The 72,089-nt window shown below is 46.7% G+C and overlaps 1 protein-coding gene and 3 pseudogenes across 6 annotated transcripts; 2 read left to right on the top strand and 2 right to left on the bottom strand.

The window, feature by feature from the left end:
- The first annotated feature begins 28,415 nt into the window (after window positions 1-28,415).
- LOC123115092 (uncharacterized) lies at window positions 28,416-34,970 on the top strand (annotated as a pseudogene).
- Window positions 34,971-37,827: 2,857 nt separating this feature from the next.
- Window positions 37,828-57,483, top strand: LOC123113635 (uncharacterized). 6 transcript variants are annotated; one of them, XR_006456098.1, is made up of 9 exons: window positions 37,828-39,333; window positions 39,875-39,942; window positions 40,023-40,072; window positions 40,232-40,328; window positions 40,400-40,477; window positions 40,549-40,716; window positions 40,992-41,169; window positions 41,742-43,185; window positions 43,335-43,630. XR_006456098.1 is itself a non-coding variant. In XM_044534936.1 (8 exons), exons 1-7 carry the CDS (start codon window positions 37,968-37,970, stop codon window positions 41,145-41,147), a joined length of 1,983 nt encoding a protein of 660 aa, XP_044390871.1. In that variant the 5' UTR covers window positions 37,828-37,967; the 3' UTR covers window positions 41,148-41,169; window positions 57,186-57,483. The 6 variants fall into 6 exon arrangements, 5 of the variants coding, with proteins under 5 accessions (XP_044390871.1, XP_044390874.1, XP_044390872.1 ...); XM_044534936.1 differs by lacking the exons at window positions 41,742-43,185; window positions 43,335-43,630 and adding an exon at window positions 57,186-57,483; XM_044534939.1 differs by lacking the exons at window positions 41,742-43,185; window positions 43,335-43,630 and adding an exon at window positions 50,937-52,144.
- LOC123113636 (alcohol dehydrogenase 3-like) lies at window positions 46,894-50,666 on the bottom strand (annotated as a pseudogene).
- On the bottom strand, window positions 52,294-56,176 carry LOC123115091 (uncharacterized; annotated as a pseudogene).
- Window positions 57,484-72,089: the final 14,606 nt, after the last annotated feature.

Here is a 72,089-nt window from a genome sequence, read left to right as displayed (position 1 = left end):
GACACGGCTAACCATGATTAGATTGTACACTCTGCAGAGGTTTGCACACTTTTCCCCACAAGACTCGATCGCCTCCGTTGATTCTCGCACTGCATGGTGTTTGAGAGACGGATGACCGAGACATAGTCTTTCAGAAGCATTAACTCTCTACTCCGGGCAGACCATACCAAACCTACAAACCCACTACCTGCTGATCCACCTCTTCAAGAGCTTCACGCTACTTACTCAAACTATGCTAGAGCCCATAATAGCTTGCGGCTGCACACGGAAGTTTCTAGCATGAATAGACTCAGTTCCCTTTGAGCCTGGGTGGCGGTCCATAGGAGAATCACACGGTAACCCCGGGATTTCCAAAAAATAAAACAGGCAATCACTGGTAACCCCAGGTGCCTCAATCCACCCAGATGTGTATTAAAGTTGCCACCTTAAGTAAACCATTAATTTACAATCTCACATCTGTCATGGATATCACTCAAACCCAATCCACGTCTACGAGCATAGCATGGCAATATAAGCATAACGTAGAAGTAACTCCCAAGGGTTTGATAATAAACAGGGCAATAGGTTCTACCTCAGCAACTACTTCCCAACCCACAAGTTAAAGACATCCTAGTCATGCAATGTTTGAGGGTTGAAACTAATGCATAAAAACTGGGTATGAAAAGAGTATGATCAATGTGTTACTTGCCTTGCTGACGATCCGGGTATCCTAGAGACTCGTAGTAACACGCTTCGCACTCCGGGAATTCTAGCGCAAGCAAACAATAACATACATAAGCAACAATCAAAGATGCACAAGTAGAACTCCAGATAAAAGAGTCTAACCGGAGAGTTCAACTTAAGAACTCCGGTTTTGCAAGAAGAACCAATCAAACGAAGCAACAAAACTCAAACGGCAAAAGAAACAACGTCGTTTTACTAATCTGGATCTAAGCCAAATTTTACAGAAGAAAAATCTTGTTTGAGTTGATTATTCGGAAAAGGGTTTCGAGACGAAACTCCAGGCGCTTGAATCGCCTGATTCCGATAAACGAGCGAAAAGATAAACAGGTCTGAAAATCAGATCAGAAATCGCGATCAGAATAATCGCGGAATAAATCCGATAAAAAGAAAAGCGACGAACTGCTAAATGGACGAACATTCGTTAGCAAAAACTAAACAGAGAACGCGTTCGATAAAACGAACGGACGAACGGACGTTCGCTAAGTAAATAAACCGATGAAATAAACCGATCTATATAAAAAACGATCTAGGGTTTTTTTTTAAAAAAACCGAAGGGTTGATTTAAGAAAAACCGGCGGCGGGGTCGGGTACCTCCGGCGAGGCTCGTCTGGCGGGGCGGCGGCTCCGGCGGGGCTCGGCGACGGGCGGCGGGCTGCGGGGCTGCGGCGGGAGGCGGCGGCGACGCGGGGCGACGGCGGGGCTCCGGCGGTGGCGGATCGGGGCTTGGGGCGGCTCGGGCTCCGGCGGCGGCGGCGGGTGGCGGGTGGGTTGTGGGTGGTGGTGTGGCGGCGGGGCGGCGGCTTAAATAGGAGGGCGGGGCGGGGCTGGCTTGGGGAAGGGGGCGCCCGGGGGTGGAGTCCGGCTCGGACCCGCCCTCGGCGTCCGTGCCAAGCACGGCGGCGGCGCGGGGCTGGGCCGGCCTGCTCGGCTGGGCCTTCGGCCCAGTCGGGCGTGAGGGGTTTCCTTTTTTTTAAAACATTCCGCCAAAAGAAAAATTCCTAGAAAAATAAATAAAAATCTAAAATTTCCAAAACAAGTTTTCTCGGTCTAAATAAAATATTTAGAACAAGATGAACTTTTCTTGGCCCCTAAAATGCAATTTTAAATCATGCAACATTTTTTTCTAGGAGCAAATAAAATCCCGAAATAAACTCAAATAAAAAAAATCCAAAAAAATGATTTTAACATTTTTCCTCCGATATTCCAATTATTTTGGAGAAGTCATATTATCTCCCCTCATTTATTATTTTAAAATGAAATATTTTTCCGGAGAGAAAATAATTAAAATCAAATCCTCGTCTTCACTATTTGATAAAATTTCAAATATGAAACTTAGAAAAATCCCCAACTCTCTCCGAAGGTCCTTGAGTTGCTTAGGATTTCGAGGATTGCAAAAGAAAAAGCAATAAAATATGATATGCATGTATGACCTATGTATAACATGCCAAATTGGAAATTTGGGATGTTACAAATTCACCGCACAATACATATAAATCTTCTCTAGATCAATATCAAGGAATTTCTTAAGGGCAAATTCTGGAATATTCTTCGTTAAATGTTTCATTTCTTCATAACCCAAAAGAAAACTAAGTTCATTATGATGTGCAAGGGAAATCAAATCATCACAAATTTTGGAGACGATTCGATCATGAAACAATTTGCATCGGAGATGTAAATGACCACATTCATTGCAAACTTCACAAGTACGGCAAAGGAAATTTAAATTTTCAGCACTCTTATCTAGCCTTTCTTGCAACAATTTAGTTTCTAAATGCTTATGCCTCTTGCAATATCTATCTTCTCCATTTGGTGTATACTTGCAAACCCAATGCACTCCACAAAAATTGGCATGCTTATAGGAGACATTTTCATCATAACTAGTGCAATCATCATTAGTACTATGGATATTCAAAGAGTTCATACTAACAACATTGCAATCATGCTCATCATTCAAAGATTTAGTGCCAAACATTTTATAGACTTGTTCTTCTAGCACTTGAGCACAATTTTACTTTTCATCATACTTACGAAAGATATTAAAAAGATGAAGCATATGAGACAAACTTAATTCCAATTTTTTGTAGTTTTCTTTTATAAACTAAACTAGTGATAAAACAAGAAACTAAAAGATTCGATTGCAAGATCTAAAGATATACCTTCAAGCACTAACCTCCCCAGCAACCGCGTCGGAAAAGAGCTTTATGTCTACTACACAACCTTCTTCTTGTAGACGTTGTTGGCCTCCAAGTGCAGAGGTTTGTAGGAAAGTAGCAAATTTCCCTCAAGTGGATGACCTAAGGTTTATCAATCCGTGGGAGGCGTAGGATGAAGATGGTCTCTCTCAAACAACCCTGCAACCAAATAACAAAGAGTCTCTTGTGTCCCCAACACACCCAATACAATGGTAAATTGTATAGGTGCACTAGTTCGGCGAAGAGATGGTGATAGAAGTGCAATATCGATGGTAGATATAGGTTTTTGTAATCTGGAAATATAAAAACAGCAAGGTAACTAATGATAAAAGTGAGCACAAACGGCATTGCAATGCTAGGAAACAAGGCCTAAGGTTCATAATTTCACTAGTGCAAGTTCTCTCAACAATAATAACATAACTGGATCATATAACTATCCCTCAACATGCAACAAAGAGTCACTCCAAAGTCACTAATAGCAGAGAACAAACGAAGAGATTATTGTAGGGCACGAAACCACCTCAAAGTTATCCTTTCTGATTGATCTATTCAAGAGTCCGCAGTAAAATAACACGAAGCTATTCTTTCCGTTTCATCTATCATAGAGTTCGTACTAGAATAACACCTTAAGACACAAATCAACCAAAACCCTAATGTCACCTAGATGCTCCAATGTCACCTCAAGTATCCGTGGGTATGATTATATGATATGCATCACACAATCTCAAATTCATCTATTCAACCAACACAAAGTACTTCAAAGAGTGCCCCAAAGTTTCTACCGGAGAGTCAAGACGAAAACGTGTGCCAACCCCTATGCATAGGTTCATTGACCCCGCAAGTTGATCACCAAAACATACATCGAGTAGATCACGTGAATATCCCATTGTCACCACAGATAAGCACGGCAAGCCATACATCAAGTGTTCTCAAATCCTTAAAGACTCAATCCGACAAGACAACTTCAAGGGGAAAACTCAATTCATCACAAGAGAGTAGAGGGGGAGAAACATCATAAGATCCAACTACAATAGCAAAGCTTGCGATACATCAAGATTGTATTACCTCAAGAACACGAGAGAGAGAGAGAGAGAGAGAGATCAAACACATAGCTACTGGTACATACCCTCAGCCCCGAGGGTGAACTACTCCCTCCTCGTCATGGAGAGCGCCGAGATGATGAAGATGGCCACCAGTGAGGGATCCCCCCCTCTAGTAGGGTGCCGGAACAGGGTCCTACTTAGTTTTTCATGGCTACAGAGGCTTGCGGCGGCAGAGCTCCCGATCTACTGTGCTCTCTGATGTTTTTAGGGTATGGAGATATATAGGCGAAAGAAGTCGGTCGGGGGAGCCACGAGGGGCCAACGAGGGTGGGGACGTGCCCAGGGGGAGGGCGCGCCTCCCTGCCTCGTGGCCACCTTGTTGAAGCTTCCCTTACGTGCACTCCAAGTCCCTTGGATTGCTTCTGTTCCAAAAATAACTCTCCGAAGGTTTCATTCCGTTTGGACTCCATTTGATATTCCTTTTCTTCGAAACACTGAAGTAGGCAAGAAAACAGCAATATGGGCTGGGCCTCCGGTTAATAGGTTAGTCCCAAAAATAATCTAAAAGTGTATAATAAAGCCCATAAACATCCAAAACAGATAATATAATAGCACGAATGCTTCATAAATTATAGATATGTTGGAGACGTATCTCTGTACGAGGTCTTGTGCGTCTGCTCGGGCCATGGGCCAAAAGAAACCCGTACAGAAGGCCTTACTTACAAGGGCCCGAGCTGCGGCGTGATGCCCACCAAGACCGTCGTGTATTTCGGCCAAGAGTTGTCGTCCTTCTTCTTCAGAGATACACCTTTGGAGTACTCCGGTGGTACTTTTCTTGTACAGTTCCCCCTCATGGACTTTGTAGGCCTTTGAGCGCCGAACAATGAGATGGGCCTCTGTCTGGTCATCAGGGAGCTCGTTCCTAGTAAGGTAGGTGAGAAAAGGTTCGTCCATGGGGCGATTATAGCATGATTTCATGATCCGATGGTGTTACTTCGGTGCCCGAACCCCCGACAATATCGGGACTGTGTTTGGAATCTGAGGGTATGGTCGGTTCTGGGACGATGTTGCCGCTATCGTCTTGCCACACAACGGATGGCTTGAAGAGCCTCTCCACAAAGGTGTTAGGCGGTATGGGGTCGTGCTTGGCGCCCATGCATGCAAGTATGTCCGCAGCTTGATTACTCTCTCGAGCCACATGATGAAACTCGAGCCCTTCAAACCGAGCTGCTATTTTGAGTACAGCGTTGCGGTAAGCCGCCATCTTCGAATCTTTTGCGTTGAAGTCTCCGTTTATCTAAGATATTGCGAGGTTTGAGTCCCTGCGTACTTCGAGGCATTGTATGCCCATGGAAACAGCCATCCTGAGACCATGTAATAGGGCCTCGATATTCGGCTGCATTGTTAGAGTCTATATACCGTATTTGGAGCACATAACGGATTGTGTCTCCTGTAAGGGTTGTCAAGACGACACCAGCCCCCGATCCAGCTAACATTTTAGAGCTGTCGAAGTGCATCCCAGTTGGAATATGTGATGTATTCTTTAGGGAGTTCGGCCTCTGTCCATTTGGCGACGAAGTCAGCCAACACCCAAGATTTAATAGCTCGGTGTTGCTTGTAAGTTATTTCAAATGGAAAGAGCTTAATGGCCCATTTGGCAATCCAGCTGGTGGCGTCCCAATTGTTTATTATATTGTTAAGTGGTACTTCGGAAGCCACCGTGATCGAGCACTCCTAAAAGTAGTGCCGCAGTTTGCGGGATGCCATAAAGACCGCATATGCTATCTTTTGATAATGCGGGTATCGGGATTTGCATGGTGTAAGGACCGTCGATACATAATACACTAGTTTTTTAAGCAGCAATTTATGTCCCTCTCATCTCGTTCGACGATGAGCACCGCACTTACCACCTGGTGAGTTGTAGATATGTAGAGAAGCATCGGTTCACTGACGCTTGGTGCAGCCAGGATTGGGTTACTTGCTACAGAGCCTTTATTTCTTCCAGTCTGGTGGTGGCAGCGTCCGTCCAGACGAAGTGGTCAGTACGACATAGCAAGCGATATAATGGCAACGTCTTTTCCCCTAGTCTGGAGATAAAATGGCTTAACGCTGCCATGCACCCGGCTAATTTTTGGACCTGCTTGAGGTCTGTTGGGGTTGCCAACTGTGACAGGGCTCGGATTTTAGTGGGGTTTGCCTCGATTCCTCTATTGGAGACAATGAACCCAAGCAGCATTCCGGCTGGAATGCCAAAAATGCATTTTTTCGGATAGAGCCGTATGTCGTATGTTCGGAGGTTGTCGAATGTAAGGCGTAAGTCATCCACCAGTGAGTCGACATGTTTGGTTTTGATGACTACGTCATCTACATATGCCTCCACAGTTTTGGCAATCTGCTTTTCCAGGCATGTTTGAATCATGCGTTGGCAGGTTGCATCGGCGTTCTTGAGCCCGAAAGGCATAGTGTTGAAGCAGAAGGGCCCATACGAAGTGATGAATGCCGTGGCGGCTTGGTCAGATTCTTTCAACTTAATTTGATGATATCCGGAATATGCATCGAGGAAGCACAAGGAATCATGCCCTGCGGTTGCGTCAATAATCTTGTCGATTCAAGGTAGTGGGAAGGGGTCCTTAGGGCAAGCCTTGTTAAGGTCTTTGAAATCGACACACAGGCGCCAGGATTTATCCTTCTTAGGTACCATGACCAGGTTTGCTAGCCAGTCCGGATGTTTGATCTCTCTGATAAACACGGCTTCGAGTAGCTTGGCTAGCTCCTCCCCCATAGCCTGCCGTTTGGGTTTGGAGAATCGGCGCAGAGTTTGTTTGACTGGTTTGTATCCTTTCAGTATATTGAGACTATGCTCGGCCAGTCTTTGTGGGATACCTGGCATATCCAAAGGGTGCCAGGCAAAAATGTCCCAGTTCTCACGCAGGAATGCGCATAATGCGGCGTCCACCGTCGGATCCAGCTGTGCCCCAATGGAAGCTGTTTTCTTGGGGTCCATCGGGTGGACCTGAAATTTGACTATTTCGTCTGCTCACTTGAAGGAAGTAGATTTGGGTCTCTTGTCGAGGATTACATCATCCCTATCTAATGTAGAATGTAGAGTGGTCAATTCCTCGGCTGCGAGGGCCTCGGATAATGCCTCAAGGGCCAGAGAGGCGGTTTTGTTTTCGGTGCGGAGTGCTATGTCTGGATCACTGGTGACAGTGATAATTCCATTGGGCTCGGGCATTTTGAGCTTCATATACCCGTAATGGGGTACGACCTGGAAGCGCGTGAATGCGTCTCGCCCTAGCAAAGCATGATACCCACTGTTGAATGGTGCCACATGGAAGAGTAACTCTTCGGACATATAGTTCTCTGGCATGCCGAATACCACATTGAGTTTGATTTTTCCCGAGCATCTGGCTTCTCGACTGGCGATAATACCGCGAAAGGTTGTATTACTTTGCTCAATGCGACTCCTGTCCATTTGCATTTTATTGAGCGTGTCCTCATAAATGAGGTTCAGTCCGCTACTGCCGTCCATGAGCACTTTAGTGAGCCGAAAGTCGTCTATGATTGGATTTAGGACCAAAGCAGCTGGTGCCCGGACTGAGTGAGCTCTTGGTTCGTCATCGGCGTTGAAAGTGATCGCCGTGTCGTTCCAAGGATTTACTGCTGCCACGTGGCAGACTTCGGCAAGGTCGCGGAGCGCCCTCTTGCATCGATTATTCAAAGAAAAGGTCTCGAAGACCATGAATACTTTGGGATCATTGTCCTCCGAAGAATAGTTCTCTAGAGTGTTGTTAGTGAGGAGACCCTCACCACTCTTGGCCACCTGCCGGAGTATCCAACATGCTTGAAGGCTATGCGTTGGTTCGTTGTCTGGCGTCATGTGAATTTTGCAGGGTTTGTCGAGCCATTCCTCGAGGACAGTTCTATGCCCCGTAACGAGTTTAATTTTCTTGTCCACGGGATGATGATTGGGTGCTCCACAGGGGTGCATCCTCTTTGCCCGTCCGAGGGATGGCCTAAAGACCTGCGATTCCGAGCGGGCTATCTGAGTTTTCAAGGCGCTTTCCATTGCGCAGTACTTTTGTACTATATGTGCCAAATCGCTAAAGTGTAGTACGCGACGGTGGTTGAGGGCATTAAGGATTCCCTCATCAATGCAATTGTTGCAAAATACAGAGATTGCGTCGTCATCCTAGCAATCCTTGATCTTGTTTTTAACAAGTAGGAATCTAGCCCAAAAGTGGTGGACTGTTTCCTGAGGCTGCTGTCGCACATACATTAAGTCGCATATGTCCGGAGGACCAGAGTTGCTTGGGGAATATTGCTTGTGGTGGGTGGGTGGGTTCAAATCCGAACCCTGACCCACTGAGAAGTCCGGATCCTGAGGAATTTCCGAGGTTAAGGGCCTGGGCTCCGGAGCATCTGGTGCGTTTTTAGGATCATCGCCTGATTCCAAGTTCGGAGGACGAGAAGTGTCTTCCAGAAGACGGGTGTCGGTGTCAACACTGGCAGATCTCGGGTAGGGGGTCCCGAACTGTGTGTCTAAGGATCAAAGGTAACAAGGAGGCAGGGGACACGATGTTTACCCAGGTTCTGACCCTCTTAATGGAGGTAATACCCTACTTCCTGCTTGATTGACTATGATGAATATAGGGGTTACAAGAGTTAATCTACCTCGAGATCATAATGGCTAAACCCTAGATGTCTAGCCTGTATGATTGTTATTCCTTTCTACGGACTAAACTCTCCGGATTATATAGACACCGGAGGGATCTAGGGTTGTACAGACTCGGTTACAGAGGAAGGAAAATACATTATCCAAATGCCAAGCTTGCCATCCACGCAAAGGAGAGTCCCATCCAGACACGGTGAAGTTCTTCTATCTTGTATCTTCATGGTCCATCAGTCCGGCCCACATCACATAGCCCAGACGCCCAAGGACCCCTTAGTCCAGGACTCCGTCATTAGCCCCTGAACCAGGCTTCAATGACGATATATCCGGCACACGAACTGTCTTCGGCATTGCAAGGCGGGTTCCCCTTTTCCGAATACTTCAACCGTAGTTTTCCGCACACAAGAACTGTGTCCGACCTTGCTTAACACGTACAACCCCAAGCTGTAAAAAGTAACAATACTTCAAAAATAAGTCACATCCATGGGCCACTTTTTCAGCGAGATGTTATGTTCTTGGCTTTATAATTATTCTGAACCGTATTACAGCCTCGTCTCGTATTTCGAGGTATGGCCAGTGATGCATCTTGTCAAAGCAGAGATCGTGTCCCCTTATTACGGGATTCTCATCAATAGGGGTTTTGGGTAATCCAACCGTGCCGTTCACACGTCCCCTTGGGAATAGGTGAGATTTAAGGCTTGAGAGGGGGTGCTTGATATTCGCTGCCCCTATAAGAGGACAGAAGGACCCATCGGTTCACCCCACGCTTTCTCCTTCCTCTGCCTTCCAATCCCCCGAGCTCCAGCACCCAAGTTCCAAACTTTTCCTTCCGCCCCAGCTTCTCTAGCAATGGCCGGATCTGGCTTTCAAGGCAAGTGGATGGCCTCCTTCGTAACGGAGAAGAACATCCAAGATCTACGGGAGGCGAGGTACCTGACGGCGAAGATAAAACATAGGTTTCCGACCCCAGGGCAGATCATCCCCACCCCGGAGCCCAGCGAAAGGGTGGTTTTTATCCCCCACTTCCTCCGAGGGCTCGGATTCGCCCTTCACCCCTTTGTCCGAGGTCTTATGTACTACTACGGGCTGGATTTCCATGATCTGGCCCCGAACTCCTTCCTCCACATCTCAGCGTTTATCGTCGTGTGTGAAGCATTCCTCTGCGTGCCTCCACACTTCGGCTTATGGCTCAAGGTTTTCAATGTGAAGCCGAAGGTGGTCGAAGGCCAACACATCGAGTGCGGTGACGCCATGGTGAGTAAGCTCAACATGGTTACCTGGCCCAAAGGAAGATTCGTAGGCACCGTCAAGGCGTGGCAATAGGAGTGGTTTTATATCACCGAACCACGCGGCACCAAGTGGGCCGCTGCTCCTGCCTTCAGATCCGATCCTCCACTACGGCTCGCATCCTGGACCAACAAGGTCCTAGATTGGGGGTCCCCCAACAATGTGTTGATGCTACAACAACGTGTCAAGAGCATGATATACAAGGACATCACCCTTGCTGATGTGATTCAGGTGATGCTCATCCGCCATGCTCTCCCTTGCCAACGACGGCCTCTCAAGATGTGGGAGTTCAATCCAGAGGGGGCAAGGACTCTGCGTCACTTCTACGGCACGACGCACAAGAAGATCTAGAACTGCTTTTTAAGAAGCAGAAGATGCGTCCTTCGACGTCCGATGACACCGGCCTCGACTGTAACAATCCGGCATCCCCGGTAAGTATCATGTTGCCGAACACTACTTAACTTGTTAGTCTTTAGGGAGGGGCCCTTGAAAATTCCATTTCTTGAACAGGACTAGATAAAGAAGGCCGAGCGGATTAAGTGTCCGGCCCCACTCCCCGAAAACCCATCCGATCCTCTATTAATGAAGATGCTGGTCCTGGTGCCTTATCAGGCGCCGGTGAAGAAGGATAAGAAGAAGAAGAAGAAGTCCAAGGAGGCCCAAGGAGACCTCCATCCCAAAGAGACTTCGAGCATCATGTCTGGAGGAACTGAAGCTCCTTCCTCTGAGACGAAGACGAGGATGACGAGGAGGAAGATGAGGAGGAGGAGGAGGAAGTAGAGAACCCTCCTCCCAAGGGGAAAAAGAGAGCAGCCTCCGTAGATTCGGAGGATGGGGCGCCCAAGAGGGGAAGGGTATCCCTTTCCGATAACTCGAATTCGGGCGCCGAAGCCATTCCCAAGGACCGCTCCCGCACCAAGCCCCTTGCCGAATCATGAGTACTTTCAGATGCCTCATTCATATCTAATCCTATTTATAGATTACGAGAATAATGTCAAATTTTATGCAGCAGTCCGGCCCGTGACATTCCTCAAGGGTCGTCCTCATCGGGGGATCTTTCGTCAAACAAGATGGAGAGCGAGACGCCTCCACGGGCCTCTTCGCCTCCTAGGGCGGACGATCCTGAGGTGTCGTCTCAAAGGGTTTCCCCGACCGCCGGAGAAGTGCAGGGGACGATCAATGCGGCACCAAAGGCTACCGAAGACATGGGGGCGCAACCCCTATGGAGACCGGCCATGGGAGTCCCGAGTCATTGGATCCTCAGATGGATACCGTTCCAGAGACCCATACAGTCCTGGAATCGGATCAGCAGCCCCTTTGCAGGAGGGGGAAACGGCAAACTCTACCAATACATAGGCGTCAAAAAAACTGATGGATGCATTGCAAGGTGCATCCGTCTTGGAGGAGCACCGTACTTTAATGGGTACGGTGGTTGAAAGAGTGCAGTCCTCTAAGAGCGGACTGGATGAAGCCTTCTCAAGCCTACTAACAGGCTTCGAGGTACGCAATGTAATGTCTTTTAGCCGCTTTCCATAACAAATCCATCTATATATAGGTAGTAGCCCCTGAGACTCTGTTTGGCCAACGAAGGAGGGCAAACAGAGGGTCTATAGGTACCAGCAGTAAATAACATGTTTAGCCCTTTTGATAATCATCAGGCTTCACTATTAGCGTCGACCATGTAGGCTGCCGAAGTTTCTGAACTCAAGAGGAAGCTGCAGCTGGTCGAGGAGGACAACATTCAGATTAACAAGCGGCTCGACAAAGCGCAAGGTTTGTTTCAAGTGCTCCATATTCCACCGAATTGGTTTTGCAAATGTTGGAGTGAGTCTCATGCGCTATTATATGTATAATGGCAAATAGCACTGTGGAGGTCGAAACCCTATGAAGTGACCTTGCCCGTGCAAAGGAGCAGGCAAGGGTGAGCAATGCAGCCGCTGAGAAAGCGAATGCCGAATTGAAGGAGGAACAGGCCACACGGAGCCAGCTCGAGGAGCGTGTATCCAAGATTGAGCAAGAGCTCAAGGACACAACTCGCAAGTGCGAGCTACTCGAGGAGGACAATAAAGCAAAGGCGGCCGAACTCGCCAAGGCTCTTCAAGACGCCCAAGAGGCGAGGTCCGAATCTCGCACGGCTCGCGAGGAGCTCTGACAGGCCGGATAGATAGCGGCTGGTAAGCCCTTTCTTTTACAGTCTAAGTGTGGCGATCAGAGGTATGCCTTATTTAATCGACTATGGAGTTCTCCAGACTCCTTTGCGGATCTACTGAAGAGCGTGGCTGACGCGGCGCAATTCTACCGAGCCCAGGAGGGGCATATGACAGAGAAGTTGTTCTAGTCGCAATATGCGACTCAGGAGCGTTCAACGCTACTGAACGACCAGATGGCACAATGGGCTGAGCTGCACAAGATGTCCGGAGCGACGATGAAGGAGGTTATACTCCGGCTGTGGCCGGCTGATTCCGTTCCAAGCTCTTACTTTGGCCTAGTGCAGCGACTCGTCAATGTTGTGCCCCGCATTAACGCCATCAAACGGTCGGTGTGCATAGAAGGTGCACAGAGGGCTCTTACCCGTGTCAAGGTGCACTGGGACAATATGAAGGTTGTCGTCGTCGCAGTGGGGGGTCCTCCTGAAGGCAAAGACCACCGCACACCGGAACTTTACTTAAACGACGTCCTAGAGGGTGCTCGTTTGATAGAGAGTCAATGCTCAAAGGAAACCATGTTCGAATAAATGTATCTGAATGACCCGATCTTGTGTATTATAGATACTAAGTCTTTGTAATATATTGACATTGTTATCTAGGATTGCTTTCCTCCTGTGCGGCCGTTTTTTTGAATGCCTGAGAGTTTTCCAGTCGTCGTCTTCGATCCCCACATAGATGTTACAGGGGTGTTTGGAATGGCACATTAAAACTCTTGACCCAGCGTCTTGGTCCATGACGGAGGTGTCAGTGCATCGAACTAGGCAATCAGACTATACGGCTTTACCGCTCTTACTTAGCCATAGGAGTTTGACGATGGGACTATAGAATAGCCCCTGGTATGTATTTGACTATTCGAATGCGGATGCATTACGTGTAAGGCTGGCAAAACAGTCCTTCGTTTGAAACAGGAAAATCATTAAAGATTTAGTAAGTCACCAAATGGCTGACCAGCTCTCATCGTATCATGACAGTCAGTTTTCGGCTTTCTCTACTGAGGTGCTTGACCGGGCAAACCAGAAACACAATCGCAGTAGTTCTCTCTTTACTACCCTAGCCGAACAAAAGGAACGTAAGGTAGCAAACACAAGAGCCGGGCAACCCAACTATTGACCAAAGACATGATTCGGAGCCGATGCATATAATGCCAAGCTCGGGACGCCGAAGTGTGCTATAAAGTTGTTCAGACTTTTGTTTAGTAGCTCATAAGTGGTTGTATATAGCCCCTGGCAATGGGTGTCGAGGTATGTGTGACAACTGGAGAGGCGGACTACAGTTTTATAAATGAAGTAGATACCGAAAATTTGTCGCTGCTAAAATCTGATTGACACGTCAAGACGTGATCTTACAGGGGATACCCTAAACACCAAAATCATTTTACATGCCGGTGGGCTAATAACGAGGAGAAAAGCTCAGTACAGGTCCTTTTTAAATAAGGTTTAGTCCGAAGAGTCCTTTGGATGTCCTGCCGCACGTCTGCGCCGCTTTTGTCCTGTAGAGAGATGTTCCTTGAAGGAAACGGTCTTCTGTTTGCTGGACGGAACCAGGCCATGAGTGAGCCCTTGTAAGTCCGTAGAATACAAGGGCTTGAATGCACCTGTGGTAAAAAGCTAAGCAGAAAAATGTGGAAGATTATATAGGGTCAAGCCGCACTATAGATCTTCCTGTATTGTGCCTCCGCCAATGCCCAAGGTATCTTGAGCTCGTAATTGTGCATGCATGGTACCAATTCTGTTGTTGTGCGTGATGATTGGCAGAGGCAAAACTGCTAGTCTATCTCCAGATGTACCAAGCTACTAGCTTGCGGGATAGTCTGGACTCTTTAAGAGGGTCCAGCAGTTTGGTGACCGATAGGTGTGCGTCTTAGAGTGGCTGCTCTGTACCTCGGCTGCAAGAGCTGCGGTGTGCTCCTCTGTGCGGAGGGAGCATTCCGTGTTTCCATTGACTGTAATAACGCGACGTGGACCGGGCATTTTGAGCTTTAAGTAAGCATAGTGCGGCACCACATTGAATTGAGCAAAAGTGGTTCGTCCGAGCAGTGCGTGATAGCCGCTTTGAAAAGGTACGATATCGAAGATCAAGTCTTCACTGCGGAAGTTATCGGGCGAGCCGAAGACAACTTCCAATTTTATGGAGCCCGAGCAACGGGCCTCTATGCCAGGTATTACTTCTTTAAAGGTAGTTTTTGTGGTCTTGATTCTTCATGGATCGATACCCATTTTGCGGACGGTGTCCTGATAGAACAGGTTAAGGCTGCTACCACCGTCCATGAGGACTCGCGTGAGATGGAATCTGCCGATGATTGGATCGAGGACCAAAGTTGTCGATCCTCCATATGACAGATACTGGTCGGGTGGTCCTTTCGATCGACTGTGATCGGGCAAGCCGACCACGGGTTGAATTTTGGGGCTACCGGCTCTACGGTGTAGACGTCCATTAATGCACGCTTGCGTTCCCGTTTGGGGATGTGCGTGACATAGATCATATTCACCATTTTGACCTCAGGGGGAAATTGCTTCTGCCCCCTGTGTTCGGTGGGCGAGGCTCTTCATCGTTTTCCTCGCTGGGCGGCCTTTTCCCATTGCGTTCGGCGTTCAGCTTGCCGGCCTGTTTAAACACCCAGCAATTTCTGTTGGTGTGATTGGCAGGTTTGTCAGGGGTGCCATGAATCTGGCAAGACCGATCAAGTATCTTGTCCAAACTAGATGGACCATCTTTATTTCCTTTGAATGGCTTCTTCCGTTGACCGGATTTGGAGCCACTGAATCCGGCGTTCACCACCGTGTCTTCTGCATGATTTCGACGCTTGTTCTTGTTGCGTAGTGGTTTGCCATTGTCGTCTCTAACTCCAGAAGTGCCTGGGTCGCGGGTGTTATTGCTTCTTTGAGCAAGCCAGCTATCTTCTCATGTGCAAAAGCGGGTCATAAGTGCGGTAAGGGCTGCCATGGACTTCGATTCCTCTTGGCCGAGGTGTCGGATAAGCCACTCGTCTCGGACGCTGTGTTTGAAGGCCACGAGGGCTTCGGCGTCCGGACAATCCACAATCTGGTTCTTTTTTATTAAGAACCTGGTCTAAAGCTTCTGGGCTGACTCACCGGGTTGTTGGATGATGTGACTAAGGTCATCGGCATCCGGGGGCTGAACATATGTACCTTGGAAGTTGTCTCTAAAGGCGTCTTCCAAGTCTTCCCAGCTTCCAATAGAGTTTTCTGGGAGGCTATTCAGCTAATGTCATGCCGGTCCCTTGAGTTTTAGGGGGAGGTACTTGATGGCATGCAGGTCATCACTACGAGCCATGTGGATGTGGAGAAGAAAATCTTCAATCCATACTGCGGGATCTGTGGTGCCATCGTATGACTCAATGTTCATGGGTTTGAAACCTTCTGGGAACTGGTGCTCCATTATTTCATCGGTGAAGCATAGAGGGTGTGCGGCTCCTCTGTATCGGGCGATGTCACGGTGCAGTACGGATGGGGTCCGTATGCGGTTTTCAGCCCGTGTGAGGTTGTGTGTGCCACGCCAGGCTTGATGTTCGTCTTGTCGCGCTGGTGCATGCCCTCGTGATCCATAAATTGACCTTGTGTGACCGGCTCTAGTGTCCAGGTCATGTCGCAGGTCATGCGTACGTCCTGCGGTCGTTGTTTCTCTGCCTCTAGGGCGAGGTGGCGTAGGTTGGTGTTCGGCTTGGTTTGCCGCTCTGTCTCGGCCACGAGGTGGCCGGTCAGGTGCGTCGGCCGCTTTACATGCTGTCGGTATGGGCTCTGGGGCCTCTTCGTCGAATGCGAGAGCAACCCACGCTTTGGGGTAACTTTTAGTTGGGCGCTCGAGGCCATATTCCTCGGCTGCCAGGACATTAGTCCATCTGTCGTTGAGTAAATCTTGACCGGCTGGAAGTTGTTGCCGCTTCTTTTTCAGGCTTCTTGATGTGGCTATTAGCCGGCGCTTGAAGCACTCTTGTTCGAGGGGGTCGTCTGGTATGATGAATTCTTCGTCACCCAGGCTCTCATCCTCTTCGGAGGTCGGTAGGTAATTACTATCCTCCGAGCCCTCGCCCCCGATATGGTTATCAGGGTTGACTTGCCCCTCTTCCCATTCTTCCTGCTCGGATGTTGGCTCGATAGGGGCTTCCTAATCTTCGCCGGTGTCTAGGAGGTTAATGTGTCCGGTGCCGGCATTATTATCTTTTTTGCGACGTGATTTTGATCGGCGCCGCTGACGTCGACGCTTTGTAGTATTTCAGAAGGTTCATCCTCTAGGATCTTTTCGTCGTCGGCGCCGTTCTCTTTGGGTGTGTCCACCATGCATGCATCATACAAAGAAGTGGCCGTTCAGCGTCCGATAAACGGCGGGTTCTGGCCTTTATCTTCTCCGGCATCGTCATCCATGTCGCCGATGCCTTCGGAGGCGTAGTCAAGCATGTTGATTAAATCCTCTATAGTGGCTATCAAGTGGGTGGAGGGTGGGACATGAAATTCCCTGCTCTCAGCTCCTAGTGCGGGCTGAGCATAGTTCGGTAGTGACCCTTCTATAATGGTGAGGGATCTCATTAAGTCCAGAGCCTCATTTAAGAGTGGGGTCTTGATAGAAAAGCGAGAATCCGTGGAGCGCGGCAGGACAGGAGTTCCTTGGCCGAGCTTGCATAACCCGGACCTCGATAGTTCGGAGTTGGTGTACGGAGATGAGTCCAGCTTGATGAGGAGAGGGGGAGTCCGGAGCGACTCTGAGACGGCCGGTGAAACGATCCCCTCCGTGTCTTTGGACTTGATGAGGTGCTTCGGATCTGAGACCGGAGTTGTGGTTAAGGTCGTGAACCCTTGGAAGATCAGGTCTCCCTGGATATCAGCGACATAACATAGGTTTACGAACCTGGTCTGATGACCAGGGGAGTAGTTGTCGATCTGCTCCAGATGACCAATCGAATTGGCCCATAGTGCGAAGCCGCCGAATACGAAGATTTGGCCAGGGAGAAAATTCTCCCTCAGGGCGGTGTTGTTGCGGATGGTTGATGGAGCCATCCAGCCTTCTGATGATGACACGGCAGAACTCTCAATGAAAGCACCAATGTCGGTGTCAAAACCGGTAGATCTCGGGTAGGGGGTCCCGAACTGTGCGTCTAAGGATCGAAGGTAACAAGGAGGCAGGGGACACGATGTTTACCCAGGTTCAGGCCCTCTTAATGGAGGTAATACCCTACTTCCTGCTTGATTGACTATGCTGAATATAGGGGTTACAAGAGTTGATCTACCTCGAGATCGAAATGGCTAAACCCTAGATGTCTAGCCTATATGATTGTTATTCCTTTCTATGGACTAAACCCTCCGGTTTATATAGACACCGGAGGGATCTACGGTTGTACATAGTCAGTTATAGAGGAAAGAAAATACATTATCCGAACACCAAGCTTGCCATCCACACAAAGGAAGGTCCCATCCGGACACGGGGAGGTTCTTCTATCTTGTATCTTCATGGCCCATCAGTCCGGCCCACATCACATAACCCGGACGCTCGAGGACCCCTTAGTCCAGGACTCCCTCAACGGGAGTCCGGTTCTCCGAACTCGGAAACCCGAACATACTTTGTTCTCAACGTAGGAGAAGAGTCATTGTTGGCTTGTTCCTCCATGATTGCCACGTGATGGGTGATCGGCGGAGATCTGATTTCTCTCTGATCGGGTTTAGGCCCAATCCGATCATAGTCGGTTGCGACCCCCATGGCGGCGATGCGACCTAGCAGTTCGTTTAAAGCCGATACATCTGTCGGATCCATCTTGTCGGAGTATTCAGGGTCGACGTGGAGGCAATTTTTGGTGATGAGTTGGGCTGTTTTTGGCTTAACGGCGGGGCGAGCGCCCATGATGAAGTTGCCGGGCCGGAGAGTTTGCCCTAAATCTGGCCTCTCCGGAAGTGATGTTGTCTGTGATGACAAAGCGAGCCATCAATCCTTTTGCCGGCGGCACAGAGGAACTCTCAATGAAAGCACCAATGTCGGTGTCAAAACCGGCAGATCTTGGGTAGGGGGTCCCGAACTGTGCATCTGAGGATCGAAGGTAACAGGAGGCAGGGGACACGATGTTTACCCAGGTTCTGGCCCTCTTAATGGAGGTAATACCCTATTTCCTGCTTGATTGACTTCGATGAATATAGGGGTTATAAGAGTTGATCTACCTCGAGATCGTAATGGCTAAACCCTAGATGTCTAGCCTGTATGATTGAGATTGCCTCTAAGGACTAAACCCTCCGGTTTATATAGGCACCGGAGGGGACTAGGGGTGTACAAAGTTGGTTTACAGAGGAAGGAAACTACACATCCGGACGCCAAGCTTTCCGTCCATGCAAAGGAGAGTCTCATCCGGACACGGAATAAGGCCTTCGGTTCTGTATCTTCATGACCCATCAGTCCGACCCACGTCACATAGGCCGGCTCTCCGAGGACCCCATAATTCAGGACTCCCTCACCCAGCCGTGGGTCCCAGCTTGGAGGCAAGCCTGCCTCTAAGCATTCTGGGTTCCCTAAGGGGCAGTCTGTGTGGGACGACACGTGTTTGCTCTGATTCTAGTATCGTGGAATTTATCGGTGAAATTGAAATACTTGTTGAACATGTGGTTATCTCTTTGAATTTGAACCATAGTTGTAATAGAGATATTTGCATGTTATTTATGAATGAATTGTCCTATTTTCTATAATTACTTTGAGTGTTGCGGACTTAGTTTAGTTAAACAGACGAAATATCATTCGTTTTATGTAAGTTATATCTGAACTTTGCTGAATTGCATCGTGTTTGATTAAATTCGTCTGGTTTGTTTAAATTTGTTTTGAAATGGATGCAAGCACAGTTAAATGGCCGGCTCTCGCATCACTATCCGCAGACTGGTCCCTACCGGTCTGGGGACGAGTACGGTTTCCGATTTGAGGATCAAAACTGAAAATGCCCTTATAGAGTATCAATTGTACTTTTTGCAAATGTGTCACGACTTAGATTCGGTAATAAGTTCAATATATGCAGGGTACTAAAATAGCACTGATCACCCATGAATGTAAAATATCGTTGTTCAATCTATACCTACTAATAAAAGAAATAGGTATTTTTAGTCCGTCATGCTATATTATAGAAAACGCTTTGATGTTTCTGATATTAAACCAGCAGTATATATTATTATTTTTAAATACTCATATCTTCGAAATCGTAACTCCAAATTTAACATATTATATATGGAATTTGATTACAAAAATATATAGAATCTGGATATGATGTTATTTTACCTGTTAACCATTTAAAAAAGCGAACCAACCTGTGCTTGGTTGGTTAGAGGGATGGTGGTATCCCCAACCCACAAGGGTTCAAGTCCTGGTGCTCGCAATTTTTTTGGATTTATTTCAGGATTTTCGGTGATGCACATTCAGTGGGAGGAGACATTCCCGTCAATGACGAGGTGCCTACGGTGACTTCGTAAATTTCAAGATGATATGGCGGCTCAGTCTTTTGGAGGTGTTCATAAGGATAGGGTGTGCGTTCATAGAGGTGTGTGTATGCGCGTGTATATGAGCGCTTGCGTTTGTACTGTGTTTAAAAAACATTTTAAAAAATACTATCTAGGGTGCAATCTCAGTCAACAGTGCATTATCCGTCTTTCTTTCGTATCGGTACTAATCTGGATTGTGGATGAATATTTCAGCAAAATCAGGGTTGAAGACGAGATTGAAAATCCCTTGCCCGTTTCTTTTTACGTATTAAATCTACATGCAAGCCTTGTTTAAATAAGAGACATGTGAAATGTTGGACTTGCGCTTTTGTAGACAAAGACCATCTTTGTTTGGGCAGTAACTACAATACTCAAATTATAAACCATTTTTTATAGTGTGTGGTATTCTTTTCTCCCGTTGCAACGAACGAGCCATACTGTAATTTGTTTATTTGTACGCTCATCCAAGCGTATGGTAGCTTTCGTCCAAAGTCATGCCAAACAGAGGCAGCTTTCGTATGTGGCCAGGAGGCCAGATCATCACCACCTTCAGCACAGTTATGTATCGGCTTCGGACGACGAAAACGAGACCAAACCATACTGCATACGACACGAACACGACTCTCCGTATCACCATATGTACCCGGCCCGCAAATAAACGGCGGCAACCGACCGGATGTTTGGGCTCCCGAACCATGATCCCGTGCAGGCGCCGTGCAAAGGGGCCGCGGCGCCCTGGGGATCTCCCACGAATCAAAAGCGGCTGTGCGGGTCAAATGCGTCGGCATATTAGGGTAGCTTTTTACGGATGGGGACATGGACATGCGGACAAATCTGAACTCCCACAAAGCTCCCCAAATTTGCTATCACTTTGTTGGAATTCGAACATCCAAACGTGTGCGCAAACGTTTAAGAGATGGTACTGGATGGCAAAAAGGGTTTGGAATCCTGCAAACGATGTATACAAGCGGTTTGAATGTTTGCATTTGAGATGCCCTAATATCTGTGTTTGAGATTCCCTTATATAAAAAAAAGTTATTAATATCCGTGTTTGAGATTCCAACCTATAGCCCAATTGTTTGCGCCAGACAACAACAACCTTCCGTCAAATAGCACATTCACAAGAGCCGCCAAACATGCGTGTATGTACTAATATGCACTTAAAAAGAAAAGGAGAGTCAAATAGCCTTTCACCAACATCAAATAGCCTTTTGCCATGTTAACTAGGGCCTTCCGCCAATACATGCATGTAATATAAGCACCTGAAGAAAAAAGAAGTGAAAGTGAAATAACTATGTGTTTAGTGCTTTCGCCTAGAAAGCCTTCCGCCAAACAACAACAAAAATTGACAGCGGCCTTCCGTCATTCGTGTGGAGAAAGGATATGTGGTGACTTTTGATTGGCCAGACGGATAACCGGACTCCCACAAATCTTACTCAAGTTTGCTTTCGGTTAACGGGAAAACGGACGCGCGGGCGTGCCCATGGACAAATACGGTTCCGTGTTCGATGGCAAAGTTCGTCCGGACAGCGTGGTCCGGACGTTTACGCACTATTTGAGTGGTCCTCGTTGGAGGTGCCCTTAGCACTTCACTGAATATATATGTTAATAAGCCTAGGAAATATAGAGTTGGCATCTTTCCTTCACCCCAGGCATGTTGAACCACTTCCAGTATCCTTTGATGAGCTCTATGAAGGTTACTGGATCTAGTAAAGTGAGGGATATAGTGAAGCAACTTGTATGTTGTCAGGAAGCAATTCATATACCTTTGACCTGTTTTCCTCTATGGTCAAAATATAGGTCACAAACTTTCCATAGTTGAGCAAGGCCATATTGGTCTAAATGAACCACCTGCATGATTTAGCAAGATTGCCAACTAGACAACAGTAACTTCTGATGTTGTGTCTAATGGTTGACCAGCCAGAAAAAAACAAAATGTTCGAAGTAGATGATCCCACTCAAATATAGAGTTGACACAAGTAATATTCAATTGTTAGATCCAAATCTTCCAACCTAACATGATCAAACCACTATAATGAAAAAAAACAATGTAGTAACACACGTTACTTAGGCAATACCAAGATTAAAGAGGATTAAACTCTCACATACCATAGCATTTTCGAGGCCATGCACGATGAGGTGACGCAGTAATGCACCAAAATAACCATCTTCATTGTTAAATGGACTAAATTTCACCTTTTCATCGTTGTCATCCGGAGTACTATAATCTTTCCCAAAATATTCCTATGGACATACTTTTCCTCCCTTTCCAGTAAACGAAGAAGATAAAGTTATCTTTGAGAGCAAATAGTAGATGCCACCTATGATAAATATCACTGTTTATCTTTCTCAAAAGCTTATGTCTCTCAATAGTCGATGATGTTTTATATAATTTATAAAAATCCTCATGGAGCAATATCTGTTTTGCAAATTCAATGAAAAAGGGTGATGCATAATGATTCAAAAGTTTGTTTCTCTCCGATACTTTAGATTCATAGTTCATTTACTTGGACAATAAAATCATCAGCATAAGTGGGCTTTCTTTCATGTGCATTGTATCTTTTCATCACAAGTTGATTAATTTATCAAAATCTTTTACTCTGTTTGTTCGACTATTAGGCATCAAACTTGGGCACTACGTTAATTGTGACAGAACATGGCTTTCTTCTGAGATGAGTATTTATTCTTATCAAGTTTCTATCCGTGTTGTGCATATATTTGAACAATTCAACGTAACCATCCAAAACAGTCGCATATACTGCTTCCTTATACATAGACAATTTAAATAAAGTTGTGACACGAGGAAAAATAAAATGAATAGTTTTATACCAAACTTTTATACTTATTTATTTTTCTTCATATCATACAATATTAAGGAGTAGAAGTGTGATTATTTATTACCAGTTATAATATATTACTAATTGTTTATACTAAATTTAAAGTAAGTGATGTAACATAAGTTATTTGAATTATTTTTGTGACAATCATATAGTGTTGATGTGCATATTTATATCTATGTGGGTATGTTCATGTATAGTCAAGATTCACCAAATATCATGTTAGAGGTTTCTATAGAATAATGTCTGACTACTTTTGTAGTAGTGATTTCTAGTGTATTATTAGGTGTACAAACTTATAAAACCTTAGGGCATCTCTAACACTGACCTCAAATCGCCCGCATCCGTCTGGACCCATTTTCCATCCAACGCGGCACCTGTCGGACCTAACCGCAAACCGGAAGAAAACTAGGGAGAGGAGGTGGGGCTTTGAAGGAGTCTGGACCGCTACCACGTAGGACTCCGACACACCCAGCACTCAAATGCCCCTATCGATTCACTTTCTTCACTCTACCCTTGCTCACCCTTGCTACCCTCCTCATTAAAGGCCACCGTTGCACCTCTCTGGTCGCTGCTCAGGCATCGTAGGATGTCCACGCTCCACCAACACGCCTGCCATCCTTGGACTACGTTGTTGTCAACCTAGGATCCCTCTGTGGCCTGGTACCCTCCGCCCCCTGCCGATGACGTCCATGGCAGACACCGCGTCAGGCAGGTGTTTGGTCAAATATCATTGAGCTTTATTTTGAACTTGTTGTTTTCTAGAGTAAGCACGATGGTGTGGTACTCGGTGAGGGACGATGAGTTGTTGTGCGATGCATGGTTGGCTGTATCTGTGGACTTTGTAGGCAGGAACTCAAGGGGTCGGCTTGGTCTTTTGGCGACGCGTGCATGGTTCGTTTCAGGCGTGAAAGCACTTCATGCCCTATGGCATGCACATGATCCATGGACGCAATATGAGGCCGATATCACATCAATGGTACACCATCTGAAACTCTATTATGAAGTTTTGAAGTGTGGTTGAACGAGTGAGGACAATGTGGCCATTGGGCGCGTCAATCATGGATCGTAAGTTTTGCTTCTTGTTACTCTACATGTTGGTTAATTTATTCATTCACTCAATGATGCTCTACATGTTGTATATAATGCATGATCTGTCATGATATACTATAGAACTGAAGGCATGCCATTCACGCACATACATTGTTGGATGAAGCTTAAGGAGCAACATGTGTGAGACAACATGTGGTCGGCTCTGATTCTATTATCGTGGAATTTGGAATCGGTGAAATCGAAATACTTGTTGAATATTTGGTTCTCTCGTTGAATTTGAACCATTGTTTTAATAGAGATATTTGCTTGTTATTTATGGATAAATTATGCTATTTTTCATAATTACTTTGAGATTGCAGAGTTAGTTTAGTTAAGCAAATGAAATATCGTCCGTTTTATCTAAATTATGCCTGAACTTTGCTGAATTCCGTTGTGTTTGAGGAAATTCCTCCAGTTTCTTCAAATTTGTTTTGAAACAGATGCGAGCACGGTTGAGTGGCCGTTCCGCGGACTGGTCCCCACCGATCCGCAAAGAGATAACGTGTCTCATCTGGATATCAGCATTAGAAATGTCCTTATAGAGTATAAATTGTACTTTTTGCAAATGTGTGGCGAGTTAGGTTCAGTAATAACTTCAATATATGCGAGTTAGGTTTTTTTTTTCTTTTCTTTTTCTATTTTTCAACTTTAAATAATTTGCGCATCAAAAAAGTTCTAAAAATTAAAAAAATGTGAATTTTGAAATAAAATGTTTAATAATCATAAAATGTTTCTGGATTCAAAAAATGTTCATGATTTTGTAAAAAATGTTTGAAATTTTGAAAGCAGATGTTCTGGAAATCAAAAAATGTTCATGATTTTTCTTAAAGTTCATGTATTAAAAAAATATTAATGAGATTGAACACTATTTCGTAATTCAAAAAATGTCCATGAACGAAAAATATCCTAACAATTCAAGAATTGTTCGTAACTTACAAAATATTTTATTCATTCATAAAATGTTTGTTGATTCAAAAAATGATCACACATTTCAAAGAATGTTCGCTAAATTAAAATGATGTTCTTCAATTTTAAAAATCATTCCACTAATTTCCCAAAAAATGTTCGTCGATTCTAGAAATGTTCACCGGTTCAAGAAAATTGTTTAGAAAAATGTTCACTATTTGAAAAAAAAATTGCAAAGAGTATAAAATGTTTATGAATTCAAAAAATGTTCTTGATTTAAGATAATGTTCGAAAATTTGTAAAAGTGTTCACGAATTTGAAAAATCTTCACGAGTTTAATAAAATGTTCATGGTTTCAAAAATTGTTCATGATTTACGAAATTGAGAGTGATAGTGTATTTCGGTGATGCAGCAAAATGTGGCCATGGCCATTGGAGATTATGATTTTTTTTCGTTGCAACTAGTATGGACCCTTTTCTTTGCTAATCTTTACCTACTAATAAAGCGGCTATCGCTTCTGGTCGTCCGTCATTAAAATTACCCTCCAAGTTGGTTAAAATTACCCACCAATGCCACCCGTAAGTGAAAAAACGATTCGATTTTTCAGACAAAAATCAACGCCTCTTTCGTTGTCTTATAGGTGTGCAACGAGTAGATGGCACAGGACGACTAGCAGTAGAGTGGTTGGCCGATTGCTCTACCAGGGTTCGATCCCCAACTTCCACCATTATTCGATTTCTTTTCTCACGCATGTCCATGGGCCGGCCCATGTGCGGGGCTTCACTCCCCTGTTTTTTCTCATTTTACTTTTTTGTCTTTTCTTTTCTAATTCTGTTTTCTTTCTTCTTTAAATTAATTCCAGATTTTAATATTCTAAAAGTTTTGAGTTTTCAAAAAAAATAAGTTTGATAAAGACATAAAATATATGTGAATTCAAAAATGTTTAGAAAATCATACAAAGTTTGCAGATTCCAAAAATGTTGGTGGTTTTGCAAAACTGTTGCAAAATTATGAAAAAAAATCACGATTTGTAAAAAATGGTCGGAAAGTAAAATCATGTTCATGATTTTGACAAAGTGATCATGTATTCAAAACATACTCTTTTCTCTTTTCTTTTCTCATTCTGTTTTCTTCCTTCTTTAAATTAATTCCGTATTTTAATATTCTAAAAAATTTCAGTTTTAAAAAAAAATAAGTTTGATAAAAACATAAAATATATGTGATTTCAAAAATGTTTAGAAAATCATAAAAAGTTTGCAGATTCCAAAAATGTTGGTGGTTTTGCAAACCTGTTGCAAAATTATAAAAAAAAATCACAATTTGTAAAAAATGGTCGGGAAATAAAATCATGTTCATGATTTTGACAAAATGATCATGTATTCCAAACATATTCTTTTCTTTTTTCTTTTCTCATTCTGTTTTCTTCCTTCTTTAAATTAATTCCGGATTTTAATATTCTAAAAGTTTTGAGTTTTCAAAAAAAATAAGTTTGATAAAAACCATAAAATATTTGTGAATTCAAAAATGTTTAGAAAATCATACAAAATTTGCAGATTCAAAAAATGTTGGTGGTTTTGCAAAATGTTGCAAAATTATAAAAAAAATCACAATTTGTAAAAAATGGTTGGGAAATAAAATCATGTTCATGATTTTGACAAAATGATCATGTATTCAAAACATATTCGGGAATCTGAAAAAAATGTCCATAAAGTTTTAGAAAATGTTCACAATAATAATAATAAATATATATTTTTTAGTTTTGTTCCCCAATTTAAAAAAAAGTTCATAGATTCAAAAAATGTTTGTTGAGTCAAAAAATGTTAATGAATATGAAACCGGTTCGTACATTCAAAAAAATTGTAAACAAGACTAATGTTCATGATTTTTTTGAGAAAAACAAAATTTTCAAACAAAAAAATGTTTGTCGATTTGAAAAATTGTTCACTGATTCAAAAGTATTTTATGTCTAGGATTTGATTAGTTTTTTGAAAGTCTTTATATGTCTTGGCGTTGGGAGTAGTTGGTGGTCAATGAGATTTGTTTTTAAAGTTTTAAACGTTTCCTTGTGCAACATAGTGACAAGTGTGGCATGCACTGGCAAACTCATAGACTTGGGATTTACCACGTCGAGTGCATTGTGATCACGTGAACATCACGACCATCATCACCTAGGGTGAGAAAAAGAATGGCAACATGGTGAACCACTATGTTAAAATAGAGTACGCTCATATATTGGGATATTGAGTCATACTTATTTGGTTAGCCATAATTTTTTTATCTCCCATTGCAACACACGGGCATATGCGGCGACATGGGTGGATTGCCACGTATACATAAAGAACGTGGGCTGGTGTGAAGAGGTTCTTGAGCCATAAATATTGGATTAGACGCATGTGAAGTGTTTTTTCTTCCGGTGCAACGCACGGGCATTTTTCCTAGTTATACTTATATATAGTACAATTTGTTTATTTATTAGTATGCTCATCATCATCCAGACATTTGGTAGCTTTAGTCCAGAGTCGTGCCAAACAGAGGCAGCCTTCGTATGTGGACAGGAGGCCAGACAGGGCCGGTCCTGAGATTTTAGGGGCCCAGGGCGAAAACGAAACCGGGGGCCCTTTACGCATCGTTGCATGTTTTGATATTTTTAAATACGGGTTACTCTTAAATTTTTAACGACGAAGTGCAAAACCAGCATGTCGACATAGTTTTGTGATTTAACTAAATATGATTATATTAATTTTATCTTACTTTAAATTTGCCAAGGAAGTTACACACGGTGTATATTTCATATATAGTTGGCCACGCACAAAAAATAATATTTGAACGGCTCCTTATCGCGCAGCTAGAATTACTTTATAATTTACAACGCTAAAAATAATTTAGCCACCTAAATATATTAAATAGACCATGCATTCTCTAATTAATTTGTCTCAGCTATTAGTATCATTAATCCATGGATCCTAGTAGTCATTCTCTCCATTGCCTTTCATCGAACACAGCCAGATTCATTAATCAGAAGGCCGGACAATTACAACCTACTCTTCTCCGCTAATTTCACCAGCTACTCCTATCTAACAGAACCTAGATAGCTCTTGGATAATGAATCAAGAAGATGCTTACCTATTATGTTGTCCAAAACTGGGGTATTGTTACTCCTGTCCGACGAACAAGAAATCACCCGAGACGCCGTTGAAGGAGGAAGCATCGGTGAGGCCTCCGCGGGAGGACGCTGTGGCGGCAGGAGTCGTGCGTGATGTGTGCTTGAGGGATTGATGTGCGGCTAGGTCGATCGCTGATATTGTGTGTGGGCCTACACGTGGGAAGCGGAAATTCCACTAATTGAGGGTATCGTTGATTTACTTGCCCACTACTGCACCTTCACGTACAAGGCATGTTGCACCTAATTAGTGCTGGGTCATTTTTTTCACGGGCCTAATACACATAGCACACATACGTGGGGGCCCCTACCTTTCAGGGGCCCGGGGCGGCCGCCCCCCTGCCCCCCATCAGGGTCGGGCCTGAGGCCAGATCATCACCACCTTCAGCACAGGTACGTATCGGCTTCGGACTACGAAAACAAGACCAAACCATACTGCACACGATAAGCGAATCAACCTGTGGTTGAGTTGGTTAGGTGGACAGTGGTATCCTTAACCCACCAGGGTTCAAATACTGGTGCTCGCATTATTCCTGGATTTATTTCAGGATTTCCGGCAATGCGCTGTCAGTGGGGGGAGACGTTCCCGTCGACAACGAGGCGCCTACGGTGACTTCGTAAATCTCAAGATGATATGCCGGCTTAGTCTCTCGAAGGTGCTCATAGGGGTAGGGTGTGCGTGTGTGCGTTCATATGGGTGAGTGTATGCGCGTGTATATGAGCGCTTGTGTCTGTACTGATGCTAAAAAAATACTGCACACGATACGAACACGACTCTCCATATGTACCCGGCCCGCAAATAAACGGCGGCAACCGATCGGATGTTGGACTCCCGAACCATGATCCCGTGCAGGCGCCGCGCAAAGCGGCCGCAGCGCCCTGGCGATCTCCCACGAACCTGCGAGGCAAGAGACTGGGCAGGCCTCGGGGACGGGCCAGCCGGTCTGATCGCCGAGCTCGCCCTCGCCAGCGACGTGGCCGACTACATCCGCTTCCGCGCCGTGTGCCAACCGTGGCGGCGGTGCTCGCCGGACCCGCGCGCCAGCGGCTTGGACGGCCGTTTCCTGCCCCGTCAGTGGATCATGCTAGACAAGGCACCTGCCGCTGCCGGCCCCCGTCGCCATCGCTTTCTCAACTTGTCCACCGGCGAGTGCATCCGAATGGACCTCCCGCAGCTGGCCGAGCATACGCTGCTCACGCTCACCCCCGAGGGCCTCCTGCTGCTGCTCGCCGAGCCAACCCTGGTCGTTCGCCTGCTTAACCCGTTCACGCACCAGCTTACCGATCTCCCGCCGATGATGGCGCTCCTGAGCCCCGTGCAGCATGAGGCTTGGCTCCGCGACTTTGAGATTGGGATAAGAAAGAATTGATTTATTAGGGTGTCTGGCTTGGGGCTTGTCGCCGACGCCTCCACGGTGTCGGTGGCGGTCAGCTTCTACAGTCCCTTGGTGCTCGCCGTTGCTACGCCCGGCGACGAGAGTTGGACCGTGATGGACAAAAATTACATATGTGCGACTTTGCCTTTTGCAGGCCGCGTCTGCTGTGTCCCCTGCGGGGAGGTCATGGTGCTGAAGATGGGCTCAGAAGGCCAGCAGCCGCCACGACTCGAGACGGTCGATGACTGGAGCGAGCTGTTCCGCTTCTACCCAATGGCACATAGCCTTCACCTAGTGGACAATGGCGGGGAGCTGATGCTGGTGCACCGGGCGCTACGACTCACGGACGACAAGTATCACAGGGAGTACGATGTTTATAGAGTGGATCTGGAAGATGGGGTCCTAGTCCCGACCAAGAGCTTCAACGGGCGCGCCGTGTTCATGGGCATGCGCCGTGCGATCTCCGTATCAGCTGAGGCCGCTTTTCCCTCTCTCACTGCTGATACTAATATACTATCTACCTGGGGCGCGATTGGGATGGCCGGGCTCAGGGCATCTCCAGCCGTTGCCTCCCAGGGACGTCTAAAAGCGCCGTCTGGGGGCGAGCCGGCGACACACTCGGCGCTGGGGGCGGTTTTGCGCCCAGTCGTCGCCCCCAGCCCGCCCCCAGGCGCCGAAATTGACCCACTTTGTAGCCCATTTTCGGCAAATAAACGGCCCATATGGGCGAGAATAGGCTCATATTCGGCGTGATTTCGGCGTTCAATTATCAACACACACATATTTCATTACGGAAAAATCAAATACTTCAACAAAATACTACAACAACAAATAGTTCAATACAAATTATATAGTTCAACAAATAAAAACTCGTATTTCATCACGCGGCGTCCCCCTTGAGCCTCCATAGGTGCTCAATCAGATCTTTCTGCAGTTGATGATGCACCTGTGGGTCTCGGATCTCCTGACGCATACTGAGATAGGCAGTCCAAGTTGCCGGTAGCTGGTGATCAACTTCGGCTAGAGGACCCTGCCTGTAGTATGGTTCAGTGTCAAACACTGGGTCTTGTTGCTCGCTCTCGATGATCATGTTGTGCAAGATGACACAGCAAGTCATGATCTCCCATATTTGATCTTTCGACCAGGTCTGAGCGGGGTACCGAACAACAGCGAATCGAGATTGGAGCACACCAAATGCCCGCTCGACATCCTTCCTGCAAGCCTCCTGAACCTTCGCAAACCAGGCGTTCTTGCCTCCTGCCACAGGGTTTGAGATCGTCTTCACAAATGTCGACCATCTCGGATAGATGCCATCAGCTAGATAGTACCCCTTGTTGTATTGGTGCCCATTGATCTCGAAGTTCACCGGAGGAGAATGGCCCTCAACGAGCTTGGCAAAAACAGGAGAGCACTGCAGCACATTGATGTCATTGTGAGTTCCTGGCAATACCAAAGAAGGAGTGCCAAATCCAGAGGTCCTGTGTGGCTACCGCCTCAAGCACCACACTGCAACCGCCTTTGGCGCCTTTGTACATCCCCTGCCAACCAAATGGGCAGTTCTTCCATTTCCAATGCATGCAGTCGATGCTTCCAAGCATCCTAGGAAATCCTCTTGCTGCATTCTGGGCTAGGATCCGAGCAGTGTCTTCCGCATTGGGTGTTCTCAAGTATTGTGGCCCAAACACTGCCATCACTGCCCGACAGAACTTGTAAAAACACTCTACGCTGGTGGACTCGGCCATGCGCCCATAGTCGTCGAGTGAATCACTGGGAGCTCCATATGCAAGCATCCTCATCGCTGTCGTGCACTTCTGGATGGAGGTGAATCCAAGAGCGCCAGTGCAATCCATCTTGCACTTGAAGTAGTTGTCGAACTCCCAGATGGAATTCACAATCCTGAGGAAGAGCTTTCGGCTCATCCGATAACGGCGCCGAAATGTTCTCTCGCCATGAAGTGGAGCATCGGCGAAGTAGTCGGAGTAGAGCATGCAGTAGTCGTGCAGACGATGCCGGTTCTTTGCTTTCACCCGCCCCGGCGCCGAGCCACCTCGACGCGGCTTTTCATTGCTCGCCAGCAGCTGGGCGAGGGCGGCGAGCATCATCAGATGCTCTTCTTCCTGGACGTCGGCCGCGGCTTCCTCCTCCAGCAGCGTGGCGAGCTCTTCCTCCTCATCCGAGTCCATCACCGGCACAGTCAAAACGCCGAACACCTTGCGCCCGGTGGGCGTGTACCCGCCGTTAAACCGCGCCTCCGCGGCCGGAAACGGCGGCCGGAAACGCCCACCTGCTGCGGGAGGGGCTGCCGCGGCGAAGCGCTACTATTTTCCGGCGGGGAATGGCTATCTAGCGGAGTAGGCCGGCGGCCGTCGCCGGGATATAGCTAGTGGTGGCCGAGGGCGCGGGGGTGCGAGGCGAGTCGGGGGGAAGAAAACCTTGACTTTTCCCCTGTCGGTGTGGGCCAGGCGTGCTTTTCCCTAGCGCCGGAGCCCCTAACGGCTCCCCAGCGCGCCGGGTTCGGCCTGTGACCGCCGGGCGGAAAAAAGGTCCAAACCGGCGATTTTCGGCGTCCTGGGGGCGCGACTGGGCCGTTTTTTCGGCGCCGGCGCCGAAAAAGTGGCCTGGGGGGACCTGTTGGGGGCGCGGCTGGAGATGCCCTCACGAGTACAATATTGTGGATGGAAGTAAATGCAATCCGACCCTTGACAGGTCGGTATGCACGAGTAGCATCGTGGACTGTTTGCGTTGCTGCATCCAGGGCGTCGGCGAAGAACTTGTCTGAGCTCATGCATGGCTACTGTTGGGTGGTGTCTGTTGTGTTGGTTTTTTTTTTTGACGTACGTCTGTTATTGTCTTATATACTCCATCACTTACTTTGTATCAAAACCGCGTTATAAGCACATGTACCTCAAATATTGTATAGTCTTGGCTCGATCGACAACCACTTGGTCATGAACATTTCTCTCTAGCTAGATTAGTCGTTGTACGTACGAAACGCGTGCAGATGACTCGTGCATGCAGGCCTTTCGAACAGGAACCAATAGCAAATTGAACTGCAGGTTTGCGACATGCAGTATAACATGTTTTGCTCCCACGTTTCGTCAAAATCGTACATGTAAGCCGGGGAACTCAAACAAGCGACGACTTGCACTTGGCTGATCGTCAGTTCTTTTTTTTTCCACATAGCTCTACTACATCCAGGATGCATGTCTCTATAATTAGTCGTTGGATATGCTCCATCCAACGGGCGAAAGATAGCAAATCCAAGCATTATCCTTCATTAGATAGAAGTTTTCAGCTCAAAGAATTATGCCATACCACATATTAATTAGCCCAAACAATAAATGTCATACATGCGGCACGAAGACGCGGCCCTAACGTTTTTTTACAACTAAAGTTGCCATCCAAAAACAAAAAACAAACCCCCAAAAAAAATGAAAACTTGTCATCCAAAAAAAAGTTGTCATGTTTGACAACTAAAGTTGTCATCCCCGCGTCACTAAACTTGCCATAAAAAATGTTTGGATTTGACATGTGTCTGTGCCACATGTATGACACTTATCAGGGTCCTTAATTAAACCCTCAGCATATAATCTTATTAGTGTTGTGTTTCCCCATCACTGGGGTAGTTGCTTACTTTTTAATCAAATTTATCAAGAAAATAACGATATTGAGCCACTAGAATAGTTGTTTTTTTAGGGGCACTGGAGTAGTTGTTTACAAATATCTATCATCATCGAAATTATTTGAAAAAGGTTCATGAAGATTGCATGATTATTGGTATATGTTAACAACATATATGCTTGAAAGAACACTTTGAGACACAAAGTTTAGGCATGTCAAAAAAGATGCAAAGGAATTTCTTGAAATCATACCTGATGGAACTCTCTTTTTTTGATAAAAGAGAGATTGCCTCTCCGATTTTCATTACTAGAAATCACCAAGTCTTACAAGAACCAAAATAAGGAAACCACTTCTAAACCTACGTGATGGAACTAATCATCAATTCTAAAAAAATACCTTCAGAATTCATGACGGAGCACAGGCATGTCTCTCACATCAGGAAATGTCCATGCACCACAATCAATGCGCTCCATTGTATCCAGCAACCCACAACCGTCTAACTTTATTCTCGGATCCAGAACGACACCATCTTCTCCATCAACTGGCACTAGAAGTTGACGCACACTTCGCTGCGCCGATTTTCACTATTGCGTCAGCTGTGAACTTTTCTTAGATGTCGTATTGCTGATGTTTGTTGGACGAAGTGTGTTACGCCCTTTATTTTGTAGGCTATTAGTGTGGCTAGCTTGTTCCTTGTCTTTATATTGGACGGGGATTTACTTGTAAGTGCAGGAGTGGTGGACAGTTGTGGATGTTGTGTTCCTACAAGTATGATATTTAATTTGCCATTATTTGGCGATACGAGTGTGAGCCGTGATGCGGCTCTATATGTGACACATGGCACATGATAGTCTACACGCATGCCAAATAACTTGATCCAAGTAACTGAAACAGCGAACACAATCTTACAACTGGGACCCACATGTCCTATGTACCCATGATGCACCAAAGATTTATATTCCACAACCTTGAGCGTTACACTTTTCACTTCCCAAATCAACCTAGCATTTAAGCAACTCCTTTCAGCATGGCTCAATACATACATCATACTTTGGTGCTACTACCTAATAATTAGTATTCTAATATACAAAGATGAAACAAATAATCTTGTAGTATATGTTATTCTCCATACCAGTCCTTCAAGTGAAATAGGTGCTCAAGACCTCAGCGGTCTGGCCTTTCCATACAATCCATGAAGGATAGATGCCGGCTAAGATGGGTAAACCAATTGTTGCTTCCTCAATCTAATGAGTGGAACAAGCTGATCATAGACAAGTTGTTCTATAATTTTGAAGCGGGAGAAATATACATGATCAAACTTCCCCAAAATCAATGGTAGACATTCTGGCTTGGAATTATGAGAAGAATGGTACATTCACGGTTAGGAGTGCTTATCAGTTTGGAGTTTCTTTGCAGGGTGGATCTAGCGAAGGATCCTAAAAAAATACCAGTAATGATAGGGAGAGCTTATGGAATCTAGTTTAGAAAGCAAATGTACAACATAAAGTCTGTATCTTCACCTGGAGGTCTGCCACTGATTCTCTCCCTACGAAGGACAACAAGCACAAGAGGACTCTTGGATTGGATGGTATATGCAACTTATGTGGAGTTGATGTTGAAAACGCACATCATGCTACTGTTGTATGTATAAAAGAGAGAGCTCTTCGAGAGGAAATGAGTAAATTATGGAAATTGTCGGAAGACAAGTCAATCATGCCCTTCTCCCCGGATTGGCTTTTGCAGAGCTTGAGTATTTTCCCTGGTGAGATGAAGGAAAATTTTATGCTAGTTTTGTGGAGGGCTTGGCACCTGAGAGATGATGTCGTTCACAACAAAGGCAAGGCTACTATACGAGACTCAGTGATGTTCTTGAGAAATTACTGGGAGTGTTTATCCCTCCCAAATCCGGTTGCAAATGATGTTAAGGGGAAGCAAAAGTTGCATGAAGTTCAGTCTACTAGCCTGCCTTCCCATGTTGATGTGGTTGGCTGGACTAAGCCGCCTGAGAATCACATAAAGATCAATGTCGACGGTTCTTTCATTGCAGCCACAGGATTGCCTGCGGTGGGAACGGTTGGCAGGGATTGTTTTTGTGATATTGTCTTCTCAGCGGGTTTCCATTTTCATGGATGCTTGGATGCAGAGGAAGCTGAAGTCCTGGCCCTATCTTTTGTCCTCAACCAGGCTCATAAACTAAATTTGAACAAAGTGCACATGGAGACCGATTGCTCCGCTGTAGTGGGTGATGTGAATGATAGTAATGTTAGCAGGACCAGCTGGTGGGCTTGCTATGAGAACTCTAAGGATATGATCAAGGAGTTTGGAGCTTATTCTGTTTCCAAAGTTCATAGGGAGAGCAATGTAGCTGTGCATGAGTTGCTACCTATGCTAGAGTGAATGGGGATTTCTTTCTGTTAGCTGATGTGCCACAAGTTTTGAAACATGTAACTGCTCTTGATTGTAACATGGGTTTATTGATATAAATGAAGGTCTACCTTTCCTAAGAAGAAGAAGAAGAAATAGGTGATCGAGCGTTTTCACATCCAGTAACCAGCTGGGCACGCCAGAAAATGCAGATGATCTATGTTAAATTGGTTATTTATCAACATCTACTATACATATCAATTTCCCCCAAAAGAAATATGTGTCTTCTTATCCTACACTAGCACTCTATTTTTGTCATGTCCATTGCATACCTCAGTAATAGGCAACATGCCATGAGAAAAATCCACCTAGCATTTTCCAAGGCTGAAGCCTTTCAGTATGAATCATGCCAAAACACTCAGCGGAGGTTTGTTAAAGCCATGTATATAAAAATTCATCTCAAGACTAAAATCTTGGCATTTCTCCCAAAATGCCACCAATGAGATAAGTGCCTAAAAGGAGGGGAAACCTAGTATAACATATCTTGATCCATGTGAACAACCTAAAAGCAAGCACAATTTACAGGGAAGGGCACCATACCTTCCTAGAACTCCAATTGTTTCTTGATGGCAAGAACCTAAATAAAAACATAACAAACTAAAATCATAAAGTTCTTTTTTTTTTGAGGGTACGCAAATTGCGTACCATAGCTTTATAGAAGGAGAGAAAATAAGCACAAGACATCTACCACTCGCTGCGAACAAACGAGCGTAGCACAACACCACATACGACTATCTCAGGACAGCCACACACGACAACACAACTAGAACACGGAAAAACCTGCCCAGAACCAAAACACCTCGCCGCGTCTTGATCGACACCGAACACCTTTGAATAATAGCAACTCCAGCTTCCTTTGGATTCATTCGCGACGACCATACATAGCGCCGGAGGAGAGCGGTCAGGGCCACGACGAGCACCGGAGTAGCGCCAACAGGAAACTCAGTCTCCTCGCGCGATGCTCCCAACAGAGAAACGACGTCGCAGACGCCGCCATCATGCCACTTCAGAGGACCAAGGCTTTCGCCCGGAGACAATTGCCAACACCAAGCACGAGGGAGACGGCGACACACTCGACGTCGTCTCCAGAGAGGGGAATGACACCCGCGGGTGCCATCGACGCCGGCCGGCCAAAACCGGACAGAATTTTCATTTGTAATGTTGCACATCTCCACTCCGACGAGGTACCGGACAGCACCGTTCCTGAAGCCTCGCACCGCCGTCACCGCAACAAATCCGCCGAAGCCGCGTAGCCGTGGTCCAACACTACCCGCACTGCCGAGAGAGCGCGAACCAGACCTCCACCAACATCGCCGTCGAGAAGCAACCACCTCCTCCAAGCGGAGCAAAAGCCAGATCCGCTCCATCGGCCTTCATCGACACTGAGAGACTGCCGCTAGATTGGATCTGGCCCGCCCCTCCAACCTCACTTCGGCGCCATCTCCACCAGGGCATCGCCGCGATCCCCTCACACGGAGGCGGCCGAACGCCCGCTGCACGCCAGGACACCTTCCTGGCAGGGCCATCTCGGCGCCGCCGCCCCCATGGCTGAACCAACGCCGCCGCCACCGCCGTTGCTAGCGCTCCACCTGCCGCCACCTACCAGAGGTGCTCCTCGCCAGGATCCGGCGAACGCCCTCGCCGTGCCCTCCATTGTGCCTCCAACCACACCGCGAGTCCCAGCGCCGTCCGCGAGACGAAAGTCGTGGTCTTTCCACTACCGCGCGGCGGAGCCAACCCCACAGGCCCAGATCAAAACGGATCTGGGTCTGGGTCTGACCGCACCTCCATCCATTGCTCTGGCGCCAGCGCTTCCGGGGGCATTATCGCACGCCCACCGCATGAAGACGGCCGATCGCCTGCTGCCCGCCAGGATCTCCTTCCTGGCAGGGCCTCCGCGGTGCTGCCACCTCCATGGCAGAGCGCTCGCGCCGCCGCCGCCCACTAGCGCCAGCGCACCGCCTTCCTCCTCCTCCGCACAACAGCCTCCTGACCCGGATCCTTCGCACCACTGCACTCTCGCCGTGTTCCAACAACCAGCAACAAGATCACGCCACTGGCCACCCCACCTCCAAGGCTGGCCCCGGGGAAGACCCGCTCCGCGCGAAGGGGCCTGTCGTGGGGGCGTCGCCAGCACCCTCCGCCTTTGGCGGCCGTGCGCGGCCGCCACCGCCGGCGGCGGCAGCGGCCAGGGGAGGAGATCCGGCAGCTTCTGGTTTAGGGATTTGGAGGCCTCCAGAGCCGCACGCGCGTGCGACCCGGGAGGCAGAGCACAAATCATAGAGATCTTGGCTTATCATCCATATAATAGCAAGAAAAGAAGAACAAAAACATGTAACTTCCAATTTGTTTTCACTCATCTCAGCCGGCGCTCAGGATTTAGAGGACTGAAGGTTCTTGGTGGTGATCCATGCAAAGCAAGGTGGAGAGTCATTTTATAGGTTGGTGAGTACTGAGTATATACCGTGTTTCTTCGATTAATGAAGTGAGGCCAGTGGTGAGGGTTGGGAACGTATCCAATAAACCCAGCCTTGTGGTGCTATCGGTGCACTGAAGGTCTAAAATCACACTACAAGTGTTCAAAATTTTTGAAAATATTTTAGCATGTACGCATAACAATATCAATCATGTCATCCAAGTGAAAATAGTGGGGAAATTGAGCTGTTAATATTGGGGCTCCGCAATAGTTTCTCACATATTATGATGGTTTTTGGCATAACTTTTTCAATATCTGTTTTTTTATTGGGAAAAAGAGCTCTGCAGCAGATGCTCAATTCAAATCGCCCCTGTATTCTCCTTCGTTTCGACATATACAAGTTGCTCGCGAAGGAAACGGAGAGGAGCGGTTGGATCAAAAAAAAAAAAACGGAGAGGAGCGGAGAGGTAACCCTAACCCCCAAATCCTCGAGCGCCTCCTTCAATCCCCAACACCCCCGGCCGAAATCCTAAAATCAAACCGCGTCCGGATCGATGGCCGGCCGCGCCTCGGTCGATCCCCCCGGCGACGCCTCCCCGTGGCCGGCGTCGATTCTCCTCGCCCAGGAGGCGTACGTCGCCGTCAGCAGGAACCACACCACGGCCACAGCCAAATCGAGGGTCGACCATACCGTGGAGGTCACCTTCTGGGTCGCCGACCCGCCGGCGGTGTCCTTCTACACGTTCCACTGCTCCAAGCCCCCCACCTCCGACTCCGACTGCGAGTCCGAGGACGCCGCCGACTTGCAAGTTCAGCCACACGTGGTCGGCGCGGAGGGCCGGTTCGTCCTCGTCCGCACTTACTTTGCTTCCGGCGACGGCGACTTTGAATACTTCATCTACAAGGGCGACCCCAGGTCCCCGTCCCTCGAGAGCGTGCCGCTTCCCGATGATGATAGGCTGAGCGGATGCGGAGGTACCGAGTTCGGAATCGTGCCCCGCAGCGACGGCGATCATTATCTCCTGATAGCGCTCTGTTACGCGGCGACCTTGAAGGATTACCGGCTTCATATCTACTCGTCCGAGGACAGAGCATGGAGGACCAAGGAGCTGCTCAACCCATGTCCTGGGGTCCGTACGATTACACCGGACAAGGTGATGCTGCTCCGAGATGGCGTGCTGGTGTGGGTCAATTTGCTGTGCGGCATGCTGGTGTGTGACATACTTCAAGAACGAGAACCCCTTCGCGCTCGCTTCATCCCATTGCCTGAGCCATTGCCTAGAAACAGAGAACAAATTTTGAAGCAGTTAATCCCGGGAGCTGCCATCAGGCGTTACCGGGATGTCGCCTGTGTTGATGGTCTGATCAAGTTTATTGAGATGGAACACCGCGTCACTGTAACAGAGATTGTAGATGTTCCTCCTGAAAAGCCATCTGACCCCAGGAACAAGACTGTGCTCTATGATTCTGACTTGATCATGCTCTACAAGCGCAAACATGTGGACAACAAGCCCAAGACGCTGCGCACAATGAATGGTTGGAGTGCCATGACATGGACTAGGGAGATTGAGTCTGACTGTTGGCTCAAGGGAGTCATTGTTGATGTTGATGACATTTTGGTCGATGACTCGGCGTTTTCAGCCTTACTGTCTGGCCAAAGGAACGAATCCGCTGGGAGCTTGACATTCAAGAACATGTACTCGGCTTGCCCCACCCTGAGCACAGATGGTAATGACATACTGTACCTCAAGTCATCAAGGAAAATGAGTGATTCATATCGATGGGTGGTTACGGTTGACCTTAAGGAGAAAACACTGATGAAAGTGGAAGCACCTGGGGCGCACCCTTTTGGAAAATATTCTCCTTCGTGCCAAATATTCCTTCCCTGTGCATTGGTGAACCATCTAAAAATGACTCCAGGTAATTGTTCACTTGCTCTTGTTATCAACATGCTCGTGACCCTTTCAGTGTCTACGCACAATGCGGCTGGCGAATTATCTTGTTTGCTGCTACCTTTTTATGCTCCATGCTGTGCATATCTTTGTTAGGGCTATTTAGAGCTACATATGATACTCTGTGATTTCTACTGTGAGAAATAGGGCTATCTGGTTTTCCTACCTTGTCTTTATGGCTACATGTTAATCTTGTATAAATTGTTTTTATTTTTTTGCGTAAGGGTCTACTCCCTGCTGATTCATACTTACACTGTAGAATCCAATCCTAATCTGTGCTGGGCAGCTAGATTTTATCAACTTACAGTGCAGATAGAAATTAATGCTGCACTAATGCTTATCAAAGAAATTCAAATTGTTCTATGCATGGGCGTGCGGATATTTACAACCTGTGTGCTAATTTGCACTCCATCCGAGTCTGCAAAAATGAAAGAATAAAATAGCTTGAGCACTACTGAATCCCTGTTTATGACTATGGCATTGCTTATGAGTTTATCTGTCTTTTGTAGGCATTAAAGTCTCAGCAATTCAGACAGCACAGACAAGCAGCTCTTCGAATGAGCCAAATAATACAGCTGTAAGTATTTTCTATCATGTTCTAGTTTTCATAGTTAAAAAAATTCCCACCCGCTAAAGTTTCCTCTCTTGTGTCCATAGGTCTGTGTCAGTGAGCCTGATTCCTATGAATCTGAAAACAAACGTCCAAGGCAGGTTTCTGACTCTGTTATGAGAACTCTGTTCTTTGAAGATCGTTGCAACGATGATCTGTTCTAAACTTCAAAACCTTTCAATGTTCTGAATGCTATGCTAATTAGTTTTTGTTCATATTGGAGGTCTTCCATATAACTGGTTTTGTTGTTCCTCAGGCTATTGGCTGAGAAAGCCAACCATGCACAAAATTTAGCTCAGAGTACTGTAAGGAATGTTCATAGCTCACAAGCCTGTCCTGATCAAAACAATATGGTATGCTGAATTCAGTATGTTTCGTTTCCTATGTGTCAAAGACCAAGATTAATACGTTGTGTCATTTCCAGCCTCCACAACGATGCTTCTACAGGTGGGAGGGGCCTGGCTACGGTGGGTACTCATCATGCCCCCCTCAAAACAATCCGGTATGCTGTATTTCATATTCCCTGTTTTTTAGTCATCATACAACAACATTAATTAGAATGTGCCACTGCAGCCGCTGCCACAATGTTTCAACAAGTTCACTGGACCCTGCAACTCTATGTATGCACCGTCGACCCCTGCCCCTAACATACATAGCTATGGCAACTATCAGTCGCCGTGGCAGCAACCACTACTACCGGAGCACCAGATGGCACCTAGCAGGGCATTTGGACCTCATGTGGTAAGAAAATTGTGAAGCTTATGATACGATCCCATGCACTCATTTGACCTGCAGCTGTAGAAAAGACAATCTCGTTCTGTTGTATGATTAGAAGGTTCAGGAAATCATGGGCACCATGCTTGTAAATATGCTAAGCATTTCAAACAGAACTAGAATATTCGAATAAGTTTAATTTAACTTATTGTCATACAAGTTGGAATTATTTATGTTTGCTACGTTGTACCAGTTTTGTCCTGTTACCTACAGTTAAATTAATTAGAAGTTTCTGTTTGCAGGCACCCCATCCATACTTCAACAACTGGCGTGGAGCCAGACACCATGGGAATTCACAGCAACACCCTGTCGGTAACTCATATTACTATGGTGCGCACTCAGGCAGTGGCAACCAAGGATTTGATTACCGTCCGATTTACTACGATCACAGATACTAACCACGTTTACTGACCCCCTCAGGTAAAGCACTCTGCCACCCTTACTGTCTGAAAAATTCCGAGTTGATTTGAATTGCAGGTATTAACTATATAATTAACTGCCTTATTCAGTATATATCAGTATATCACGGATTTGACTCCTAGAAGCATCACTACTAGTTCCATGTGAAGAAAATGTAAAACTATTATGTTGGAGGTCGAACCTGTGTTCCCAACGAACTGCTGTAAAGCACGCTTAGGCTGGTCACAATGGGGAGGAACTTAGGAGTAACATCACACACTCCAATACAACTTTGCTTATGTAGCACATATTTAATGAAGAGAGAGGTGCTTGTGGTAACTAGATAAGTTACCGGAACATCACACCCTCCAAGAAACAATGAGTCTATAACCTAATAAATACATCGTTGCATGACACTACATAGATGTTCCTATCCACTATGGAGGTAGTAACATAGTCTAGAGAAGTGTGTAAGTTACTAGCTTATGTTCTTGCCCATTGTGACCAGCCTTACCATTACACTACTGCAATTGCCGTGTTAATGTATAGGTTTCTACCTCTTTTATCATTTAAAATATATATTCAAATTTCAGCTCCCCCCTATTCAGTTGCAGCTTCCCAGTAAACACTTATTGGTGTTTGGACCTCGTGCGGTAAGACATTGAGGTATGTTTCAAACTGAAATTTAGATGTGGTTGCACGGTTGGCCTTTAAGAAAAGGACGCCGCTAAGTGCCACACGTGTGGGCGTTAGGGAGACTGCCCACACATTTTGTGTGGTGTATAAGAGGAACAGCCCACACACCTATGTGTGGTCAAAACAAGTAATGCCCACACATCTTCCTTTTCCCCTCCCGGTCCCTCTCACACGCGTGCGTGTGGGCGAAGTAGATAACGCCCACACGTCCCATATGTCAGGCCTCGTACCTCCTGGTCCCGCACGCCACGCGTGACAGTCATCGCGTGCCCACAGTTGCCATGGTGCAGACCCTCGTCCATATTCGTTTAACTGCAGCTGCCATGTCGCTGAACTACGGTTGCCATGTCGGACAACTGCAGTTGCCATGGTTGCTCAACTGCAGTTGCCATGTATGGTCTGGTCTACTGTAGTTGCCATGATTTCAAAATTTTAGGAGTTGTCACATACTAACACTAGGCAGTTGAGAGAGTTGCCATGTGCTCACAAGCATTCTAGGGCAGTTGCCATGTAAAAAGGAAGAGTTGCCATCTGCTTACGTGCATGTTAGAGCAGTTGCCATGTACCATGCAAAAACACATGCCAACTCGGTAAAGAGAGAGTTTCCATCTGCTTACGTGCACACTAGACAGTTGTCGTGTACCCTGCAAAACACATGGCAGCTCGGGTAAAAAGAGAGTTGTCACCTGCTTATAAGCACACTAGGGCAGTTGCCATGTGTGCTGCAAAACATGTGGCAACTAGCAGCTTGGGTGTGGGAGAGGAGACGGGCGTGTGGGCGAGATGACAAATGCCCACACACTAGCCCTTGTGCGTGCGTGGAAAAGTGGCGTGTGGGCGAACTGTTGAATGCCCACACACCAGCCCCTCCCGTATGGTGAAACGGCCGTGTGGCTGACCGGGTGAACGCCCACACACCAGGCCAGTCCTACGTGGCACTAAAAATATGCCAAGATCCGTGCGCTCACGAACGGACGCGGATCCACACGTGTGGGCGAGATGCAAACGCCCACACGTGTGGGCGTTAACATTTCCGTAAGAAAATTATGTACGAAAATATTAGCCTCACATATTTAGATACTGTATATCGAAACATACAAGTAAAGCTGTCCTGTATTAGTATTCACGGGTGTGAAATATGAAAAAACAGCAACTGTTTTCCTGAAGTGAATGGCGCTTAACCTCTTAAAGAGGTACTTTGAAAGAAGCGAATGTTTGATAAAGGTGTGGTAAGGGTCAGAGGGTGATGGAGGGTGGCGGCTCGTTGAAGATGGAATAAGGTTTTCCCCGCCTAGCCCTCGCCCCGGTGGTGCATGTAGCATCGTCGGAGGGCATGTGAAGGTGCGTCTCCGGTGTATCTCGCCGGATTCAGTCTGTATTTTTCTTCGTTCGTCGAAGTTTGTGTGTTTACATGTTGGATCCTTCCAATCTAATCTTCTCTTCATCGGTGATGGTTACTGTTTTGTTGTGTCGGTCGTGTGGGGCCTTAGCACGACGACTTGACGATTTTCCAACTGTATACTACAATGAAGTTTGCCTGGCTACGACGAGGGAGGGGCGACGGGGGAGGGGCGATCACTGCGGCACACCATCAGCTCGCCCCAGTGATTGTAGTCGTCGTTGGATAGAAGGTGTACGGGCTTGGATGTAATTTGTGCTACTTTTGGTGTTCTTTGTACTACCATGACAGTTGATGAATAGATTGAAAGTTCTTTTTTTTTTTCCGAAAAAGCCACCATTGCATTTGCATGGTCGTTGTGGCCTTGAGGGTATATTACATCCGGGATTTTTATTGTACTTTTATTTCCCGGGGTTCTCCTGTTGCCCACCAGTATTGGAAGATATGGCCCATTAGATCAAGTTGGAGCGACTCTTAATATTCATTTGTCGCTACAAAAGCTCCAGGGCCTGCCGGTTTTCCTGCTCACTTTTTCCAGAAGCACTGGGATATATGTGGACATGCGGTAACAAACGCAGAGTTAGCTATTGTGAAGGGAGAGGAAAGTCCGGCTGCTGTGAATGATACATTGCTGGTATTAATCCCAAAGGTACCCAATCCGACGTTGCTATTTCAATTTCGCCTAATAAACCTATGTAATGTTTTTTATAAGATAGCCTCGAAGGTGTTGGCAAACCGTCTGAAAATGATTCTACCGGAGATTATATCAGCTGAGCAGTCAGCATTCGTTCCTGGAAGGTTGATTACCGACAACATAATCTCAGCATACGAGTGTTTGCACTTTATGAAACGGAAGAGGTCAAGGAACAATGTTTATGCTGCACTAAAACTTGACATGATGAAGGCTTATGATCGAGTGGAGTGGTCTTATTTGAAGTCAATCATGGAAAAACTGGGTTTTGCTACACCTTGGGTGACTGTCGTGATGAATATGGTGAGCTCAGTATCTTTTTCTGTTATGTTTAATGGTGTGAAGTCAGAGGAATTCCAACCTATGAGAGGTATTGGATTCGGAAATCCAATCTCTCCTTACCTTTTCTTGTTAGCAGCAGAGGGCCTTTCGTGCCTGTTAAACTCTCAAAATGAATCATCCCAGCTCAGCGGCATTAAGGTGGCACCGTCGGCACCGACGGTGAATCATCTTTTATTCGCGGATGATAGCCTGCTATTTTTCAGGGCAAGTGTTGATGGAGCGGAGGAAGTTTCAAACCTTTTGAATACTTTTTGCATGGCATCGGGCCAGAGAATAAATAAGGAAAAATCATCTATATTTTTTAGTAAGGACTGCCCAGAGATAGTGCGTGATGTTGCCAAGGGTTTTCTGCAAGTCCACAATGAGTCTTTGAATGACAGATATTTGGGCATGCCAACTGATGTGGGCCACTCAAAGAAGGGTACGTTCAAGTATTTGAGTGACAGGGTGTGGGACAAGGTGAAGGGATGGATGAGCAAATGTCTATCAGCAGGGGGCAAGGATGTTCTTATCAAATCAGTAGCACAAGCCATCCCGGTTTTTTTGATGTCTTGCTTTAAGCTCCACCAAGGGGACTGTGTGATCACATCAAGTCTATTATCAGGAAATTCTGGTGGGGATGTAAGCAAGGTGAGCGCAAGCCGGCATGGGTTTCTTGGGATGTCATGACTAGGCCAAAGCATTTGGGGGGTCTTGGATTCAGGGACCTTGAAATTTTTAATTTGGCTCTGCTTGCTAGACAAGCATGGAGGCTTCTCCAGGAACCAACAAGTCTAAATGCTAGAATTCTTAAAGCTGTGTACTACCCAGACAGGTCTATCCTTGATGCTGAGTTAGGGTCGCGACCATCTCAGATTTGGCGAGCTATTATGGAGGGAAGGGATTTACTACAGCAAGGCATTATAAGGCGGATTGGCAATGGACAAACGACAGATATTTGGGCCCATAATTGGATACCGAAGGAGATGACACCACGACCGATCACGTCCCTAGTGGCAAACCCTCCAAGGTACGTGTCAGAGCTATTGATCCTGGCGACGGCTTCATGGAATGAGGACTTGATACGTAGTGTTTTCCTGCCAATTGATGCCAATGCCATATTGAAGATCCCTGTATGTACACGCAATGTATCAGACTTCTGGGCGTGGCACCCGGAGAAGAAGGGCAACTTTACTGTTAGTTCGGCATACAAATTTCTTCAGAAAACGAAGTTGCAAAGGGAGGAGTGGCTCGAAGGAAGAAGTGGGTCTTCCAATGGCGAACAAGAAGAACGGTCATGGAGTTAACTATGGAAGTTGCAGGTGTCGTCGAAGGTAAGGATTTTTCTTTGGAGGCTCGCTCATCATTCGCTACCAACGACGGACACTTTGCATAGAAGGAACATGGCGGTGCAGGCCACATGCCCGCTATGTGGCTGCATTGATTCATGGAGGCATGCGCTGGTGTCATGCACGATGTCACGCTGCGTTTGGGCTCTATCGGATGAGGTTCTTGTCTCCCAAATGTCTGAAAATTTAGAAGCCAAGGCGAGGATTTGATTATTCCAACTGAACGAATCTCTGGACCATGCAAGTTTTACGAGAATGGTAATTACACTATGGTCTATCTGGTATGCAAGGAGGAAGGCTGTATATGAGTCAATTTTCCAGAGCCCACAACAGACCACATCCTTTGTGAATAATTATATACAGGAGCTGGGCCAGATACATGCGGAGAAGGTGCATGAAATAACGCAAAGGGGGGCGGTTGTGCAGCAGAAGAGGTGGCTTCCACCTCCGAGTGGCATGGTAAAGTTGAATGTAGATGGGGTAGTGGCCAGGTCTCGACGCGGAGGAGCTGCTGCAGCAATTTGCCGAGAGCAGGACGGCCATTATCTGGGTTCATCGACGGTGGTTTATCATGGAGTTACTGATCCGATGATGCTCGAGACTTATGCTTGCAGAGAAGCGTTGGCTTTGGCAGAAGATCTTGTGACAATGAACATATGTGTGGCATCGGATTGCCAAGAAGTGGTCAATGATATTAACAGAGGGACAGGAGGCCCCAACGCTGCTCTTATACATGAAATAATGCTTCGATGTAATAGTTTTAATTCTTGCTCTTTTGTTCATGAGCGTAGGAACCATAATTATGAGGCTCATAATCTCGTCAAGTTTGCATGTACTCTAGGACTAGGTAGACATGTGTGGTTGGGCAACCCTCAGGACCCAAACCTTGTACCTATGTCGCTTGTTTTTGAATGAATAAAGTTGGGCGAGAGTTCTTAAATTTTTTTTTTGTCGCTACCGTAAAACTCTTTGAGTATGGCGTGCAAGTTGAGTCGCTACACGTTGGTTTTCTACTTCATGCAAAGATCACCCTTGTTGTCACCTAGAATCACTCCGACGCTATCCCAGCCATCTTTGCCGACAAAAGGGCTGTCAAGATGTTGTGCAGACACTTGCGACTTACTCCCTCCGTTCCAATTTACTCGTTGTGGTTTTAGTTCAACCACGGCGAGTAAATCGTAACGGAGGGAGTACTTGGTGGCAAGTTTTTTTTTTTTTTGCCATGATGTTGTCAAGAACACTCTTGAAGTTTTTATGCAAGTAAACAGTCTAAATCAATGATTCCAAAATGTTACGGGCAGACGGCTCTATAATTCCTCGTTAGGGGGCAACTTCTCCTGCTCCAAATCTTAGAACGGCGAGACACATGACGAATAAGAGACGATCTACTCGTCCATCCTCATGACGCAGCGCAGGCCCCTTGAGCATGAGGTCGAATGCTGTGTTGATCTGCGAGAAGGGCACGCTGTGTGTGATGAACTTCTCCAGCTCCAGCTCCTTCCTCATGTACATCTCGACGACTTCTGGGGGGTCGGTGCGCGGCTTGTAGTTGCCGTAGAAGGTGCCCTTCAGGGTCCTTTCGTTGAGGAAGTTGATCGGGTGGGTCTTGAACACCGCCTCCTTGTGCGGGACGCCCACCAGCACCGCCACAGCCCCACCCCTGCATCCAGCAGATTTCGACATTCAGTCTGAACTCTAAAACGTGTTTACAATTAATTATCATTGGAGTACAGATATAGGTATGTTGAGAGCTACGCACATCATGGACACATTCGAAGGCGGCGATCATGGCATCGATGTTCAGTGTTCCATCCAAAAATATTTATTAAGATATAGTACTTGTTTTCCCTGAGGCAGACCGTACCTTGTTCTTATTTTGTAGGGTTCAAATCAACACCAATGATCCTTGATGCCCCAGCCATCTTGGCCCCTTCCATGGCCTGATCACGTGAGAAGCACACAATAATTAGTCATGGTTGTAGCACATAATTCTCTTCGGCCTGCAAAATTATGGCATAGAACAAAAACATCTTGGAACATCACTCACAGCAAGGCTTGCAGTTCCAAGACCGAAAATGACCACCGTCAAACCCTTTTGTCGGTTTCGCGACATTGAGGGTAGCACCAAGTCCTGCAGAAAAATGACAATTCAGCAACTAATGGAGGCACCCTGAACATTGTGTTTCATTTGGAAAGAGTGGCATGAGGAGCCATCTCTTACCAGTTGAGATACCACAGCTGAGAACACAAACTTTGTCAATGAGTGCCTCGGGGTTGATCTTCGCGAGGCACCCGACATGGATCACAGTGTACTCACTGAAGGTGGAGGTCCCAACGAAGTGCAAGATTGGTTTCCCATTAATGGTGAAGCGAGACTCTCCATCACCAATCCACGTTGATCCTGAGGAGGTTAGAAAGGTTGCTCTCCTCTGACTTACAGTGGGCACACTCCTTGCACTCGCCGGTGAAAACCGGGAGGACATGGTCACCCGGCATGAGCTCAGTAACGCCCTCTCCAACGCTCTCAACAATGCTGCAACAAGAAGCAAGTTAGTAAAAAGAGTTAGCAGAAAAGATAAACCACGAAAAGCAAACATAATACTGTTAAATAAAAGTCCACTTTAAGAAAATTGACAACTGACAAGGAAGTTAGCCACTCAAAAGACGTCACAAAATGAGTAAAGTAGTTAAGTACTGATTGTTTTATTTTTGGAAAATTATAAATATAAATGGGGTGAAGATATAACGAGGAGATTAGTAGCTTACAGAACATGGGAAAATAACTAGTCCAAAATCATGATCAACAGAACCCCGGGAAGACCTATACTCAACTGTCAGGGCTTACGTCAGGGAGCACCACTATCACCTATGCTATTCATACTCATCATGGAGCCGTTACAGAGAATGTTCCAGATGGCAGCGCAGAGTGGAATCCTCTCACCCCTTGCTCAGAGAGGGATGGCACAAAGGGTTTCAATGTTCGCAGACGATGTTATGATCTTCCTAAAATCGGAGACAGTGGACCTAAAAGCATGTGCTCCCATCCTTCAGCTCTTTGGAAATGCTTCTGGCTTGCAAGTCAATCTCGCCAAATGTGCAGCAATGCTGATTAGGTGCAACGAGAGACAGATGGAGCAGGTAATCCACATCCTGGGATGCCCGATTGGTACTTTCCCGTGCAAATATCTGGGCCTTCCCCTCACTGTGAGAAAGCAGACAGCGGCGCAGCTATCTGGGCTGGTTGACCAGCTGGCAGCTTGCTTACCGAGTTGGAAAGCCGCCAATATGCCAAAAAGTGGAAGAATGGTCCTTGTCAAGTCAGTGTTATGTGCAATACCAATCGACGCGATGATGGCCCTGGACATTCCAAACAAGACACTTGGAGCAATGGTCAAGATATGCAGAGGCTTCTTATGGAAGGGAAAGGCTCAAGCGAGTGGTGGACAGTGTGCAGTGGCCTGGGAAGAGGTCTGTACGCCACATTGGGCAGGTGGTTTAGGCCTACCAAACTTGCACTGGCTGAATTTCGCCGTGCAGGCGCGATGGCCGTGGCTCAAGAGGTCAGACCCCGTGAGGCCGTGGAGCGATTTTTACATTCAGGTGCCTTGCGACTCCATGGACTTATTCAGAGCGGCCACCCACTCGATCGTGGGCAACGGAAATACAACCCTCTTCTGGGAGGACAGATGGGTCGAGGGCCTCAAGGTGGAAGAGATAGCGCCTAGCCTCTATGGCCTGGTGACGCAAAACACGAGAGCCACTAGAACGGTCTCCCAAGGAATGACGAATGGAGTCTGGGCCATGGATATTGGACCTGAGCTCTCACCACAATTGCTACAGGAATACTTACTACTGTGGGAGCGGATAGCGGGGATCCAACTGGACCAAGACAGAGACGACTCGGTGCGCTGGGCATGGGAAGCAAATGGAATTTTCTCAACACAATCGGCATACAGTTCAAGATTTTGGGGCCGTCAAACCACACACCGGCAGCACAGTTCACATGGAAGTCCCGAGCGGCGCTGAGATGCAGATTCTTTGCATGGCTTGCCCTACGTAACAGATGCTGGACATCTGACAGATTAGCACGGCATGGACTAGACCACCGAGAAGCCTGCCCGTTCTGCGACCAAGCGGAGGAGACCATAGATCATATCCTCGCCCAATGTGTCTTTGCAAGGGAGGTATGGTATGGACCTGGACCTGCACGGCAATGAACAAACAAGAGTGGATACCAACTGGGGATACACGGCTTATAGAGTGGTGCCCAAATAAGGGTGGAAACAATGGAGACGGAAAAGATGTCCGTGCCCTCGTCCTACTTGTGATGTGGGAATTATGGAAACATCGCAATGCGATCGTGTTCGATGGTGCAACACCATCGGTGGAAGGGGTACTCCGCAAAATCGAGGCCGAGGGTAGATCATGGAAGGCAGCAGGCATCATCAAGGCGGATGAGGAGAGTTTCTTTGGAGCTCTAATCGTGGGTAGTGACGCGAGAAGTTAGCAGCGTATATACTGAACGCGTGGAGTTGGGTGTATATATGTATATGTAAACCCAACGTGGTGGGGCTCTTTACCCCCTCTCTCTTCTATAATATAAAGTACGCATACTCGTGCGTATTCGAGAAAAAAACTTTATAGTGTAAGCTTGTGTCATGGATGACGCTATCCTATGATTCTTCATATGCTGTATGTAGGTATCAATCTAATACCAGTGATTGATCAGTGTTCAGGATGACTATAATTAGATCGAAGCCAGTGTGAATAAATAATGATTTAAGATTCAAGATTCCTCCAAGCAACAAAACTGAAACATAGAGGATGCATACCCTCCAGCTTCATGGCCTAATTAAGATCCTAGGGAAAACCGGAGTTTGGCCCTGCAGAACATCACCAAGTTAATTAGCCACTGAGGTGCATCACAATTACCCAATTGGGAAGCACAAAACTGTGAGATACAGTTGTGTGTGGATACCTTGGCTTCCCAGAAGTAGACGTCAGTGTGGCAGAGGGCAGTGTAGAGGATCTTGACTCGCACCTCCATGGCCTGTGGCGGCACCACCTCCACCTCCTTGATCGTACAGGCTTCCCGGACTCCCATGCCACCACTGCTGCGATCACGCACGAACCAGACCAATTAGATGATCTCCATTCAACAATTCCAGGGAATCTTCACATGAAATCAAAATCAGATGAAACTAACTAGTACTGTTTCAGCCTTTCAGGAACAGACCTTTGCACTTGATCACCTTCCCGGCGGCCGCCATCCCTGTCCCCCGTCGGTTGCTGGCTCCAAGAACTCATCTCTGTTGCTGTTTCTGCTTTGCAGATTTTGTTGAGGAACGAAGGTGAGGCTGAGACCTGTATATGTATACTCCTGGCGCTTGAGGAACTAAGGGCAGCATGGAGTACAAGTGAGTAAAAAAAAACAGCGATGAGGCCAGAGAGGGCTGACTTGGTGACCAAAACCGGGGCGACCCAGAAAACCAACTGGGTCCTCATTTTGCAACGGCCACGACCTGACGCATCGTCGTTAATTTTGCTAGAATACTATAGTAGGCAGCTGAAATAGCTCATGTATGGTGGATTCCTGGCCACCGGATTTCAGTTTTACTACAAGTCTTTAGTGCGCGCTTTGTTGCACCTTAGAATGTCACGCATGTACATTTCATTAAGAGCTTCCAAAACATGAGCTTCCTAAAGGTGGTTTGTTAAATAGGGATCAAAAGTCAGAAGCAACATCAGCTTGCAAATATGGTAACAGAAAACTCTCTGAAATATCACTAACCACTATAAATTCACAATAATCACAAGCAACTTATGGCAAAAAAAAAATCGTGCCAAAGAACACAATGAAATGGAATGGATCTGAGAATGACAACTCAAACAAATTCAGGAGCTTTTGTCCCCCTTGGGTTTCATGCACTTTATGCAAGAACTATAGACAGTACGCAGAGCTTGATCCCCTTAAACCGCAACATAAACTTCCCGCTTCAGAGTAGTTGTCTAGCCGTACAACAAACAGTAATATCTTGAGATAAATGACTCACCATCCTTCCTTTTTCCCTTTTCTATAAGTGATTTATGTCAAAGCTCTAGAAACAGCTTTGAGGCTGTTGCATCACACAGAAACTCATCAGCACATAAATTAAGAACAAAATCTCATTTGATCTATACGCGCATACCTTGTTCTTGGTTGATTTATCATCCCACATTGTTTCAATGCTTCCATGTATAGCTCCAGGGATGAGATCACATATGCAAACATAAGATATCTCTAACTAGGATAACAGCAAAAATAAATTGACAAAGCAGGTCCTCAAAATCTCAATAAAAACGACTTAACAAAGTTCGTGAAAGGCAAGCCTCGCAAAATAGTAGTGTTTCTTTTCTGTTGACACATCAAAAAAGAAACGCACAAGGCCACATCAATATATACCATATTACTTTGCAAATCATAGAAAAATGTTTATTGGTACACTCGTATGACTGTTGTGAGTCATCTAATGATACCAAAAATCAGATTAGAACTTACATTATCATTATATTCATGGAAGGAATGTACAAAGGTCAGAGTATATATCATGGAAGGAGAAGGGGCAGCAGTCTATACAAAACATCAAGGATGTACTAGAAAGTAGGAAGATGCAGATAATTTTGTTTCATCAGTATACTGCCACATCATATGTAAATATCAGAAACAGAAAACCAGTAACAAATTTTGTTTGATAAGCGTTTATATTATTTGAGGTACATATGATAATGCTGTCTGATACACAGTAATTGATGCATAAGACCAGGACCAGAATCACGGCAGACACCGCACCCAGCAGTAGGCCAAGACCAGAATCACAGCAGACGCCACACCAGCAGTAGGCCAAGACCAGAATCACCGCAAACACCACACCCACCGGAGAATCATAGCAAAGAGTAACACCCGGCATTCGTCAAATACCCATCATTCGTCCTGAGGCTCAAGCAAGTTGCTTGCCGACTCCCTGGATGCAGCAGCGGAGACAATCCACAATACCACGCGGACATACTGCCTCAATCAGACTGCATCTGCTTCCATCCGCGATATTGTACCCCTGAATCTGGCCATCACAATCGTGTCCCAGGTAGATGGTATTCAGCAGCGACAGAGGGGTAAGCAGCCTCAGCTGGTACAGAAATTGAGCGGCACATGCCCATGAACACGGCGCGCCCGTTGAAGGCCTTGGCTGGGGCCAGGACCCCAGCTTCCAAATCCACTCTGTAAGCATCATAACTCCTGGCATACTCGCCGTCCAGGATTAGCGCTCCGTGCACCAGCATCAATGCCCCGCCATTGTCCACCAGGTGAAGGCTGTGCGCCATCCGGTCAGCGACCAACCGGAGCCGGGGGCGGCTGCTGATCCAAGCTGGTCGTCATCACCATGACGCCCCTGTAGTTGGCGCAGTAGAAGCGCCCCGCAAAAGGCAAAACCGAATTCATGTATTCCTTGTCGACCATGGTCCAACTCTCATCGCCGGGCTTTGCGACGACAAGCCCCCTGGGATCAGTGAAATTGACTGCCACCATGGAGGCGTCGGCAACAAGACCCACGCCAGACACATTGATTGTTTGTCCTATCTGAAAGCCGCATTGCCTGGACCGATGCTGCCCTGGTCTCAGGAGCGCGGTCACCGGCGGAAGGTTGGTGAGCTGCCGCGTGAGTGGGTTAAGCAGGCGGACGACCAGGGTGGGCTCGACGAGCAGGAGGAGGAGGCCTTCTGGGGTGAGCGCGAGCAACGTGTGCTCCGCGAGCTCCGGGAGGTCCATGCGTATGCACTCGCCTGTAGACACGTTAAGGAAGCGATGGCGGCGGGGCCCGGCAAGCGCCTTGTCAAGCATGATCCACTTGCGGGGGAGGAAGCGGCCGTCCAGGCCACCGGCGCACGGGTCCGGCGAGCACCGCCGCCACGGCCCGCACACGGCGCGGAAGCGGACATAGTCGGCCACGTCGCTGGCATGGGCAAGCTCGGCGATCAGGCCGGCTGGCCCGTCCCCGATGTTTGCCTAGTCACGGACGGGATCCACGTCGATGGCCACCGAGTATTTTCGCTTGCGTCCAGCTGATTGGGCGTGGGATCGGATGTTGGAGGAAGGGCAGGGGCGGCGCGGATCGGGGAGGGCCCTCGGTCGGTTAGCCGCCCGCCAGGAGGAGATCTGGGCTCCGGAGGTCCCCGCCATCACTGCTTGTCGTCTGACCGCGCCGCCGGCAGAAACCGACGGCGTTAGGGCTAGACCGGCGTGGGGGGACGCAGATCAGATCAGAAGCGGCGGCGGCGGCCTGGATGGGAGTGGGATTTCCCTTTTCTTTCCCCTTTTGTGTAGATGATGAGTGGATAGGCTGGCGGCGGTGGATGTTGAAGCGGAGAGCGACGGCGGCGGTGTGTGCGGGAGCAGAGATTGGCGGCGGAGGCGGTGTGTGCGGGAGCAGAGATTGGCGGCGGAGGCGGTGCTCGAACGGGAGGTGTACGGGAGCGGGATGGCGATATAAACTGCGTTGTCTTCTTTTTGGGCAGGTGTTGTGATGCTTTAGAGCATCTCCAACAGACGCGCGCCGCGTTGGAAATTTTGAGTTTTTTTACGCACGGGCAACCGCTCCGGGAGTTTAAGTGGAGATGCAAAAATCATGCGCGGGCATAAATAGTCCAGCGCGCGCAACCGCTCTGGGAGCTTCATTGGAGATGCAAAAAACCTGTGCGGGCATAAGTAGTTCAACGCGCGGTCCGAAACGCCATCGCGTGCTGTTTATTTGCTGCTCCCGCTCTCTCGCGCTGCACGCTTGAGCGCCCGCGCCGCACCCTCTCTGTCGTGCCGCTTTCGCCCCGCCCGCGCCGCCGCCGGCGAATTCGCCTAATGGACGGACGCGCCGACATCCCCCTCACCCCTTCCTACACCCGCGACCCCTCCTCCGTCGCCGTTGCCGCAAACCCTAGCGCGGTGAGCTTTGGCTTCGCCACCACAGAGCTCCTCCAAGCACCGGCATCGCGTGCGGCCTTTTCATGCCGCCACAGACGACCTCGGCGGCGGGTGGCGTTGCGCCGGCGCCCGCCATGAAGCCATGTGCCCCCCCTCTCGAAGCTCCCAAATGCGGCGCCCACGAAGAAGGGCAAGGTGTCCGCGAAGAAGAACAAGGCGGCGAACGTCTCCTTTAGGCGGCCGAAGAAGAAGTTTGCAGGGCGTGCGACGGACGCCGCGGCGACCGAAGCGCTGGCGAGCTCACTTATTGAGCCGGCGGCTAACACGCACAAGGTGTTCGATGAAATGCCCACAAGGTAAAATATCGCCCACTTTTTGTTGTTGTTGTTGTTGTTGTTGTTTGAATGCATACATATGGATAGCTTATTTGCTTTGTTGTATACTAGATAGGAATTGCAGCTTGCCGCATCCGGCAACTATGCTGCCGGGTATATTTATGTTCAATCTATTTACAGAACCGCCGAAGCACTCCAAGTATAAAAAATGGCAAACACAATAAAGTAAATATAGTACTCCTTCAGAGAAGAGTTCGAAATAGATAATATAACATAATAAAAGTCACGGAACACAATCGTTCAAACCCAACATCCAATTCACTCATTTCAAAGCTTAAATAAAAGACCGGATGGGATAGTCCATAGTTGTACAGATCCAGCGTGAGTAAATCCTCATCAGATCCAACATTTGCTTGATAAACAAAATAAAGAGGGCCTAGTAGTGATAGCACAAAGAGGCAACATAGATATTTGAGGCATAAACAGAGGCAAAACTCCTTCAACACGGTAATGTGTGCTCGCCTTTGAGCAACGCCATCCCCGTTTATGTATCCTGAATGTTGGGGATGATAAAGCAGTTATATGTTGACATTCAAAGGCGTATCCATAGGTGATATCGAAGTATGCAACAACAGATAAATAAGTTTTCTTGAGCACAATATTTATATGTATTAAATACTCTATCCGTCCGGCAAAACTTGTCCTCAGCTTAGTTCATTTATAATTTTGCAAATAAACCCTTATCTTTTTAATTCTCTTGTTAATCAACCCGTCTTCCACCCCGTCGCCCGCGGGCACTGCGTGCCCCAGCCACCGTCTCCCCTGTCGCCGCGGGGCACCGCACGCCCCAGCCGTCGTAGAGCTCAGCTTGCACCGCAGCTGCCAACTTGCACCCCTGCTTACCTGCGCACACGGAGGCGAGCTTCCCCCCGCCCACCTGCTCCTCTGCGGTGACACCTCGACGGACGGCGGCTGCACGGCTGACGGGCAGAACCTCCTTGTCGTCCTCCTCGAGTCACCAGCACCGCCGCCCACCTGCGCAGCTGCCACAGAGGTGACCACCACCGCTCGCAGGGCCTGCGCCGTCCGCTTCGGCCGTCGGCACGTTGTCTTTCGCCACTCCGGCCTCTTCTGGTGTTTCCATCTTCCTCCGCCTCTGTTGCTTCTGCTAGTAGTGGTGCAGCTCCCGATCTTCGTCCAGGCGGCCCCAATCTTCTTATTCGTCCAGGTGACCCCGGCTCTGCTGCTGTTGAAGGTACCAGCGCCCCTCCCAGAAATTGCTGTCATATGGACAAATTGATATGAGATTGTTTGGATAACATCATTTTAGATCAGATTGATGTGAAATTGATTTGAATTAGATCACCAGTGGATCATCCAGTTGGATTAATTGGATGTTTGTTCTGTAATTTGATGAGCGCCTAAACTGAATTGTATATCCTGTATAGTGACTGTAATTTGGAGTAGTGGCTGTAATTTGGATTAATTGGAGTAACCTGGATTAATTGGAGTAACCAAATGTTCAGTCTAAGCTAAGAATTAATGGACTGGGTTGACTAACTAAACTTGAAAACTGCATTAGATACGATTCAGTATGTTTCAGAACTTTAGATTCAGTAAATAAAAATGGAGTATAGCATTGGTTGCATCCTCATCTTCTTGCATCTTGATTCAGTAAGCTTCAGAACTTTAGATTGGTTCTTGTTAGCTTGGTTGCAGCTCCATTTTGCCCTGCTCCTACTGTTAGTTCAGTAAGTTTCAGTAAGAATGGAGTATATTTTCCAGGTTGAACCAAGTTCAGACAAAACAGGGCAAATTGCGTTCAGTAAAGCAAAGTTTTGAATAAATTTTTGTCAAACAAGAGGACACATCTATCACCACATGCTCTTGGCTGAACCAAGGTCACCACAGGGTGTGATTGGAATACAAGAGGAGAAAAGTGTGTCCATGGATGACACATCACACAGAATGGTAACCTATGGGCCATTAGTTACATATATGCACCTTCAAGCGGCACATAAATCAAAGAAGAAACTAGCTGGTTCCAGTTTACAATTTTTTAGTACTGTAAATGTATTATCTAGGAGTAGAATTTTTTTTCATTTTTGAAAAAAAAGGTCAACCTGACCAGTCACTACTTCGCAGATTAGAACAAGCAAAAAGAAGAAGGCATGACAGTTTTAATCAAGGACCAAATCTTAGACCATTGATAACAAAACAAATTACTCTTGAAGAAAAAATAAGAATATGAGAAAATTATTTCTGTTAATAGCCTCTTCAACTTTGATGCTTGCAGCCTACAACATCTGAACCGTACAGTGCCAGCTAGCTCAAACAAGATGCAAATCAACATATTGTGGACTATATTTCTACAGTTGTATGGAACAAGGGAGTTGGGATGATTATGCATGTACTAATTCAGTCACTGATCATGTACTGATTGCCAATAAATGTATTACTGGCAATAATTTGATGCCAACCTACATGAGTTACCAATTTTCTACTGATTAAGTTGGAATTATTTGATGCCAGTATGCACAGCAAAGCAGACATCTAAATCACTTCACAGCATCCACAATTATCCACAAAGATTAACAATGCTTACACCATTATAACTGAATTTTCAGTTTGGACAGTTTTTGTCAAACTAACAGTGTAAACTGAATTTTTGACAACTCTGTTGTAGCAAATGTGAAGTCCCAGATTTTCAGTTTAAACGGTTTTGTCAAACTGAAAATTCCATTGTTGTAGCAACTCTGAAAACAGTCCGAGATTTTTGACAATGTAAATGGACTTCACAGTCCCAGATTTTTGACAACTCTAAATGGCCATCAAGCAATGAAATTTGGTCAATATGACAAGTGGCATTACTTCACAGCAGTCTGAAGGCGTTTGATTTAACATAGTGCGCGCACACACACACACTCAGGGAGGCATTAGTTCACAAGTTACATAGGTTCAGACTTGAAGCATCAAAATGTACTCCTCTAGGTTAGCAGGAAGAGCTTACATATGATCCATATGGCAAGGGTGACTTGACGCCATTATGAAGACCTCGCCGTACATCCGCTCGGCACCGCACAGCCTCCCTGAAGGCACCATACAAAGAACTCAGCAAGCATAGGCCCCCTCTCCAGAAGGCAGACTATAGTATACTGCCTGAATCTAAACATTATTATTTATCTACCGCTATTACATATACCCCCTAGATTAGATATGTATTTTTCTGCATAGAGCATTTCCTTAGATTTTAAAAATCGCTGAGGCACATACGGACTATATTTTTCCAAGTAAAAATAGAGAAGGGCCACGACAAATGTCAATTGAACTGGGCAAATGCTCGCAGACAATTGTTGGAGCCAGTGTCACCCGGCGAGCCTGGTGACCCGTGAACTTGGAGCTGTTCGTCGGCCATCATAACCTAAACAGGACAGGCGGATCCAAGAGCCACCCCATATGAGTTACGAAAGAAAAGTGAGCTTTGGGTATAATTGTGTATAGACGCGAAGCAATCCGGCAAGGCAAACCAAAACTTGTGGAAGAAATCGAAACAGAGGATGTACCCACCTTGCGAGTGGAAGAATCAATCACACCAGATCCAATCCCTTGCAAGCCGAAGACGAGGACGACGCGACAACCTGAGACCAAGGGCCAACCTTAACCCTAATCAAAATGTATTTCACAAAACCAAGCAGAAAATCAAGAGCCCAACTGATGGACAACCATTTCTCATTTTTGAGACTTCACAATAGTTGGCCACATCGTTAATTCATAAAACGGAAGAAATCTCCTTAACATTTTAGTTCATGACATAATAGAACTACCAGCAAGTTACTGACACTTGACTAATGACTGCACCTTAGAGATATATGATTCCACCATTATATTAACAAATAAAATTGAGCTCCCTACATGTTATTTGGTTGAGCTAAGCCTAGAACATGAACACCATGACATTAACGAATAAAATAAAGTTCCTGAATAAAATCTGACTAAGCTAAGCTTTGAACATGAATGCTTCACCAATTTTAATCTAAAATAAGAAGAAAAAACTGAGAATCAATATATATTTTAAACATCTATACCTATTATTAAAGGGCTGATTGCTTCTTCCTCCCGAATTATCGTCCGTTTCTTCGTACGTCACACGATTTTCGTCCGTGGTCGTCAGCTGCGTTGAATATTTCCTTGCGTCGCTCGGCTGGGCCTCTAGATGGGCTTTGTGCGTTTGTAGGTCTACCTGGGAGCCCACATACGGGGTAAAAAGCAGGGACAAAAAAATGTTTTTGGGCGAGGAATTGAACTCACAAGTTCATAGTCGTGTAAATATTGTATTACCAACAGAGCTAGGTGAATCTTTGGTATATGTACATCTACCCTCGTGTTTAGGGTTTTCGCCTCTGGCGGCGACTCTCATCGCCGCTTAGAGTTCCACATCTACCGACGACCTCATCTCCGCCCGAGCCCGTTCCGGTGCCGTCGAGGGGAAGAAGAGATCGGCTAGGGTTTCTGGTCGTTTTTTTGTGATTTTGGCGTGCGGCTCCCGAGGGTAAACCCTAGATGGTGGCTGAGGCGAGTTCGTCTTCCGCGAGCTGGTCGGGGAAGAAGCTGGAGGAGATGCTGCAGCACTTGGATCTCAAGGACGACGAGCTGGATGACGTGATCGTGGGGGAAGAGGATACGAGGAAATATGCGGCAGATGCGCGTTGGCTAGCAATTGGGAAGGTCAACACGACTCGGCAGTTCAGTTCATCGTCGATGTTCGAGACGATGAAATCTATCTGGGGATTAGCTCAAGTGCCAAAGTACAGAGAAGCAAGAGAAAATCTATACATCTTCCAGATGTTTTGCTTGGGAGACTGGAAAAAAGTAGTTCATGGAGGACCCTGGCTGTTTCGGGGGATGGGTATGCTTCTTGAGGACTATGATGGCAAGCAGGACCCTGAATCTTTCGTCTTTGATGGCCTGTACGTTTGGGCGCAGATCCACGGCATACCTGAATTGTACCGCAAGACAAAAGTGGTTGATCAATTAGCCCAGCGCATTGGCCGAGTTAAGGAAACACAGTTATCACCTAGGCTTTTCTATGAAGGTGACTACGTCCGGGTTCATGCGAGGATTTTGGTCAGTAAACCCTTGACGAGGGTGATCCCGCTGAATGTGTTGGGTGAGGGCAGGAAACTTTTGCCAATCAAGTATGAGAAGATACCATATTTTTGCCAGATTTGCGGTCTCATGGGTCACAACCACGAAGAATGTGGTGATGGAGTTTGGGAGGCAAAAGACAAGCAATGGGGTGGTTGGATGCTCGCGCAGCGCAGAGAGACTCCACGGGAGCAACAAGGAGGCCGAGCCCCTCGAGGGGGCAGGTTCGGGGGTCCGGGCAGAGGGAGATTAGGACGTGGAGCACAGCCGCGTCAACCCTCCCCAGTACGTAAAAGTTCGTCACAGGACGCGGGCCTGAACTCGGATGCTGAGGAGGAAGAAGATGATGTCACAAGCCCCTGAAACCAACAAGTGCTGCGGGAACAAGGCAAGATGAGACGCCGGGTGCACGCAGGAACCTGGTTTTCGACCAAAACACTGAGACTCCCGGCGGAGACAAGCATCCACAGGAACCTGCAGTGGGCATAACAGGCGATCATAGCTAGGCCTTGGTTCCCATCCCTCCACTACCAGCAAAGTATGTATCCCCTGAGAAGCAAAAAAGGCGAAAACAGCATCATCACCGAAGAAGCAGAACACCAACAAGATGGCATCATTGGCGGGCTCCGACGTGGAGCGCCGCTAGGCCCAATGAAAATCTTAAGCTGGAACTGCCGCGGGATAGGCGACCCCGCGACATTTCGTGAGCTCCACGACCTCGTGGAGATTAGCTCGCCATCTATTTTATGTTTAGTTGAGACTTAGCTACAGAAAAGCCGTGTGGAAGGTCTCCGTACGTCGTTAGGTTTTGATTTCAGCTTTGGAGTAGGGAGTAGTGGTCGCAGTGGCGGCCTTTGTATCTTTTGGAAGAACTCTTTGGATGTTGCAATAAAAATCTTTTCCGAGTACCATGTTGACACCTGGGTGACGGAGGCTGGGAAGGAGCAATGGAGGTTGACTTGCTTCTATGGAGAAGCAACCAGAAATTTGCGTTACAAAACATGGAATACTATGAAGCGTTTAAGAGGGGAAAGTACCCTCCCGTGGATGTGCATCGGTGACTTTAACGAGATCTTGCGGCCTGAAGAACAACATGGTCCAAATGAGCGTGATAGTGCCCAGATCGAAGCTTTTCGTGAAGTAGTTGATGTCTGTGGTCTCGCGGACTTGGGGTACCGTGGTTTGGACTGGACATGGGAGAAGAAGGTAGCCGGAGGATATTTCTGTCGTGTTCGTCTGGATAGAGCTTTGGCTTCTCCTTGTTGGTCCGGCCTTTTCCCGTTCGCCTCAGTTGAGCATCTTACAGCCGCAAAGTCGGATCACTCCCTGATCCTCCTGCAGACTACCCTGGATGATACATGCGTTTGTGCAAAACAGAAACGCTTCCGCTATGAGTGTATGTGGGAACGGGATGCTCGCTTTGGAGATGTGCTAAACGAGGCCTGGAACTCAATGGAGAAAGCACATACCATCACAGAACTATCCGACAAGCTGGCATTGGTCGCTGGCAGGCTGCAAAGATGGGGACACTCCACTTTTGGCGCAGTTCGGGCTGAACTCCGCCGACTCCGCAAGAAGCTCGATGAGCTCCGTTCACTACCCAACCGAGCGGGTCCGTCGGCCGAAGAGAAGCAGGTGTAAACATGTATGGTTGAGCTTTGTTTGAGGGAAGAAATTATGTGGCGTCAGCGGGCCAGGATCCAATGGCTAGCTGAAGGAGACAGTAACACCCAATTTTTCCACCGAAAGGCGAGCACGCGGAGAGCTAAGAATCGCATCGTGGGGCTGCAAAGGCCGGACGGCTCTACCTGCTCAAACGAACAGGAGATGGCGGACATGGCCACATCTTTTTACAGCAATCTATATGCCTCAGAAGCAACGGTGGGCATTGAGGAGGTCCTTTCGCATATACCACCGAGAGTGGATGCTTCCATGAACGCCTCACTGAATGCCCAGTACACCAATTCAGAGGTAAAAACTGCTTTGTTTCAAATGTTCCCGACCAAGGCTCCAGGGCCCGATGGTTTCCCTGCACACTTTTTCCAGCGACACTGGGAGCTGTGTGGTGATGAGGTAACTGCTATGGTGCTTCGAGTTCTTAATGGAGAAGATTCCCCGGAGGAGATCAACAAAACATTCATCGTCTTAATTCCCAAGATTGCTAGCCCAAAAACTTTAGCACAATTCCGGCCCATAAGCCTCTGCAACGTAATCTACAAGACCGCATCCAAGGCACTGGCAAACCGGCTTAAGATCATCCTCCCCCATGTCATCTCCGAAGAACAGTCAGCATTTGTTCCGGGTCGCCTTATCACAGACAACTTCATATCAGCATATGAGTGTTTGCATTATATGAAAACAAGGAAGCTAAAGGGCAACAGGTTTTGTGCTTTAAAACTGGATATGATGAAGGCCTACGATAGGCTCGAGTGGCACTATTTGGAGAGAGTAATGCTAAAATTGGGTATAAGCCCACGCTTTACAAATACGGTAATGAGATGCGTCACTTCTGTGTCCTTTTCGGTTATCTTCAACGGAGACAAACAGGAGGAGTTTAGGCCCTCCCGCGGCCTCCGACAGGGCTGCCCCATATCCCCATACCTATTCCTTTTGGCTGCGGAAGGGCTCTCATGTCTCCTGAAATCCACCAGAGCCGACGAAAGGGTGGATGGTATTACAGTAGCAACCGGCGCACCACAGGTAAATCACTTGCTTTTCGCAGATGATAGTCTCCTATTTTTCAATGCCACCCCGGAGATGGCCAATAGAGTGGATACCCTTCTTCAAAAGTACTGTGCAGCTTCAGGGCAGCGCATCAACAAGGAGAAATCCTCCATTTTCTTCAGCAAGGGCTGCTCCGAGGCCTCGAGGCAAGAAATTAAACAACTCCTCCAAGTACAAAATGAGAAGCTCTCCGAGAAGTACCTGGGGCTCCCAGCCGATGTGGGAAGAGCAAAGGAGGGCTCTTTTAAATATTTGAAGGACAGGATTTGGAAGCAAGTACAAGGGTGGATGGAGAAGACACTCTCGGTTGGAGGGAAAGAGGTGCTCATCAAGTCCGTGGCGCAAGCAATCCCAACATATTCCATGGCCTGCTTCAAGCTCCCACGTGGTCTATGCCAACACATAAATGGCATCTTGAGGAAATTTTGGTGGGGATCCAAGAAAGGCGAGAGGAAAATGGCTTGGGTCTCCTGGGAAGTGATGACACAACCAAAATTCATGGGAGGTATGGGCTTCCGTGACATCGAGCTCTTTAACTTAGCCTTGCTTGCGTGACAAGCCTGGCGACTCCTTCAGGAACCAAACTCTCTCAGCGCGCGAATCCTCAAGGCGGTTTATTATCCTACATCGTCAATCCTTGATGCCGAGCTGGGAAGGAACCCATCTCAGGTCTGGCGCTCCTTGATTGAAGGCCGTGACACGCTGAAACTTGGCCTTGTAAAGCGCATCGGCTCGGGGGAAGACACCAACATTTGGACGGACAACTGGATACCACGCGATTTTAAGCTCCAACCGGTGTGCCCGAAGACGAGCAATCCTCCACAGATGGTTTCAGAACTCATAAACTCGGCCACCTCTTCCTGGGACGTCGAGGTGGTTGATATGCATCTCTATGCTATGGACAAGGAAGCAATAGTCAACATCCCTCTCAGCCCCCGAATCCATGATGACTTCTGGGCCTGGCACTATGAGCGCAAGGGCGTCTTCATGGTCAGGTCGGCATACAAACTCATGTCATCCATTAAACAGCAACGCACTGATTGGCTTGAACACGCCGAGGGTCATTCACGGCCCACGGCGGATTACCGGTCTTGGTCTACACTATGGGGTGCCGCAGTTCCATCGAAGGTACGGGTGTTCGCATGGAGACTAGCCCAGAGCTCGATACCAACGGGAGAAGTCAGAAAACACCGAAGCATGGCTGATTCAGCAGAGTGCGGGATCTGTCACGCGGTGATCGATACATGGCGCCATTCCCTTTTTGACTGCCGCATGGCGTGCTGTGTTTGGGCCCTCTCGGACGAGGATCTTACGGAAACAGTCATATCAAACAGGGAGAAGGGTGCCAAACTTTGGATGCTATGGTTGGTTGACACCCTTCCTTCGGCTGATCTAGCAAGGGTTTTGGTGACAATGTGGGCCATATGGTGGGCAAGACGCCGAGCTATCCACGACGACCAGTACCAGAGCCCACTAAGCACCCACACTTTCATTGAAAAGTTTCTGCTGGAGCTAGAGATGTTACCGAACAAGAATACAAGTTCCGAGGACCTACTTGAAACGCCTGGGGACTTGCATGCAAACCCCAGGGACCTGCATGCAATCGGAAGAATACTAAGGGTCCCGCCCCCACATGCGTGGCTCCCGCCTGAGTATCATGATGTGAATTCAATGTAGATGCAGGTTTTTCGAAGGTTGGCGATCGCGCAGCTGCAGCAGTCGTATGCAGGGACAAAGGAGGAAACTATTTGGGAGCCTCGGCCATCATCTACGACGGTCGCCTCGACCCAACCATCCTCAAAGCACAGGCCTGCTACGAGGCGCTCTACCTCACCTCAGATCTGCAGGTTCAATCGTTCTGCGTGGCTTCAGATTGCCTCGAGGTAATAAGGAACATCCAACATGAAGTCCTGAGACTAGCCCAGAGCTCGATACCAACGGGAGAAGTCAGAAAACACCGAAGCATGGCTGATTCAGCCACGACGACCAGTACCAGAGCCCACTAAGCACCCACACTTTCATCGAAAAGTTTCTGCTGGAGCTAGAGATGTTACCGAACAAGAATACAAGTTCCGAGGACCTACTTGAAACGCCTGGGGACTTGCATGCAAACCCCAGGGACCTGCATGCAATCGGAAGAATACTAAGGGTCCCGCCCCCACATGCGTGGCTCCCGCTTGAGTATCATGATGTGAAATTCAATGTAGATGCAGGTTTTTCGAAGGTTGGCGATCGCGCAGCTGCAGCAGTCGTATGCAGGGACAAAGGAGAAAACTATTTGGGAGCCTCGGCCATAGATGTTACCGAACAAGAATACAAGTTTCGAGGACCTACTTGAAACGCCTGGGGACTTGCATGCAAACCCCAGGGACCTGCATGCAATCGGAAGAATACTAAGGGTCCCGCCCCCACATGCGTGGCTCCCGCCTGAGTATCATGATGTGAATTCAATGTAGATACAGGTTTTTCGAAGGTTGGCGATCGCGCAGCTGCAGCAGTCGTATGCAGGGACAAAGGAGGAAACTATTTGGGAGCCTCGGCCATCATCTACGACGGTCGCCTCGACCCAACCATCCTCGAAGCACAGGCCTGCTGCGAGGCGCTCTACCTCGCCTCAGATCTGCAGGTTCAATCGTTCTGCGTGGCTTCAGATTGCCTGGAGGTAATAAGGAACATCCAACATGAAGTCCTGAGACTAGCCCAGAGCTCGATACCAACGGGAGAAGTCAGAAAACACCGAAGCATGGCTGATTCAGCCACGACGACCAGTACCAGAGCCCACTAAGCACCCACACTTTCATCGAAAAGTTTCTGCTGGAGCTAGAGATGTTACCGAACAAGAATACAAGTTCCGAGGACCTACTTGAAACGCCTGGGGACTTGCATGCAAACCCCAGGGACCTGCATGCAATCGGAAGAATACTAAGGGTCCCGCCCCCACATGCGTGGCTCCCGCCTGAGTATCATGATGTGAATTCAATGTAGATGCAGGTTTTTCGAAGGTTGGCGATCGCGCAGCTGCAGCAGTCGTATGCAGGGACAAAGGAGGAAACTATTTGGGAGCCTCGGCCATCATCTACGACGGTCGCCTCGACCCAACCATCCTCGAAGCACAGGCCTGCTGCGAGGCGCTCTACCTCGCCTCAGATCTGCAGGTTCAATCGTTCTGCGTGGCTTCAGATTGCCTGGAGGTAATAAGGAACATCCAACATGAAGTCCCTTGTCGATATTTTTCCATCCTTCAGGATATCAAGCATGAGAGGAACCATTTTTAAGATGTAACGTTTCTTCATGAGAATAGAAAGCACAATGGAGAAGCGCATGCTCTGGCAAAGGCAGCAGCCTCTCTTAGCACCGGGCGCCATGTGTGGCTTAGTATTTTGCCCGACATAATCTGTATCCCCATGTGTTTGAACCTCTAATAAAGGATACAGTTTACTCAAAAAAAAAGGTGAATCTTTGGTTCAAAAAATGTAATGTTGTCTAATCTACTAAATAGTACCACCTTGCCTTTTTACATCCAATCTATCTATCCGTAATAATAAAGCAGGGATTGACTCTGTGGGTTCACCGTTGCAAGAATTTGAACACGCAACCTCGCTAATCCTGAGATGGAAGTCACGCTATTCTAGCCAGCTGAGTCTGCTACCTGATGTGAATAAAACAAAGTTATTTCTAACTTGTAGACTACAGCCATACGTGGAGGTAGCCATAATAAGAATCCTAATTCAACTTAGCAACATGTACAAGTCTGTAGAAAAAATACCTATGTTTTCGGTTGGTTTCATACGTACTTCTTACAAGCTACATTGTTTCTCAGCTCCAAAAAGAAAGAGGTCTTCTCTATTGGGCCGTCGGCAACAAGAATGGGCTCTGTTGGAAGTCACGAAAAAAAAGCGCCGAAAAATAATACTTCGCTAGGGATCGAGCTTATAACTTCCCGTCGAGTATAAGCTGCAAAAATCAATTATCATTAGTCCCATATTTCCCCCTTAAACTTATTCACATCAATTTATATACGTTTTTAGTTCGTTGTCTGGCGTGAGCTAAGACTCAAGATCCATGAGACATGGATGTTGGATTTATTGGGACAGAGGAAGAAAATCCACTAGATTATATGTTGACTAAATTAAACAGAATTTGTGAGGCGTTTGTGGTGGAATTAAAGGAAGAGAAGAGAGAGACCATCGAACTATATGTTGGCTAATTATGATTTGGAGATTAAATCGGTGCTTCATGCATGCAGTCGACTAATCAAACTTGATTCGTGAATCACATGACGAAAGGGTGGGGTCATGGGGAGTACATCACCTGTTCTGTACCAGACGCCTTGAAGGGAGATTGGGGGATTTGTGAGTCCTTGGAACAAAGGTTGCAGATTGCCTAGCAGGATATGGTCGTATCATATTCATAGCACGACTGTGTGGTTGGATCTATGACCTTCATGTATAGAGAAAATCTTACCTCTAAACTATAACCATGTTACTATGGAATAAAAATCATATTAAGCCCGTGAAAAAAGCCAAGTAGTTATGCTTCCCCTTAGTATTTATGTCCACATCAATGGTCATGTATATTCTACAAGATGTGATTTTTCAGCCACATAATTCTTAGCTTTTGTTGCATTATATTTGCTGAACTATGAATAAAATGACATATCTTCTAGATTAATTCCTCAATAACTTTTGTTCCACTCTATTTATACAGTGGAAAATTAATCATCTATAGCGGTGCTATAGTGGTTTTAGCAGGCAAAAGTGCACGTATTTTTTATTTTTACCCGTTGCAATGCACGGGCCTTTTTGCTAGTAGAAACTTAAAGTTAACTAAGTTTTAACAGATTGGATATTATAAAAGCTTGTACTGTTGATTTGGAACAATTAGCCAAATTAAATTGAAGGAGTCAACTTTCTCTATAAAGTTACCATATTGGACTGCTTTGCTAATGCCCCAGTCTTGTCGAATTTAGACACGAGCAAGTGTAGTGCAGTTGGAGAAACTGAAAAAGAAGAGCATTGCGCAGCTGTGACGCATCAATTTTACCACTTCGGTCACGGTCAAACCTCTTAAATATAGACTGCACAAAAACAACAGGAAATGGACATGCAATAGATGTGTACATGAGCTGAAAACAACATCGAAGACTGTAAGAGTATATAAAACCTGTAACTGGCAGCCACAAAAATTTGTCTTTTCTGCCGAACAGACCAGTTAGCTATCACCAGTTTACACTCAATGATTCAGATGTGGTTGCCGACGAGCTGCAAACTCGTACCAAGAAAAATGATCATAGTTGCTAGCAGATTCTATGATACCTCGACAAATATTAGCTCTGTATGAAAAATTAAGGGGGGCATAACAGAGCTAAATTTTTATATCCAAATATTAAAAAGAAACATACAACAATAATTGATTGTAACTCATTTTTTATAATTGCTTTAAGGAATTGCAAGTTTCACGCACACAAATTGAGAAGAACATAAGATGGTGTTTGGGTGATGGACATAAAAACAAGTTTAAAAGCTAACGATGCTAAGGTACCAGATACATGAACTTTGCTCTAACAAACGTTCTGAAAAACACCTAGTAAGTGTGAACGTAAGCAAAGAACACTCCTATCAAAATAGTGTACCAAAATTTGCAATTAATCAAATGTGTTCAAGCAACCAAAGGGCGATTTTAATTGTATAAACATGGTGTCAAGACTCACCGGAGGGAACATGTGGCGTCAATCAAGGTGAAGAAACAAACATCACCAGTTCAGTTAGCATGAGCCGTAAGTGTAGAGCACTCATCTTCACTACTAGGGAAAACTTTATACACAGAACTTTAGCAGTAGCGTGTGTCAAAAAAGGACGCTGGTGCTAATTATCAGTAGCGCGCCTAGGGAAACCGCGTTGCAGATAAAGATCTAGCAGTAGCGCGTCTTGCTGTACACATGTTACTACTAAAATTCCCACGGCTTAGCCCATAGGCTACACATAGTAGTAGCAATCTATGACGAACCGCGCTATCGCTACGTTGTTTGTAGCAGCGCGTTTTAATATAAATTCGCTGTTGCTAAAGGTTATAAAATTAAATGGAAAGAAAATGGAAAGGTAATTGAAAATGAAAGAAATAAAATAAGGTGAAAGGAAACAAATAAAATGTGAAGAAAACTAAATGAAAAGGGGAAAAAAAGAGAAACGAGTAGCAGTAGCGTGTATCAGAGAACACGCTATAGCTAAGATAGCAGCAACAATTTTTCTGGAACGCGCTACTGCTACTTCTGACTTAACCACGGGGTTCGTCCTTCCCCACGCCACTTCCCCCAAATCCAACTCTCTCCACTCTCGCCGCCGCCGTCGCCCGTCGGCCGCCGCGCTCTTCGCACCCTCTACGCCGCCCGACCCCCAACCTCAACGCCGCCCCCGCCCCCGACCTCAACGCCGCCCCGGACGCCGCCCCGACCCCAGATTCAACGCCACCCCCAACCCCGACCTCAACGCCGGACACCGCCCCGACCCCGACCTCGACGCCGGCCGCCATCCGTCGCGCGCCCGAGCCCCGACCCCGACCTCGACGCCGCCCTGCCCCTCCCTCGTCGCAGGCACCCGAGGTGAGCACGCCCGCTCCTCCCTCTCCCCTACCTCTGCCTAGGGTTTCTTTATATTTTAGTTGCATATTGAGTTTATTTTTATTTATAGTAAATTTATTTTAGTTGCATATTAAGAACTAGGTACTAATTAGGTACTAGAATATTTTTATTTATAGTAAGTTTATTTTTAGTAAGAAACTAGTTAGTAAGAACTTGTTTCTATTTTTTAGTTAAAGCAATTTTTCCCGCCTCGACGTGGACGATGCCTATCCCGCATCCTCGTCGTCGAGTCGGTGGAGGACGACACCTGCTTGACCAGATCGGCCATGTCCGAGACTGGGCTCCGCCGGGGTGGTACTGGGAGGCGCTACCTACTGGGGGGTGCAGGTTGGTGAGGAGCCATCCTGTCGTTGACCCGAACCTTCTTTGGTGGCGGTCGCGTGGGCCAGTGATGATCCAGAGGCTCGAGGACTCTGCGGAGGTGGTGCGTCACCGTGTCAGTGAGGAGGAAGCGCACGTCCGTCACTACTTGTTTGCGTTGGAGCACATGTCGTTCTCCAATACCTGGCAGTTTCTCCGGGGATCTCACTGGAGCTATGATCCCGTGATGGTTCCTTCTCTGTGGGTGTTCACCGCCTGTGCCGATACCCGTCATGTGCTAGGGTTTTAGTTGTATTAGTGATGTTATATGTATGACACTATTCGTGATGTATTAGTGATAATATTTTACTTTTGCTTATTGAATGCATGCTAATTTGAGTCCTATAAGATATTTTGAAATGTATATCTTGTGTTGCTCAATATCCAAGTGGCCCGTCATGTTTGCAGGTTACACCTCTGAGTGGCCTATGTTTTGTCGGAGTGTTGATTCATTTCTGTTCCGGCAAATTTCAGGCGCTCGATATGTCCTATTTTAGCAAAGGTCATGCCGGATTTTTCCGTGAATTTTGGCATGACTTGTGCCGGAATATGTAGGAAATATCGAGTGCCCCGGATTTATGTGTTGAGTATCTTGGTAGTTGTCTTCGATCGATTTTCAATTAATGCTTCAACTATGAACATAGGAAATGTTTGACGACGAAAAGAATTTCGGTATTTGCAAAGACTGTGAAGATGAGCGCGGCCTGTGTGACGGAATCTTCCTAGATGATGATAGGCGCTTCAGCATCAAGCTGAACGAGACTTCGAAGTGGATACAGTAAGTCAGAACGACAAGTCTTTTTTTGTAATTAAGCATGACATCTGCTTCATTTGCTTCAACTTATATTTTTTTTACTATTCTACTAGCGTATCCCCTGCCATGCAAGAGTTTTTGTATTGGATAAGATAGGTTGCAGTCGTACTATGGAGGTAAAGAAAGTTTACTTGAAGACCGAGCATGGTTATATTTTTCACGCAAAATTATACAATTCAGACGACTACACCTATTTTGGATGCAAAACATGGCGAGCACTATGCAAGACTTATGCATTTGAGCCTGATATGGTTATCACCTTTGATATTCGTCCGGAAGATGATATTGAAGGTAATACCGACATCTGGGTCGATGTGCAGACGCCTCCAGTTATACCATTATGTAAGTTTCTCAACCATATTTATGTCTTTGATATTGTTTATTCAAAAATAGTTGACAACTAATTTGTATTGTCAGCTATTTCGGTGCAAGCAAACATGTCCAGCGCTTGGTAGACAGGACCGTATACTGTCCTGGGGCTGAACTCAACTGCGAGGAGCTCAGTCATTATGTTTTATGGCTTGAGGATCTTGATACTGTCAAGACAAATTTTCTTCCTGCATTTAGAAATGTTAGTACTGAAAATGTGCGACCAATAGTGTTCGTAATGAACTAGGGTCACATCTATTTAGGAAGGATGGTAAGATTTTTACTATTTGTCAACAGTGCATCTTTTCCATACATTATTTTTGAAACTAAACTTCATTGCTAAGTATGTTAACATACGATGTTCTTCAATAGGGACTCTCGATGAATGTTGTGCCTTATGGGATCGAGACTAAATGTACCATGAGTATTATCAGCTTACGGCCAAGATATCCTACAGATTACTTTAGTGCATTCAAGATTAGCGACGGATGCTTAATAGTGCAAGACTGGACCAAATATGTGATGGGAGAGCGCAGAGAAGTACTAGGGGGCAGCAAACAGATGTGCTACCCACGATTAGAAGACAGGTTTATCTGCATGCTCCAGCTTGATCAAGGAGGAGAGCTATACATGTTTTATGTTATTTTACCTAAGAGAGAGTAGCAGGAGTGATTACCTAGCTAGAAATGAGTTTGAGGATGATGATGTGCTACACTATATTACTATGATGATAAAATAGCTAGTGTTGGTGGTAATGACTATGATGATTATTATTAGCAAGTGGAGGCAAATGTGGTGCACATCGAAAGTACTACTAGTCCAAACTAGATCAAGTTTGGATTAGTAGTATACTTTTGACATGCACCACATATTGCCTCCACTTGAACCTAATCCACCTTTATTTGACACACTGTTATGGACATAATGATGTAAACCTCATAACTAGTATTGTACCAATATTTGTACAATGGCGCATAAATACACTAAAAAAATAATAATAAAAAAGTACTAGTAGCGATGGACAGAAAACACGCTGCAAGTAGTTACCTTAGCAGTAGCGTGGTACTGAACAAACGCTGCAGCTATTTGTCCTAGCAGTAGTGCGGGCAGGCACGTGCTACTGCTAAGCAATAGCTGTAGCGCCTTATTAG

The sequence above is a fragment of the Triticum aestivum genome, chromosome 5B (assembly GCF_018294505.1).
Source record: "Triticum aestivum cultivar Chinese Spring chromosome 5B, IWGSC CS RefSeq v2.1, whole genome shotgun sequence".
Lineage (NCBI taxonomy): Eukaryota > Viridiplantae > Streptophyta > Magnoliopsida > Poales > Poaceae > Triticum > Triticum aestivum.
Note: the sequence above shows the minus strand (reverse complement) of the source record. Positions and strands in the feature narration are given on the sequence as shown.

Coding starts and splice junctions, on each gene's coding strand:
- LOC123113635 (XM_044534936.1), top strand. CDS start 37,968: ATGGCCGGCCGCGCCTCGGTCGATCCCCCCGGCGACGCCTCCCCGTGG. Junction 39,943..40,022: donor ATGAGCCAAATAATACAGCT/GTAAGTATTTTC, acceptor TTGTGTCCATAG/GTCTGTGTCAGTGAGCCTGA. Junction 40,073..40,231: donor TCTGAAAACAAACGTCCAAG/GCAGGTTTCTGA, acceptor GTTGTTCCTCAG/GCTATTGGCTGAGAAAGCCA.